This window comes from Sturnira hondurensis, unplaced genomic scaffold (genome assembly GCF_014824575.4).
Source record: "Sturnira hondurensis isolate 20B ecotype Veracruz unplaced genomic scaffold, ASM1482457v3 Scaffold0020237, whole genome shotgun sequence".
NCBI lineage: Eukaryota > Metazoa > Chordata > Mammalia > Chiroptera > Phyllostomidae > Sturnira > Sturnira hondurensis.
Genome location: NW_028092868.1, coordinates 1,781,077 through 1,852,927, shown reverse-complemented (window position 1 = coordinate 1,852,927; position 71,851 = coordinate 1,781,077). Strand labels below are relative to the sequence as shown.

At 42.2% G+C, this 71,851-nt stretch overlaps 2 protein-coding genes and 1 pseudogene across 2 annotated transcripts; 2 read left to right on the top strand and 1 right to left on the bottom strand.

Moving 5' to 3' along the window:
• The first annotated feature begins 36,440 nt into the window (after nt 1–36,440).
• On the top strand, nt 36,441–48,586 carry LOC118975330 (myopalladin). The gene is made up of 8 exons (XM_037029202.1): nt 36,441–36,659; nt 37,853–38,002; nt 38,882–38,964; nt 40,150–40,276; nt 42,268–42,475; nt 44,088–44,253; nt 45,636–45,769; nt 48,396–48,586. Exons 1-8 carry the CDS (start codon nt 36,471–36,473, stop codon nt 48,563–48,565), a joined length of 1,227 nt encoding a protein of 408 aa, XP_036885097.1. The 5' UTR covers nt 36,441–36,470; the 3' UTR covers nt 48,566–48,586.
• Nucleotides 48,587–60,933: 12,347 nt separating this feature from the next.
• ATOH7 (atonal bHLH transcription factor 7) lies at nt 60,934–62,036 on the bottom strand. The gene has a single exon (XM_037029203.1). The coding sequence runs from the start codon at nt 61,548–61,550 to the stop codon at nt 61,092–61,094; it is 459 nt and encodes a 152-aa protein (XP_036885098.1). The 5' UTR covers nt 61,551–62,036; the 3' UTR covers nt 60,934–61,091.
• A 2,926-nt stretch (nt 62,037–64,962) lies between these two features.
• Nucleotides 64,963–66,850, top strand: LOC118975331 (tripartite motif-containing protein 5-like; annotated as a pseudogene).
• The last annotated feature ends 5,001 nt before the right edge of the window (nt 66,851–71,851 follow it).

Genomic DNA, 71,851 nt, shown 5'->3' with positions numbered 1-71,851 from the left:
CAGCCCAGCCTCAGTGGCCCACTGAATGCTTGTGGCAATTATTTCAAGTGAGGGGGGAGGGGAAAGAGGGAATTAAATCATGGTATTGGCAGCTAGAAAGTTGCTTCAATTGCAGAAAAATGTCCCCAGCTTCCTTGAATATTGAAACATTGATGAAGAACAGATTTTCTCTGGCAGTGTGAATTCCCCTCTGTCCAAGTTTGGCAGAGGGCTGCCTTGCTTGATATTATTCTAGGCGTTTCGATACATTCTCTCTTTAGCAGAGTTGGAACGTATTTTAACCAACCACTGTATTGATGTAGCACTACTTTTATTTGTAATGAGGGTGTATTAAAATATATATACATTTCCACTGATTTCTGGCTCTGGGGAGGCCAGGATCTGATGACGTCTAGGCAGGAGGGTCTGGGTTTTTCCACCCTCTCTCTTTAGGGAGAGTTCTGGAATTTAGGTGCTTTCCCTCGTCCCCACCCCCTTGTTAGATTTCACTGATTTTAATAAACATTTTCCTTTCTTTGGTTTCCTCAGTGACATAGAGTCAGACACGCCAGTTGGAGAGTCTTCCAGCGGTCATCTGTTCTATACCCTGCACACAGTGACAATGGGCTAGATTGGGCAGGGCCTGCATGAATGGTTAGGTGTGATACAAGGAAAATAAGAATCAAACATATGAAGAAAATATATGGATACAGATCTGCAGCTGTTCCATTGTGACTCAGTCATGCATAGAGGGACACAGAAGTGAGTGAGTGATGAGAGGGAGGGACACAGTGGCCAGTCTGCAAGGCTAGTGGAAGAAGCTGTGGTGGAGGGTAGGGACAGTTTGGTAGCAAGGAGCACTGGGATGCTGGGGTGGCCTGACAGGGAACTTCTCTTTTTTGTAAAGACCTTCTGTTAGGGTAGATCCTTGTTTTTCCCAGCAGGTAACCTCCCCACCCAAGTTAAGCTCTTTGTGTCAGAGCCACAGCGATTAAGGTCATAGGGTTTCAAAGTTGGGATCTTAGAAAGAATAATATAGTCTAGAAGTCTTAACCTGGAGCTTCAGAGAATGTCCTGAGAGGAAAAATAAAACATTGCATATGTGCATATTTTTTCCTGGGGCCTGGGGGCAAAGGTATAACTTTCATCATTCCTAAAAGAGACTGTGATCCAAATAATCTTCAAACTAGTGATCTGGTTCAGTCCCCACATTGACTTTCTGGGGGAGCTGAGGACCAGCGAGGTGGTGGAGGTGGTAAAACATACCTGGAAATTCTAGTGACTAGGAGAGCCAGCAGCAGCAGCACTAGGGGACCTGGCTGTCAGTCCAGGCTTCTATTGTATATCACCATCTTCCCCGCTATGACACTGCTGTCTCCTCACGTCTGCTCTTCTAGTGAGGCAGCAGCGGTGGCTGTCTGTCCCAGACTTCTGAGAACTGACAGTCCTAGAAGGGTGTTTGAGTGGGACTGGTTTTCACTGTGATCTTGTCTAATGTGCAGTGTAGTGGCCCCAACGTCTTTGGTTTAGGCACCTGGTACACGGACACTGTAAGATGCAAGGTCAGTACTTGGTAGTGCAGCCCCACTGATCTCCAGTAACTGTGCCTAGAACTCATGCTCAGTTTGCTCTAAACTCAATTCACTTTCAAAATCAGGTGGGGGTGGCACATGAGGGGAAGAGGACTTGGCAAACATTTGATTCAGTCTTACTGGCTTTGTCACTTCTCACTAGGGACTCTAAGCTCCAGCTCCTCTAAACAGTTTTCTATCCTTTGAACGTACCACACTATTCCATGCCTTTGGTGGAAGTGTAAGTGGTTCCTTAAGCCTGAAACATCCTTCCTATGGAAATGCGTTCTTACTTTGTAAGACTGTCCCCAAAGTTTTCCGCACTGTGAAGCTGTTTCTGACTCTCCTAGGCAGAGCTGGGTCTCCCTCTTCCTTTCTCATGTGCTTGACAGAGAGCTTATCACAGAGTTTGGTGAGCATTGGTGTACATATCAATGACCCGGCTGCATGGTAAACTACTGGGGAACGGGCCCTGTAAGTACAGAACACTAAAGGGCAGTGATTCGCAGACTAGGGACTGTTTTGTGCCCTTTCTCCCAAGATCAGGGCTGAGTAGTAGTGGCTTCTAGTGGTCAGAATTCAGAGATGCTGCTAAACACCCCACAGTCCAGGACAGCCCTCTACAACAAAGAATTATTGGATCCAAAATGTCAATAGTGCCACTGTTGAGAAACCTGCCATAGGGGATCGATAACATGTGATCAGATTCCTCAAACAGCTGACACAAATGTGTAAAGTATTACAGTCTGAGAAGGGCATTAACTTTCCTTCTCCTGGTGGTTAAGACAAAGAGGTAGCTTTGAAAACAAACATTTTAAATAAAGTTTCAAACACTTATTTTGTGTTCTAAGAATTTATTGTGAATCTGTCAGCCCTTGGAGAAGATGGCGTTGAAGGGACCTCCCAACCCTGATATTCTAGAATTCAGTGTACATCAGACATAACATGGACAGGCAGGGATAAAGGCGACTGGTTCTTTGACTGGGAGACCTCATTTAGGAAGTCTGTGTCTTTTTGGAAACTCCTCTTATGCTCTCAAAGGCAATAAAGTTCTTTATGTGAGGATTTTTTTTTTCCACTTGAGAAGTTATTGCAAGACTTGAGACAGACCACAAGTAGAATTTTAGGCACATTCTACTTAATCAGCCATATTCTGAGTGTTTATCTTGGAATAAACATATGGGTGAACTCTTCTTAATAGTCAGCATATAAATGAAAAAAAATTCTTTAGCTTCTCCCAGGCCACTATTGGCAAAGCATGCTAGTTAGGAAGGCTAAGGCAGAGCCAGTGCCAACATAAGGATCCATTCAAGAGGAGACTGGAGCTGGGATGCTGGGGAGGGGAGGGATGTACAAGTTCACAGCGGGGAAGGGAAGTAGAGGAAAGGATAAAAGAAGGTGGTTTGTTGAATGAGGATGATGAGGGAAGGCAAGGGGCAGGAGAGTGGAGTGTGGGTGCCATAGGGAGGCTGGTCTGATGGCTGCGAAGGATGGGTTTAACAGCATGGTCTTGGGTGAGTTTAGTCACTTGGGAAGAAGAGTGCAAGATCACAGGAATATGTTACGTTATCTCCCAGAGCAGTGGTCCCCAAGCTCAGCTGCTGATCACAATCACCTGAGCCCCTTTATAGGTATTCAGATTACAAGGCCCCATCCCTGGAGGTTCTGATTCTGTAGGTCTGGGGTGAGGCCCAGGAATCTTCGATTCACAAAGTGCCCCAGGTGATTCTGATACTCACCCAGGTTGGGGCATCAGCACCTCAGATTAGAGAACAGTGATGAGGTGCTGATGCTTAGGGGTGGCAAGGATACTGATTTTCAGAGTAATTGAACAGATCTGGGGCTAGTTTAGGTACTGGAAGGGTGCAAGGCACAGGGGTCTCTAGCCTTAAGGGTCTGGTAAAGGGATTCAAAAAAAGGTAGTCAGTGTAAATTAAAAGAGAATTGACTGTATAAGCAATATGTGAGGGCCTTGTAAGTGGCCATAAGCTAAAGGCTTTAGGCCTAGTAAGGCAGGGAAACTAAAAGAGGAGGAGGATATGGGCTGAAGGTGTGACAAATCCAGAGTTTGGACAAAGGCTTTGGCGCTGGAATCAGGGAGGATGGGGATAGCTAGCAGTCTTTGGGAACCGCAGGGAAAGGATGGAGGCCAGGTTGCTGGGGGACCTCTCACCCTTTCCTTGTCTCAGGGCCGTGCCAGGGTCTTTCTGAAAGAGAGGCCTGCTCCAGAGCAGGGCATGGGGCTGCAGCTCCCCAGACACCTGGCAGTACAGCCGCCACTGAGGAAAGTCCTTGGATGGGAGAGTTAGGAGCTCTTGAGGACACTGCCGATGTCCAGGCTACAGCCACTCCCCACCTGGGGGGTGATCACATCTGTCCCCAATCCTACTGCTCTGTCTACAGGTATTTCTCTTCCCCCCACACACACACACACAAAAACTGATTAGATGATTTTGCTCCTCCAGAATTTTTAATAAGGCCTCTGTGGGGTATCCCTCAAGAATGGCCTTATTTAAAAAGTTTGCATTTATTGAGTAGTTATTCTATACCAGATATATTACAAAATGGTTTCAGTTACATTATCTTATTTAATCTTAATGTAACCTCTTGAGATATGTCCTGTATTAGCCAGGATCTCTCTCTGTCTCTTGATTTATTGTAAGAAATTGGCTTATGTGATTATGGACTGGCAACTCCAAAATCTGCAGAGTCGATGTACCAGTTCAAATCCAAAGGCCAGCAAGTCTGCTATAGAATTAGGAAGGGTTGATGCCCCAGTCCGAAGACCATCAGGCAGGAGTATTTTTTCTTCTTTGGAGGGTGGTCAGCCTTTTGCTCTATTCAGGCCTTCAGTTGATTGGATGAGTCCCACCCACACAATGGAGGGCAATCTGCTTTACCCTGTCTACTGTTTAAAGGTTAATCTCTAAAAACACCCTCACAATAACATCTGACACTCAGAATAACATTTGACCAAATACCTGATCACCTTATGGCCTAGCCAAGTTGACATAAAGATTAATCATCACAAGTACTGTGAGGATGAGCATCCTTATTTTAATGGTGAGGAAGGGAGGCATGGCTAGGTGATTCATGTGCACAGGTCACACAGTGGTAGGTGGCAAGTTTGGGTTTTAGCTTAGGTAGCCTCTGCCTGACCTTCTTACACTTTGGCCTTCTCATCTCCCCCATGGAAGGGGCAATGGGAACTACTCTTGATGTGATTTAGTAGGAAATGGACATTTTTTAAAATGTCCCTACCACTGTCTTGCTAGATGCCTGGAGTTCCTTCAGAAAGTGAAATTTTTATAGGACACCAATGAGCATTTTGCCTTGACCAAGGTTCTTTGTTTCCTGGGGTCAGAAGAGTGTGGATCTTCCATCAGCTAGCTAATCAGAAAGCTTAATTCTTTCTGATTTATCTAGCAATACTGCACCCTTACGGGGCCAAGGGATGGAAGGCTGACAAAGTCAATTCTGCTGGAGAGAGCTTGGTCTCCTGTCCCTGTGTGTCTCTGTGGGGTGTCCTGAACAGCCCAAGAGCAGCAAAAAGATACTGAACTCCTGGAGAAAGTCACAGGCTTCTGAAAAGAACCATGTTTCCTTAATATTTCCAGTGGTGGGGACTGCACAACCTCACCAAATAACCCATTACAGTTCTAAGAACACTAAAGGAATTTTCTTCTCATATTCAATCTGCTTCCCCTATTCTGGAGTAACAGAATAAATAGTCTCTTTCTCACATGAACACTTTCCAAATACTTGAAAACAGGGATTATATCCCCATGAGACATTTCTTCTCCAGGCTAAATGCTTCTAGTTCCTTCTAACATTCTTTTTGCGATTTGGTTTATAGACTCTTTTTTGGCCTTGTCCTCCCCTGATTATGGTCTGTGTTCTCTTAAAAAATCCCAAATATTCTAGTTCTGGTCTGACTAATGCATTTAGTTGAGTGGAAATATCACCTCCAATGTTTTGACTATTTAGGTATTTATTGAAGTATCCAGGTTGCATTAACTTTATTAATAACATTTATTGTTTTATACTAAGTCCCAGAGCCAAGTTAGGTCTCACCATGCTATGCTTCTGCACTTGATATTTTTGATTTAAAATTTAGAATTTTTATATTAATTAATAGTCCTATTAAAATATAGCTCTGCCATTGGACCTACGTTTCACCCTGACTCTGCCATCTAACATCTTGCTGCTGATTTGTGACGAGAGGAGGGGCATGTTACACAAGCTCGTTGGGAGAGAAAGTCCTCTTAGTTCCCACTGCTGTCCCCTGCCGTTCTGCTGGTAGAAGGACTGCAGAGTTGGAGCTACCCTGGGGAGTGGGGTGTCATGGCTTTGATTAAGGTGGTGTGAGGACCCAGGACATTGTGTGGACAGCAAGCCCCCTCAGATGAAAAATGAACACTGCTGTACTTCCTTCTCCTTATTTGTCACTTGTCCCAGGAAACTGAGAACAAGGATGCACCCAGGGTCCAGGGAGAGTGAAACCTGGATGAAAATGCCTACTGCAGAGGCTCCAATGACTATTCAGAGCTTTTCTGAATATCTTTTATGTTTTTTTTAAAATATATTTTATTGATTATACCATTACAGTTGTTCTATTCCCCCCCTTCAATCCCTTCCACCCGCACCCTCCCTCCCCCACCATTCTGCCCCCCTTAGTTTATAACCACGTGTCTCAAGTTCTTTGGATTCTATATTTCCCCCACTATTCTCGCCCTCCCCCCTATCTATTTTCTACCTACTATCTATGCTACTTATTCTCTGTACCTTCTCCCCCCTTCTCCCCCTCCCACCCCCCTGTTGCTAACCCTCCATGTGTTCTTCATTTCTATGGTTCCACTCCTGATCTAGCTGTCCTCTTGGTTTGCTTTTGTTTTAGGTGTGGTTGTTAATAGCTGTGTGTTTGCTGTCCTTTCACTGTTAATATTTTTCATCTTCTTTTTCTTATATAAGTCCCTTTAGCATTTCATATAATAAGGGCTTGGTAATGATGAACTCCTTGAACTTGACCTTAGCTGAGAAGCACTTTATCTGTCCTTGCATTCTAAATGAAAGCTTTGCTGGATAAAGCAATCTTGGCTGTAGGTCTTTGGATTTCATGACTTGGAATACTTCTTTCCAGCCCCTTCTTGCCTGTAAGGTCTCTTTTGAGAAATCCGCTGACAGTCTGATGGGTACTCCTTTGTAGGTGACTGTCCCCTTATCCCTTGATGCTTCTAGGATTCTCTCCTTCATTTTGGTCTTGGCTAATGTAATTATGATGTGCCTTGGTGTGTTCCTTCTTGGGTCCAACTTCTTTGGCACTCTCTGAGCTTCCTGGATTTCCTGGAAGTCTATTTCCTTTGCCAGACTGGGGAAGTTCTCCTTTATTATTTGTTCAAATATGTTTTCCACTCGTGGCTGTTTCTTTCCCCCTTCTGGTACCCCTATAATTCGGATGTTGGAACGTTTAAAGATGTCCTGGAGGTTCCTAAGCCTCTCCTCATTTTTTTGAATTCTCATTTCTTCATTCCTTTCTGGTGGGATGTTTTGTTCTTCCTTCTGGTCCATTCCATTGATTTGAGTCCCCGTTTCCTTTCCATCACTATTGGTTTCCTGTGCATCTCCCTTCATTTCAATTAGTTTAGCCTTCATATATTCCTCTAATTTGTGACTTTGTTCCTCTAATTTGTGACTATAATCTACCAGTTCTGTGAGCATCCTGATAAATAGTGTCCTGAATTGTGCTTCTGAGAGGCTGGCAATTTCTTGGTCGCTGAGAGTTATTGGCTCTTGGACTTTGAGTTCTTCTTGTGCCATCTTTCGGGTTGTTTGTGCCTGTTCCATAGCAGGATCAGAGCCCTAAAGTGTTCACTAGAACAGGGCAACTAAGTTGCTGGGTTGTGACGCTGTATGTGGGGGCGGGGTCAAAGAGGGACTATGGCGTCCTGTCCGCCGCCTGCCGCCACGGCCCTCACCAGTGCCGCAGTTGCTGCCGTCACCTGGCCCACGCATTTTGTCCCACTGCTTGAGAGTGTGCCACCGCCGTCAGCCCTCGCCCCCTGAGGCCTGCGTGGTCTGTCTCACTGTGCGCGAATATGCACCCGCGGTCTGCCCCGCACCCCAACTGGTTCTCGTCTGCCTGTGCGCCTGGGTCGGGGGATCTGTTCTGCCCGACCCTGCTCGCTGCTGGCTCCGCCCCTCTTACCATCCAGTAGAACGGTTAGATGTAGTCGGACTTCCATACAATTCAATTTTCTGTCCTTTGGTTGTGTCCTTGTTTCTCCAAACCTCCGTTCTATTCAAACTTGGTTGTGGGAGAAGGCACAGTGTTTCCACCTATGCCTCCATCTTGGCGGAAGTCCCTGAATATCTTTTATGTTTTATGTGGGGGCTCAGTCTAATTCTTTCAGGATCTTGGGCCCAGAAACATTGAAAGATGTGGACCTAGCCCTCAGGAAGATGCCTGTGCTCGTTTTGGGGAAGAAAATGTGCATGTGTGAAACCACAGCAAACCGGCTGGGGATGAAGACAGATTTGTGGTAAATGTCATGGAGCTGACCACAGACCACATGGGGGGCTACAGGAGGGTGAGGTAGGAGAGGGATGGATTCACCAAGGAGCGTCCCAGAGGAAGTGGTGATGGAGCTGGGTCCTGAAGGATTTGGAACACGAAGAAAGTAGGAAAGACTTTACAGAAGGGAGGGGTGTGAACAGAGTGGGTGGTGGTGACAATGACTCTGCAGAGATCTGGGGGTGGAAAGCAGACTGTTTTTTTTCTCCAGGCAATGGAAAAAACTTGCTGGGAGAAATGCTTTGTAGTAAGGACCTTTCAAAGACCCAGACTTTGGGTCTGACCCAGCTTTGCCGTTTCTTTTACCAGCAGCCCAGTCTAGACCTTCTTCCTATTGATTACAGATTCTTTGTGATTTCACTGGTCTTCTTGTCTCTATTTTCCTGTACTCTTACCCGAGATACATATTAACTTTTTTCAAACACTGGGAATGAGCAAGACACAAAGAAGCACATTAATGTGTCCCCAGTTTTAAATATTTGAATAATAGTGGCTGACATCCAGAGTAAAATAGATATGCTAGGTTTTATATATGCTAGGGATTAAACATGATAATCATCCAGTGATCTATGTGCTATTATCACCCCATTTTATAGATGAGAAAACTGAGGCATATAAAGGTTAAATAAATTGCCAAAAGATACACAGATAATAAGTGCCCTTGCTGGGACAAGTACAGGGGTCTGATTCCAGGTTCTGGCCAATTTACACCACTGCTTCACCACAGAAAATACAGGGTCATGCTCTTCCAGGAGAAAGAGTGAAAAAAAGGGGAAAGTTTTTACTGACACCTAGTTTGAACCACCCTCTGTGCTAAGGCACTGTGCACATGTCATCTCAGTTAACCCGCACCCTACCCCGAAAGACAGAAATTATTGTTCCCATTTTACAAATGAGGGAGACAGATGTAAACGAAGTAGCTGGCTGTGAGCACACAGCTGGCACAATGGATAGTCAGATTTCAACTGAAGTCTGTCTTTTCCCCAGCGTCCAAATGTTTCCATTACAAATGTGAACCAGCCCCCAAACAGCTGGTATAAGGAGGGTGAGAATGAGCCACATGTGAGCAGGCAGAGCCTAAGAAAACTTTCCTAACCATGAAAAAGCACAGCACTTCAGTCCACGTGACACAGCTGGGCACAGCGGGAGCATAGCAGTGAGGCGGTATCTCTGGCCAACATGCTGTTGATTCATGCTTCTGAGAACAAAGAATCTGGGCTGATCTTCTGTGATTACGTGCAAAAAATTTGAAAGAGTAGCAGGTATGGCAAGTGCCAGCTACTGACTGCATCAAAAAACATCCCTACCCTTTGTACAGTGCAGCAAAGGTCTGCCCACTCACAGTGATCTTAGCCTAAGCCACCACCCAGGTGGTGAATGCCACCTGCAGGGTGATCTTTGAATAACCAGGGGAGGCAGGAACCCAACATTAGTGATTTTAGAAAATCTGAATGCTCTGTTCCCTTATCTGCCTCCCTTCAGGGTGGTATAGAAAAATGGCAGGGAAGGAGCGAGACAGATGCTTTCCATTGGCTCCTGAGGTTCCAGAGCAGGGTTCCCCAGTTTTCCTGTGGGTTGGAATCACCCACTAAGGTGTTAAATTAGCTCGTTGGAAGAAAATCTTGTTAAAACTAAGATGGCAGGACCCCACTCCCTGAGTATCTGACTCACTAAGTCTGGGGTGGGGCCCCCAAATTTTCATTTCGAACAAGTCCCCCGGTGATGCTGATGCTGCTGGTTTGGGTCCACACATGACCTCCTCAGTCTGACAGCCCCCTTCAACTCCCCTTTTAAAATCTCCGCACTTGCATTCAATATACCGAATGCATAAGTTGGGGCCCTGGCAAGAAGCAGCATTCATCTTGGATGGTTCAAACATGACTTTAGTGAAGAGCTAATTACGGAAGTGTGGGCAGAATGTTAACGGGGCACCCAAGGGACGCTGAGGCACCCAGAGACCAGCACCAGCAGGAAGTGGTGACCATCCCAGATAGGACTGCAGAAACAAGGGAGAAAACAGTGTTTTCAGAGCTTGATGAGGCCTGAGCTTGTGGAGGCTGGGCTGCCTGGGGGAGCTGGCATTGTGCAGGGACATTGCCTAAATCTAGCTGGGTGCCAGAGGGCAATGGGTGAAGCCATCTCCAGGAGTCCCAGAGCACAGAACAGAGAATGGATCTGGGATGGAGTGGGGGCAAATAGAGAATGACTAGCACACTGGGGCAAGATGTTGCTCCTCTTCCTCACTGTGCCCCATCTTTCAACATTGACCTTTCTATTTCCAGAAGCTTACTAGAGGCCAGCTGGCCCAACAGAGAAGAGGAACTGCATAGCACCTGTAGTTATCCTCAGCCCCTATTCGATGAACTGGGACCCTGCCCCTGCCTCAGTGGTGTGTGGAGAAATCAGGACTCCGAGAAAGCCTGTGAGCTGAGCTGCTTCTCCTTCTCAGCACACATCCTCTTTGCGGACTCGTCCCTGCTCTCTCAGATGGGATGGCAATATTCCCACTGGCCTTCTATGGCTTCCACACAGTCACGGCACATTGGAAAAAGGCTTGCTGCTTCTGTAGCAGCCTTCGCAGGACTCTGAAAGGAGATCTCAGAGGGGCTGGGGGGACAGTGTGGGATGCGGGTTGGGGAGGGGGCAGAGTTTCAAGTTATTTCCAGACCATAGGGAACACACAGTGCTTGGCTTTGGCTCAGAAAGGCTTCCCTTTCCATCCATGGAACAATGAAAATGAAATCTCTTAATCCTTAGGAAAGCAAACAAAGAGAGAAGCGGGGGAAACAAGAGGCTGCGGAGAGGTGTGTACCTTTGAGGAATGTCTAAGAGCTGCCCCGCAAAGGGCCATGTTGCTGTTGGCCCAGCTGGTGTGAGTTTGGTGTCTCGATTTACCTTTTTGTGGCTCTCAGGATGTTTTCCTGAGACACGTGGCAAGATCTCTGTGTCAGATATGGCCCCCCCTGCCCCCCGCCCCGCAATCCTTGTGGTAAGATAATCTGTGAACATGTTGAGGAAAATGGGCTGGCCACTGGTTTCATCACCTGACACGGAAACCAGGGGCCAGCAGACAAACTGGGAGACCACAACAAGGAGGATCAGCCCTTCTCCATGAGTAGGGGTGTGGGTGCGTGGGGGTGGGGGCAGTTCTTGGGTGCCAGGTGGGTCTCCTAAGCAAAGAGTGGTCTGGTGAAGTGGTCTTGGCCCTCCCCAGGTGGGTTAAGAGTCTCTTTTCAGCTAAGCTCCAACGTCTTTTTCTTCTTGAGATGAAAACAAAAAAGCAGCTGAAGCCAGCATCTCTTAAAGGCTCTTGAGCCTTGAAGAAGAGGCTCCTTATGAATTAGGGTCAGAAAGCTCTGGCTGGAGACAGAGAAATGGACTCTGTGTCATTCAATGTTTCTTTCTTCTCCTGAGCTCTGTGCAGAGACCTTGGCCTCACTATCTTACTCCATGAACTTTAACTCTGCCCTTGAATTTGCTCCCCACCATTTTAGGCCCTGTTGTCCCAACACACAGAGTCTTTTTTCTGTTCTCTTTGACTCTGATGACACAGGAACAATTGGGAAGAGGACGAGCTTGGGCTGTGCATTTGTGCATGTTGCAGTTTGGAAGGGAACAGAAATTGTCTGGGTCCTGACTGGGTCCTATGGGAGACGAGATGGCTGGTGTGGGAGGAAGTCTGGCAGAGTTAGTGGGAGGCAGGCATAGACTTTCTTCCTAGACAGGGGTGAGGGCTTGACCTTTCTCGTGATTTCCTGTAACAGCACTTCTTCTCACATGGCACTCCAGAGCTGAGACACCTGAACTTGTCACCTGCTCTGAGACACCTGGTGGTGTGGAAGGAGGGCAGGATGGCAGCTCAGGGATCCTGGGATGGGGTTTGCCTTCTGCTACAGTCCCATTTCGGGGAGACTTTCCCTCCCTGGATTGCTAACTTCCAAGAGCTGTGATAAGGGGTTCTGGCTAGATGAATTCTGATACCCTGTTTAGTTTTGATATACTGAAGTTATTGCCTCCATAGTGTTTCATGCCTTCAGAGGTCTCTCTTGGACTCCCAGTCATGTTTTAAAGAGGAAAACATGATTTGAGTGTCCACTCTATTTGGGAAATGCATCTTCCTGACAGTATTTTGGTAGTTATGGAAGCTGGGTCTGGGTACTGCACACTGTGATGTCTAGAAAAGCTTGGCTACTAATGAGATGGGGTCACTTTCTGGCTCTTGAGCCTCATGTGTTGTGGCTAACATTTCCATCCAGACACCTCATCTTCTCCTGGGAGCTTCCACTAGCCTCATGTATGAACCTCGTGCGTGAGGCTGGCCCAGCCTTCCAACTTGGCTGCTTGATGCTGTTTTCTTTACATGCTCGGATGTAAGTCAGGTACTCTGATCAGGGGCAGAGCTGAAGGACTACAGGGGACATGTGAGTGGGTCCCGGCTGGACAAAGAGACTCAGAGCCGATGGAAGGACAGTGAAGACCTTGTCTATGGTATCTGACAGATCTGTGTCTCAACCTGGCAACTACCATTTATCAGATCTGTGACCCAGGCTTACTCATTTCATCTCCCTAGCCTCAGTTTCCTCATCTGGAAAAGATTTCTCCCCCTTTGATGATAAAATTACACCTACCTGTGGGGGCAGCTAGGAGGATGAAATAAAAACAATCGTGCAAAACATTTCTTTCATGTTCTATTTCAATTAGATATTTAATTCATGAGTTTCTTTTCCTCTTCCATTTTTTTTCAGGACACATTTTTTATTCTATTTTTTCTATTACCATTTATTCCCCTTATAACCCCTTCTACCCTACAGTCACCACACTGTTGTCCATGTCCATGAGTCCTTTTTCCTTTTTGCTCAGTCCCTCCATCCCCTACTCCCCCAACTGAGCTATCATCCTGCTCTCTATCAGTCTGTCCCTATTTTGCTCGTTAGCAGTTTGTTCACTAGATTCCACATATGAGTAAAATCATGTGGTGTTTGTCTTTCTATGACTGACTTATTTCACTTAACAAAATGTTCTCCAGGTCCATCCATACTGTTGTAAAGGGTAACATTTTCTTCTTTTTTATGGCTGAGTAGTATTCCATCGTGTAAATGTCCTGTAGTAAATGTCCTATTGGATGGCCAATAGACATATGAAAATATGCTCAGTGTCAGTAATCATCAGAGAAATGCAAATTAAAACCACAATGAGATATCACCTCATACCTGTCAGAACGACCATCACCAATAAACCAACAAACAACAAGGGCTGGCAAAGATGTGGAGAAAGGGGAACCCTTTTGCACTGTTGGTGGGAATGCAGACTGGTGCAGCCACTGTGGGAAGCAATATGGAGATACCTCAAAAGATTAAAAATGAATCTGCTGTTTGACCCAGCAATCCCAGTTCTGGGAATGTATCCAAAGGAACTCAAAACACTAATTCAGAAGAACATAAGCACCACCATGTTCATTGCAGTGTTACTTACAATCACCAAGATACGGAAGCAGTCCTCTTGCTTTTAAATTTCTGGAAGGAAAGTGAAAGGAGAGAGACCCATTCTGGAGAAATATGGCTGAAGGTTGATTTGTAAGTGTTCTTGACTTAGAGGATGGTGACTCACACATAGGCACATTATGCCCTGCAGAAGAAAGAGAGCAGCTAAGTCCATCACAGTTAGAAATAATTGTAGGCAACCACACACACACTCAGCCTGGAGATGGAAGAATGATACAAAGATGACCTTTTCAATGGAGTTGGCTTTCAACTGGTAGATGACCAGTCTTGAATGGGCATCCTGGAACCTCTTCTCATACTTGTCTTCTTTTCTCTTTTCTTCTCCACTCCTGGACCCTCTCTGTACCTCTTTGCCCATCTCTCTTGGCTTCTGTGAGGCAGAGGGACCCTTCCGACCTTTGTAAAAGCAGGCTCTGCTAGTTTTGTGTTTTTTTTGAGTAGAGCAATGATCACACATAAACTGTTCCCTTGCTCATACAGGTGCAGAGAATTCCTTAGAAAATTATTATACCAAAGAAATCTCTTCCAAGACAGGTAAGGAGCAGGGATTCAAAGGGGTGAGGGGCCATTGATCCCTTTTTATATATTAAAAGATGCCCCAACACACTTTTATGCATCTCCGTATCATCATATCATCAAGTAGCTGTAGGGATTTTGGCTAGATATCAAGATGAATATTCTAAGAGTAAGAGTTAAAGCCATAGGTCAGGTGAGTCACAAAAATTTTATATTCCCTCCAACCCAATGCATCCTCCAAAAATAAAGAACTTTTTTTTTTTTTTAAAGAGAATGGCCTTCCTGGATCAGAAGGACAAGAGAGAGTAGTCCTCAAGGCATCCCCCCCCCTCCCCATGTTTTCATAAATTGGTTCAGACTTGGCTGGGTCTGTTGGGAGCCTATGAGTTGGCTTCTTGAGCACTCTGGTGGGGATTTAATTTCCTCTGAGCCCCATCTTCATGCTTCCCAAGCCCCTGTGTTCTCAACCCCCTCCACTCATGGGCCCCGACCCAGATTCACAGCATGGGTTTTCCCTCGTCCGTGTTCTGCAAAAACCCGTCTTTGTTCTTTTGCCCACTCCTAGCTTTCTCTGAGAACAAAGAGGAAGTCCGGTGACAAATGTCCTCTTGCAAAGTAATTAAGCTCGTAGCATGGGGGCCAGTGCTGCTCAGGGTTGGCCAGCGGGGGAGGGTTGGAGTCCACAATAGGTCGGCCAGGAGGGACTTGCTGCTTCTCACGTCCTTCCATCCCCTAATGGAGGTAGCGCTCCCACATGTGGCTGTCCAAGTGGTGACATTATGGGACACAGGGGCCTTGGGACCTGTCCTGGGTCATGCTGGCACAGTTCACAAAACCACGACTTCCTGGCTGCATTGGTCTCTGGGATGCTGCAGGCGTTCTCCCACGTGGCAGTAGAGGGTGCTTAAGGAAGGGCTTTGTTCCCTCAGAACCTCTGAATCAACTCATAAAAGGGAAGGCCGGGTTGCCAAGGGCATGTGTGGTGGGGAGGAGGAAAAGAGAGGAACTGGTTACTCTTTCTGTAGTGGACAGGGGCCAAAAGTTCTCTTTCTTCACCAAAGGAAGCGACAGAGACTGCAATGAAAGGAATTTAAGTCAGAAATGAGCAGGAGAATATTTCAGTGTCAGGACCAAACATAAAGAAATGGGCTGGGTTGCTTTCCTGTGGATATTCTTTATAAAAGAATGAGATTATGGCTGAGAATCCTAGCTGGAGGCAGGGAAATGGTCTCTCAGCTGTGCATGCTACTTACCAAAGGTGACATGCCTGATATGACCCAGGGCGCAAGACTGTGGCATCTTCTACACTCTCTGCCACTGAGTAGGAATATTTCAGAGATGTTTCTTCCACAGGGCACAACTAGAGCCCACGGAAAGGGTCTGAGGAGGAAGGCTTTGGCCGACTAGAAGGCAGAGTGGTTTAGCAATGAAAGCTGTCTAATAGTAGAAGACTGTTAATTAAAGCACAAAACTTCCAGTTGCAGGGAGTATTTAAATCAAAGATACCAGCCTGGCAACCTTTGGAGGGGTTTTCTACATTGGAAGATGGACTCAATGTTCTTTCAGACTCCTCAACAGGGCTCACGTACTCCATTTCTTATGCTTCAATTTGTCTCTAATAGTTAACAGACTTAGAACTAGAATTCCTTCTGATGAAAAGGTGGCTCCATTATGCTGTTCATGAATTTATTTACTTGTCCTTTGAAGATCTACTATGCACTGGGCCTGGAGATGTAAAAATGAAAAAGACATAGTGACTTTGTATTTGGGGAATTCACAGTGTAGTGGGCAGGCAGACATATGGAAACAGGTCAGTTGCAACTTTGTATGGTGAGGGCTGACTAGGAACCCTGAGTAAGAGCTGTGAAAGCAGAGAGGAGGGAAGAAGAAGAAGCTTTCCCTGGGGAATAGGGGTGGGCCTCTCAGAAGAGACAACTCTTCAGCTGGCAGCTTGCTCCCAATTCAATTCTACCCCAGTCCAGTCCATGTAGACTTATTGAACGTCTACTATGTAGAAGGCAGAGAGTGGATGCAACCATGCATTCTCCAAGGAGTTCCTCAGGTGCCAGTTAATATTTGAGTACTCAGATCTGTGTGCCTTGGGATGAGGGATACACAATGAACAAAGCCTGGTCTTTAACGACTGCCCCTCCTTCTAGCAGCCCCTCTTTCCAGGTTGTGTGTCTCTGGTTCTGGTACAGAAGCTGGATCAGAGACAGCATGTGAATAGGATGGACACTTGAAAGGGCTGTCAGGAGGCAGCTGAAGGGAATTGGATTTTGTGACTCACCTGCCCATTCTTGTGGTGGAGGTGGGGTCTGATATGTGACCATCCAAGCAATGACATTGTGGACAGAGGGGAATAATATGCTCTGTTGGGTCCTCATATCTCCAGTATGGGCCCTGGGTGAGGTCTGTTGAAAGTAGCAGGAGGTGGGGCATGTTTAGTGTTTGCCTCCTGTCTGGGTATGGAAAGAGGTAGGGAGGGCCAGGGTGCTGGGTGGAGGAAGACAGAGGTCATCTCTTTTGTTCCCTCTGCATTATTGGTACCTTTGAGATGATCAAGGACTCTGGGAAGCTCCAGGGGAGTGCTGATGTATCAGTCAGTGATCAGCTGTGAGACAAAACAACTAGTGTGGTTTCTAATAAAGGTAACTTAACCCAAAGAGCTGTTAGTTCAGTAGGTTGAGATGTCAGTTTGGCTTCTGAATTAGTTAATATAATACCATCCTGAAACAAACATAAACACAAACACAAAGGTAACTTAACCCAAAGAGCTGTTAGTTCAGTAGGTTGAGATGTCAGTTTGGCTTTTGAATTAGTTAATATAATACCAGCTACTGAAACAAACACAAACTAAAATATGTGTTACTGCTCAAATACAATGTAATTTTTTTAGCTTTCATAAGCCTGATATGGGTGTTTCTAATAACTGGGTGACTCTCTTCCAGGTAATGATTTAGGAACCCAAGTTCCTCTATTTCATGCCTCTGTAGCTTTAGCACGTGGTTTCCAAGTTTGCATGCTCTTCGTATTAAGCCAGCAGAAAAATATTAATCATGGAGTATGTAAGATTTTTTTTACATTCAGCCTAAAAGTGACACTTATGCCCACATTCCATTGGCTAGAACTTAGGTGAACACATCTAACTGCAAGGGAGCCTGGGGAATGTAGTCCAGTTGTATGGACAGAAAGAAGAGAAAAAGAGGAAAAAAATAACCAGTTCAGTCATACATTCAGCCAGTCCTAAGTAAGTAACCCTTTCTGCAGGCCTTTCCTGTGAACACTGGCTGCCCCTAGCTCAGTCCACAGGTGTGTACAAGGAAGAGGAGTTGGAGGAGTTGGGAAAGATGGAGGAGGAAGTGTCCTAAGAAACCATAATTTGGTCTTTACTTCAATATAACAGAAATTTTATTTTTAGAGAGTGTCCTTATTTATGCCAGTCATTCCTGGAAAGAAAAGAGGATGGTAGAGAAGATTCTTTCTACCTCTTTTCAGTTTTTGGTTTAAATTAGTGTAGTAATTCATGCTCATTGAGAAGAAGAAAAAAAACAACAAAACTCAAAGTATGTTTGTTGCAAATATGTTTTGCCCAATTTTTGCTTGTCTTTTGGCTTTGTTTTTGGTGTCTTTTGCAGCAAATATTTTATATTTTCATATTGTAGACTTTATTAATTTTTTATTATTTATTTCCATTGCCCTACTACAAAGTCATTAACACATTCTCACACATTTTCTTCCAATAGTTTCGTATTTATATTGTCAAGATTTTTAACCTATCTGGGCTTTCTTTTTGTGAATTATATGGAATAGAAATCTGATTTTGTTTATTTTTTTAACCAGATGACTAGCTAATTTTCCATCCTTTTCTAGTTATTTGAAATGAAATCTTAATCATAATTTCTTCATATATATGATGTATTTGATTCTTATTGCTGTTGTAACAAATTATGCAAATTTAGTGGCTTAAAAGAACACAAATGTATGATCTTACAGTCTCTTAGAGATTAGAGTTTGTGATGTTTTTTTGGGGCTACATCAAGGTGTTGGCAGGGCTGCATTCCTTCCAGAGGCTCAAAGGGAGAATCTCCTTGTTTTTCCCAGTGGCGTCCATGCCTTGGCTCCTGGCCCCCTTCTATTTCCAAGTCAGCAATGACCAGTGAAGACTTTCTCAGGCTGCATTACTCTGAAGCTGACTCTCTGACCCCTTCATTCCCGTGTGATTACATTTGACCTACATGGATGGTATAGGGTAATCTCTTCACCTCATTCAAAGTCAGCTGATTAATTACATCTGCAACCTCAATTTTCTGCTGCCATGGGTTGTGGTCTGAGTTGTGTCTTCCATAATTTATATGTTGAAGCCCTGATCCCCAGTACCTTAGAATGTGACTGTTTCTGGAGAAAGGACCTCTGGTGAGGTAAATAATATTACATGAGGTCATGTGGGTGGGCCCTAAAACCCAATCTGATTGGCTTCTTCACAAGAAGAGGAAATGTGGGTGTACAAAGAGACAGCAGCAATGCACATGCACAAAGAAAAAGACTCTGTGAAGAGGCAGGCATAAGGAGGCCATCTGCAAGCCAAGGAGAGAAACCTCAGAGAACATCAGCTCTGCTGGCACACTGATCTTGAACTTTCAGTCTCCAAAACTGTGAGAAAATAAATGTGTTGTTTAAGCCACTTGGTCTGTGCTGTTTTGTTACGGCAGCCCTAGCAAATGAATGCACCATCTAGCATAACATATTCACAGGCTCCAGGGATTAGGACGTCAGTGAGGAGTTATCTTTGGCAGGCCATTATTCTGCCTATTGTACATTTGTTGATTTGTAGTTTTTCTATTCTGTTGAGTTTACTTACTCATTTATTTCTGAGCCAGGATCACATCAAACATTTTTCTAGAGTGTTATAAGTATTTTATCTGGTGTGATAAATTTTCTTTTGTGTTCGTCTTTGTTTTCATTTGCCCAATATTTTCTTGATTATTCTTATGCACTTGTTTTTCCATATCAGTCTTAACAATCATCTTGTTGAGTTTCTGAAAATTGTGATGGCATTAAATTTACAGATTAGTTTAGGACAACTGACATCTTTACACAAACACAGGATTTTTTCTTTTTTTAAAGTACATTTTATTGATTATGCTATTATAGCTGTCCTGTTTTTTCTTCCCTTTATTCCTGCTGCCCTGGAACTCCTTCCCTCCAACGTTCCCACTTCCAACTTAGTTCATGTCCATGGGTTGCATATATAAGTTCTTTTTTTTTAAGATTTTATTTATTTATTTATCTTTAGAGGGGAAGGAGAGGGAAAGAAACATCAATGTATGGTTGCCTTTTGTGCGGCCCCTGCTGGGAGTTGGCCTGCAGGGAACCTGCCTGCAACCCAGGCATGTGCCCTGACTGGGAATCGAACCGCTATTCTCTAGTTCGCAGGCCCGCGCTCAATCCACTGAGCTACACCAGCCAGGGCCCATATATAAGTTCTTTGGCTTCTCTATTTTCTATACTATTCTTAAACTTCCCATGTATTTTGTACCCACCAATTTTGCTTCTTATTTCCTGTACCTTTTCCTTCATTCTCTCTCCTCCCCCTCCCCCTCCTCACTGATAGTCCTCCATGTGATCTCCATTTCTGTGATTCTGTTTCTGTTCTAGTTGTTTTCTTAGTTTGTTTTTGTTTTGTTTTAGGTTCAGTCGCTGATAGTTGTTACTTAGTTGTCATTTTACTGTTCATGGTTTTGATCTTCTTCTTTTTCTTAGATAAGTCCCTTTAACATTTCATATAATAAGGGCCTGGTGATGATGAACTCCTTTATTTGGGAAGCACTTTATTTGCCCTTACATTCTAAATGGTAGCTTTGCTGGATAGAGTAATCTTGGATGTAAGTCTTTTATTTTTACGACTTCGAATACTTTTTTTTCAGCCCCTTCTAGCCTGTAAAATTTCTTTTGAGAAATCAACTGATAGTCTTATGGGAACTACTTTGTAGGTAACTCTCTTCTTTTCTCTTGCTGCTTTTAAGATTATCTCCTTATCGTTAATCTTGGGTAATGTAATTATGATGTGCCTTGGTGTGTGTTTCCTTGGGTGCAACTTTTTTGGGACTCTCTGAGTTTCTTGGACTTCCTGAAAGTCTATTTTCTTCACCAGATTGGGGAAGTTTTTCTTCATTATTTTTTCAAATAAGTTTTCAAATTCTTGCTCTTCTTTTTCTCATTTTGGCACCCCTATGATTTGGATGTTGGAATGTTTAAAGTTGTCCCAGAGGTTCCTAAGCCTCTCCTCATTTTTTTTTGAATTCTTGTTTCTTCATTCTGTTCTGGTCAAATGTTTATTTCTTCCTTCTGTTCCAAATCATTGATTTGAGTCCTGGTTTCCTTCCCTTCACTGTTGGTTCCCTGTATATCTTTCTTTATTTCACTTTGTATAACCTTCACTTCTTTCTTTATTTTGAGACCATACTCAATAATTTCTGTGAGCATCCTGATTACCAGTGTTTTGAACTTTGCATCTGATAGGTTGACTATCTCCTCATCTCTTAGCTCTTTTTCTGGAGTTTTGATATGTTGTTTCATTTGGCCATATTTCTTTGTCTTGGTGTACTAGTTACATTGTAAGGGGTGGAGCCTTAGATATTCACCACGGTGGGCCAACTTACCTGCATTGTGGTGCTGTATGTGGGGGAAGGGTCAGAGAGGGAACATTGCTGATTGTTCGGCTCTCTGCTGGCTTTCAATCATTTCCTCTGCTACCCACAAGCCACTTGCACCCTTCTGGTACTGATTCCCAGGGGGGTGAGCTTATGTATATTCTAGGACCCCGTGGGCCCCTCCAATGGACTCTCCTGTGAGATTGGCAGTTTCTTCTGCCCCTATAGCCCCCATAGGTTTTTACAGGCACAGGTTTTGAGGCTTTATTTTTCCTCACTGGAACCCTGGGTTGCATGGTCTCTCTGGCTCCCCATTTGTTCTCCTCAGCTTATTCCATTCTGTGAGCCACTTTCTCATGCCCCTAATCCTCCAGTTGCTGCTTTGCTACATGTCCTCTCCACCCCGGCTGCCTGTCTCTGCCCCTTCTACCAGTCTGGATGAATATTTCTTCTTTAACTCCTTGGTTGTAGGACTTCCATACAGTTCAATTTTCTGGAAGTTCTAGTTTTTTTTAAAAATTGGTTGTTATCCTTCTTTTGATTGTGCAAGGATGCAAAGCATATCTACCTATTCCTCTATCTTGGCTGGAACTCTGAACACAGTATTTTTTTTCATTTAATTATATCTTCTGTATTTCTCTTTTCATAATGTTCTTTGACATTTCCTGGTGGTAGGCTTTTTGGAGATGCTTTATAATTGTCATTGATATTGGAAATAAGTTTATTTTTCTTCTTTTCAGAAGGAAAACAGGTCTTGAGAGAGAAAGGGACTTCTCTGAGACCACACAGAATTGGGGAATAGGCTCTAGTCAGACACAGACTTATGATTCCTAACTTGTGTGCTCTACCCTTGGCCACAGGAAGTCTCTGGGCCAGCTTCCATGATTAGATCCAGGATGCCATGTGTTGTTTTAGGTCAATGCTTATGAGTCCACTAGAGCAGCAATGGGCTGGGGCTGGGAACAGACTGCCTTGGAACTTGAGATGGTTGAGTTCATGTAAGGGTCCCTCTTATGTTACAGATGAAAGCATATAGGATAGAGGGTGAGTAAGGGGAAGTTTGGGGAACAAGCAAGGGAGCATCTGTGAAGTCATTTACTCCTTAACCCTGGCCCATTAAGCAAACATCACAAGGGAAGAAGGGTGTACTCATAAAAAGTAATTCCAAATAGAGTTCTTGTTCATAATTCACAAGAAATAAAAATCCAACTCCTGCTCACTGGGGAGGAGAAATAGGCCCCTGGGCTCTCCATTAGGATGACTAGAAAGATTAAGAATGATAAAAGAGAGATGTTAGGTTAATTTGACCATGAAAGAGAATGTGTACTGTGGCTAAAGATACTATGGCAAGGCTCTGGAAGAGCAAAGGTGAGCGATGAGAATCTCTCGGGTTGCTCAGATCACCTCCCTACATAACCTCAGCTGCAGGAACAGCATTAGGTGGCAGGAATGAGCTTGATCTTCACCATTTACATGGACACCCTGGGCTCTTTTCAGTAGCTTCTCACTTTGGACCCCCCAGCTTCTCACATGGCTTCAGGCAGGGGTCATGGTCCACTGACTACACTCAGAGCTATACTGATTTTTAAAAACTGTGGGGGATTTTCCAGATATCTGTCAGCAGTTGCATTCTCTAGATAGCTGATGTCTAAAAATCAGGGAATATTTCTTATTCCTAAAAAAAGAGAAGTTTTTGAGCTCCCAACTTGGCTGTCAATTGTACAAACCAGGAAATGGAGGCTTAAGAAGGAAGTTACTCGAGTCAACATTGTTCATTAATTCTAGAAACCTTAGAGATGGGACTCCAGGATAGTTCACATTCTAGGGTGTGACCCTTCCCTTAGCCCCTTTAGGCTGATGGGTTAGATTATGAGCCACAGAAATTAGAGAGACCAGTGTATCAATAGTGATAGAAGTGTCTGTGTATAGGAAGGAAAAATATAGGGAAATGGGATAAGTTCCTTCATTATTCTCAGAGGTAGATGGAAGACTGCTGCTTCTTCATGGGCACAGAGGGAATGATCAGCCAGGAAACTGAATATTAGATTCATTTTTCCATCCATCCATCGACCCACCAATCCATCCATCCATCCATTGACCCATCCATCCATCCTTCCATCCAATAATATATATGCACTACATGAGTGGTGTTTAAATAGTATGGAGTTGCGGAATGCTTTGCTGAGAAATTTGGAGTGAAATGCTAGAGTCAGTAAAGAGCAATGGAAGATTTCTGGACAAGGGAGTGGCTAGATAGAAGAAGTGATTCAGGGAGAGTGAGGCAGCATAAAGATGTCTCTAAGGGGCAAAGTCCACATGTGGTCCTTTCATATGTCTCACAGGTAAAGTTTGAATGAACCTCTTTTCTGGTTGGTATATGAGCCAGGTTCTGGTTGTGACTGAAAAGGAATTAGACACAAATGAGGAGGGTGTAAGAATTGGCTAGATCCTGGCAGAACGAGGCATCAAATGTGATGTGTTCAGTGGATTTCTCTGGAGAATAATCAGTTCAACAAATATTTACTGGTACATTCTCTTGAATTTTCTTCTGTCATTATTTGACAGAGAAAACCTCCTAGCCCCAGAGGCCCTGTGCTTTCTGGCAGGAATATTAGAGAGGAAAGGGCTGGGGCTGGACATTGGGACTATATTATTTTTGCTCATTTCTAGCTACTCCAGCAAATTCAGCAATCTGGTATATGGAATGGGTTTGGGAATTTAGGAGGGTACATTGTGTATGAAGAGATGGGGCACAGAGCCAGTAGGGGTTTCCTAGGGAATAAACACCAAGAACCAACTTAGGGGCAGTGGTAAAAGCAACCCTTCTCCTCCATATTTAATGAAGCAGTTGCCCGCAGAAGTCCCTGTGCTGTGGGCGCTGCAGGGTACACTGCTAATCTCTGACTTCCAGAGGATTACAGCAAGGGGTGAAGGAAGGAGCAAGAGATGTAGAGTCATACAAATCTGCTTACCAGCTGTGTGACCTGGGCCCCGCTCGCCACAAGCTCTCTGAGCCTCAGTTTCTTCAACTGGAAAATGAGGATAAGAATATCACCTGACTCATGGGCTCATTGGGAGGACTAAATACAATAATGTTTATGAATTCAGGAGGCTTTGAAGAATGTCAGTCAGTGTTTAAAGATTGAACCTGAATAATAACAAGAATTTTTCCAATGTAATTGCCATTTGTCTTTGAATGCAATAAAATTAATCCCTTTCAAAATCTTCTCTGGTGACGCATCTGGAATGGCTAATGATCAGGAGGGAAAAGGCAGCCTGGGCCCCTCAGTGTTTGTTCACAAGGAAAGGCTGTGCTCTCAGCCACAGGCTGATTCGAATATATGGATAACACACCCCTCCTTTCTAAAAATAGGCACAGGTCTTGTTTTCAATTTCATGACTCTGTATTGGCCATTAATTTAAAAATAGAATTTAAAATATAAGTTAAATATAAAATTTAAAAATATACTTTATTGTGCTTTACTACTTTTCATGATGTTTTTGTTTGTTTTGTTCTGTGAATCAGATGTAGACAAGCAAGACTATTTCCAAGGGGTTGGAGTTAGAAGACGTAGGGAAGGAAACATGGCCCCAAGTTGAACCTAATGAGATTAGGGGCAGAACTCCGTAGCTTCCTGGAAATGTGCTGGCCAAGTTCTACTTTCCCCTTGTCTGGAGAGAAAGCTTTGCTGCTTGTGGTTTCTGGTACTGGCCTTCTTTGTCCTGTGCAGAACCTGTTACTTGCCGGTCATCAATCCAGAGCAGCAGGATGGGGTCACCACCAGGGCCAGGGCTGAGAGCGGGTCCCATTGTTCACACACAGGGGAACACAGGAGGGGTAGAGGGTCAGCAGGGAGAAGCATTTTTCCCCGGCACCAGGTCCTGCCCCTGGGGGAGTGAAGGATGTGCAAATTTTCTGTTTAGTTTTAGTTTTCCTGTTCAGCAACGGATAATCTCCCCCTCTGTCGAAGACATGGATTCAGTTAATGCTGAAGCATTTTGCCTGTTAAATTGTTTAAATGTAAAATGACAACCCCTTTGCTGGTGACGGATATTTATTTCAAGTCCTAAATCAATTTCAGTCTCTCTCTCTCACCACTTTTCTCCTCCTAGTGCACCCCTCCCCTTTGGAACTTGGGAAAATCCAATTTCCTTCCTGCCTTAATCTCTCTCCAGCGTTTGCACTGGCTCTGCTCTGCCCACACCTGCTCCTTCCAGCTGTGAGACTCCTTTTGGTAAAATACTTTGTGTCCTGCCGAGTTGTCGATGGACAAGACCCCCATGGCCGCTTCCTGGCTCTCTTAATGAACACAGTTGTTCTGTTCCACCAGGTCCCCAGGAACTCCCCACTTCAATCTATTAGCCAGTGGTGATTTCCACATTTAGAGTGAGACCCCTGACCTGGGCCCCCAAGTGCCTGCTCTTGACCGAGGAAAGAATTTGAAATCTAGCACTCCCGGTGCTGGTCCTAAGTGCTTTGGGCTTTATAGCCCCAACTCCTGCATCACAGGAATGTCAGGCCAAGCAGAGAGACTCCAGATCTGCTGTCTCCCCAGCCCTGCGGCTAAACTGTCGTTATTAATGACAGCAATCACCACCCAGAACTCAGGTCATAAATAATGAGTGTCTTTCAGCAGTCACAAGAATGGCTGCAAACATTCATCATTTACACACCTCTCAAAATAGCCAGGGAAATGAACAGCAGAATGATTATGACCAATTTCTATCTCTATGTCAATGTTAACAACATAGTTTTATATAAAGAGAAAAGTCCAAAGCAGCATGAACTTCAGATGACAGTAATAGATATTCTACCAAAAATGACCCTAGAGTTAAAGAGGTTTGGAAAACTCTTTGTTATAGAAAAAAATTAGATTTCTGTATAGAAAGACTTCTCTAAGTCTTTAATATACTATTGTGCATTGGGAATCTCCAAGAGAAGTAAACTATAGCTTCCCAAAGTATTTGACCTCAACTTTATTTCTCCTTTTGGCATGTCGTGTGAGATCGTGCAGGACATTGTTCAGTGGTGTGCAGGAAATATATAACAATGATTTTCCTGGAGTGGTAAAAAAGCCTTAATTTGTAATGTGTGCTGATTTCCTTGGTTTAAGTACTCCCACCATGGCTGATTTCAAGCTACTAATACAAAGGCACTGGACGTGGAGTTGTGACGAGATGCACATGATCAGTTTTCTGTGAGCGGGCTCCCCATTTAGGAAATGCAGCTCTTATGTTATTTTCATGCAGGTCCTCTTTCCATTGAGCATGGGGAAGTGAACGCAGATGTAACTAGTGTTGAACTCCATGGGAAAGCAGGAATAGAATGTGAAAGGAAATCCTCAGGGCATTGCATTGAATACTCGCTCACTTCTCTAATCAGTGATCAAAGTGGACTTTCTCTGCCTGCGACCAGCTCATGATGGGAGTCTGATTCTCTGACGAAGTTTTCTGGGCAGATCTGTCTTTGCTACGACTTGACTGTGTAGCAAAGAGGAGAGATGTCTACTTGAGGAGAGATGCATCGGTGCCTGTCCACTCTTTAGACAGCTCTGTGACCTCCTATTTAGCTGGGGTCACAACAACCTTCCTGACCAACTTCTCTGCTGCCACTGGAGCCAGTCCCTTTGACCCTGGCGGGTGCATATTGAATACTACTGAAATAGGTTGTCTGACTAAAAAAAGCAAAGCAACAAATTAAATTTCTATCTCAGTGGCATTTGGTAAAGCAGACCACTTTCTTTCCCTGGTTTTTCATCCCTGTCTCCCTGCTAGATTCCAAGGTAACACACCCTTTCCTGGTTTTCTCTCTGCCTCTTTGGCCACTTTAGCTTTGCCAACTTCTTTATCGCTAACTAAAAGGTTGGGTTCTTTAGTCTTAGTTTCTCTTTCCTTCCCTGCCCCTCGCCTTCTCTTTCCTCTCCCTGGATGATCTGATCCATTCTCACGGATTTAAATACCAGCCTTTTTTTCCTGATGATTCCCAAATTTATCATTTGAAACCAGACTTCTCTGAGCTCTGGACTTAAATAACCAGCAACATACTTGGCATCTCTATCCACGTGTCTCACAAGTTTTTCAACTTTAATTCGTGCAAAAAAGAACTTGATGTTCCCGATAACCCGTTTCTCCCTCAGCCTTTCCTATCTCAATACATAGCATTTCCTTTGATCTAGTTGCCTAAGTCTGAAATCTAGAAATCACTTCTGATTAAACTTCTATTCTTATCTCCCAAATCTAATCTATCCATCTTGAGTGAATAAATTTCACACTGCTTTTTTTTCTTTTGTCCTGAAGGCCATTGACTTATATATTATACTCAAGAAGCTCTGAAACACTGCTGGGTTCGTATTCTATTGCTTTGATTTACCAAGAAGAAAGATCCAGGAGAGAGGTGTTTCAGGTTAATAATTATTTTTAATTAGATTTTCTTTTGGTGTTTCTGCAGACCCAGTTCTCCCAAGTGTCCCCCTTGTCTAACAGATACTAAATGGGCTTCTTCTTATTCAGTGGATCTGAGTTAACCTGGAGTCCCTTCACATTCCTCTTCTCTGTAGTCATTGTCCCATGGAGTTTGCCATCTCATAACCCCCATTTCCAAAAGTAGATGGGAGGTGTAAGGGGACAAGGAACCTTGGGAAATTCAGATAAATGAGATAAATGCCTCAAGAATTTTGGCTAGTTATTTGTTTTATTTATGACTTTGTGTTCCTAGGGTGCTATGGATTTCATGGAGATTCCTTTGTATCCCAGTTTTACCTATGGAAAGCAGGGAATTCTAAGGAATTTCTCCCCATTTTTAAGACAGAGATACTGAGGCTCAGATTGTGACTGGACACATTCGTATAGAGATCCTATATAGGAAGTCACAGAGCCAAGTGGTACCTCCAAGAGCACTGTGTTGAGGGGTGGGCATAAGGAAGGGCATATCCAGGTCCTTAGGTCATTGTGCTCAGACAGTTTAGGGGCCATCTTGAGAAAAAGAATACACAATTCCATATAAAAGTGAAAACTGAATTAAAATGAGAAAGGATATCACAACAAATCACAAATTCAGAAATGCATACAATATACCATGAGCACCACAAAATCCAGAAAAATAACATTTATATTTTAATAAATAACAGATTATTTCTATAATGCTTTTTTCTATAGTATTGACTGCATATTCTTTTATTGCTTTATTACATGTCAATGATTTGGTAATATTTTCTACAGTGAGAATACAAAGGTAGTTTAGCCTTTTTTCTACACTGATTACAACTTCCTTTTTTCTGATTCATCACTTAGTACATTTTCTGTCAGTTTCATAGTTTGTTATTACTGATGCTTTATAATTTTTAGTGTTTTTAAATCCTACATTTGGGAACATATCAATCACTTTTCTCTCATGTATGAGCCACAAGATTTAAGGCATTTCAAGATTGTATTTTAGATTTAAAATTTTTAAATTATGGTAAAATACACATAAAAAGTTACCATCTTTTTTTGCTTTCTTAATATATTTTATTGATTATGCCATTTCAGTTGTTCCATTCCCCCTCTTCCTTTCCCTCCACCCTGCACATCCTCTTCTACCCACATTCCCCCACTTTAGTTCATGTCCATGTGTCATAAGTTCTTTAGCTTCTACATTTCCTACACTACTCTTGCCCTCCCCCTGTCTATTTTCTCCCCACAGTCTATACTACTTATTCTCTGTATCTTCTCCCCTGCTGTCCTCCTCCCACCCTGCTGTTGCTAACCTTCCATGTGATCTCTCTTTCGGTGACTACACTCCTGATCTAGCTGTCCACTTAGTTTGCTTTTGTTTTAGGTGTGGTTGTTAATATCTGTGAGTTTGCTGTCCTTTCACTCTTCATATTTTTTTATCTTCTTTTTCTTAGATAAGTCCCTTTAACATTTCATATAATAAGGGTTTGGTGATGATGAACTCCTTGAACTTGACCTTTTCTGAGAAGCACTTTATCTGCCCTTCCATTCTAAATGAAAGCTTTGCTAGATAGAGCAATCTTGGCTGTAGGTCCTTGCCTTTCATGACTTGGAATACTTCTTTCCAGCCCCTTACTGCCTGTAAGGTCTTTTTTGAGAAATCAGCTGACAGTCTGATGGGAACTCCTTTGTAGGTGACTAGTCCCTTATCTCTTGCTGCTTCTAGAATTCTCTCCTNGTTTCCACCTATGCCTCCATCTTGGCGGAAGTCCTAGGTTCAGTTGTTGATAGCTGTGAATTTGTTGTCATTTTACTGTTCCAAGTTTTTGATCTTCTTCTATTTCTTGGATAAGTCAATTTAACATATCATATAATAAGAGCTTGGTGGTGATGAACTCCTTTAACTTGACCTTATCTGGGAAGCACTTTATCTGCCCTTTCATTCTGCCTTTCATAGCTTTGCTGGGTAGAGTACTTTTGGATGCAGGTCCTTGCATTTCATGACTTGGAATACTTCTTTCTAGCCCCTTCTTGGTGACAAGGCTTCTTTTGAGAAATCAACTGATAGCCTTATGGGCACTTCTTTGTAGGTAACTCTCCTTTTCTCTTGCTGCTTTTAAGATTCTCTTATCTTTAATCTTGGGTAATGTAATTATGATGTGTCTTGGTGTGTTCCTCCTTGGGTCCACCTTCTTTGGGACTCTCTGAGCTTCCTGGACTTTCTGGAAGTCTATTTTCTTTGCCAGACTGGGGAAGTTCTCCTTCATTATTTGTTCAAATAAATTTTTTATTTCTTCCTCTTCTTCTTCTTATGCTGTTTTGATTACAGTAGCTTTGTAATACAGTTTAATATCAGGTATTGTGATCTCTCCTACTTTGTTCTTCTTTCTTAAAATTGCTGCAGCTTAAATAAAACTGCAACTTAAATAAATTCAGGGTCATTTATTGTTCCACATAAATTTTTGAAATATTTGTTCTACATCTGTGATATATGTCATTAGTATTTTAATAGGGGTTGCATTGAATCTATAAATTGCTTTGGGTAGTGTGGACATTTGATGATGTTAATTCTTCCAATCCATGAACATGGTACATGCTTACATTTGTTTGCATCTGCCTGAATTCCTTTCTTCAGTGTTGTGTAGTTTTCTGAGTACAGTTTTCTGAGTACTGTACTGAGTACAGTACCTCCTTGGTTAGGTTTATTTCTAGGTAATTTATTTTTTATGTTGGCATAGCAAATGGAACCTTTTTCTGATTTCTGCTTCTGATATTTCATTGTTGGTATACAAAAATGCCTTTAATTTCTGAGTATTGGCTTTGTATCCTTCTATTTTGCCAAATTCACTTACTAGGTTGAGTAGTTTTTTGGTGGAGTGTGTAGGATTTTCTATCAAAAATTTCATGTAGCCATTGGCCTTAGGTTGCCTTGTTTGGGAACTGTAGGACACCATTAATGAAGAAATGTCCCAATGTCATCTGCCATGGGCCCACGCATGATACACCAATCACAAGCTCCCTGGGAGCTGAGATTTGGGATGTCTTGTTCATTGTTGCGCACTTGTTATGTCGAGCACAGCAAAGGAGCTCAGTGAATATTTTCTGAATTAACACACAACAATGGAATTTACATTAGTTTCAGATAGGATAATGAAACTCTCAACCAGGCAGAAAATTTTTGACTTGTTTTTATCTATAGAAAATATCTTACTTGACTATATAGACTCTGATTATACCTAATTGTGGATACTATTAGCTGTGATAGCAATCTATTTCAATCAACGTATTAAAAAGATAAAAACTTTAAAAAGTGCACTGAGATTACACATAAGAAAAAAGGAAGCTGAAATTCAGCAAAACTGGTGCTAAGTGAACATTTAAGTATAAAATAAATCTGTACATCTTTTAGTATTTATTTATTCTTAGGGAAAATTTTGATTTAAAGTATTTTTATGAAACCTCTTTGAAGGTAGAGTCTTTTTAAAATATGTTTTATTAATTATGCCACTACAGTTGTCCCATTCCCCCCCCCCCTTCATTCCCCTCCACCCTGCAAACCCCTGCCCCAACATGCCCGCCCTTTGGTTCATGTCCATGTGTCATAATTTCTTTAGCTTCTACGTTTCCCACACTATTCTTGCCTTCCCCCTATTTTCTCCCCACCATCTATGCTACTTATTCCCCATACCTTTTTCCCCTCTCTCCCCCTCCCACTCCCCTGTTGCTAACCCTCCCTGTGATGTAGATTTCTATGGTTCTGCTCCTGATCTAGCTGTCCTCTTAGTTTGCTTTTGTTTTAGGTGTGGTTGTTAATAACTGTGAGTTTGCTCTCCTTTCACTGTTCATATTTTTTATCTTCTTTTTCTTAGATAAGTACTTTTAACATTTTATATAATAAGGGCTTGGTGATGATGAAATCCTTAAACTTGACCTTATCTGAGAAGCACTTTATCTGCCCTTCCATTCTAAGTGAAAGCTTTGCTGGATAGAGCAATCTTGGCTGTAGGTCTTTGGATTTCATGACTTGTAATACTTCTTTCCAGCCCCTTCTTGCCTGCAAGGTCTCTTTTGGGAAATCATTGTGATGGGAAATCCTTTGTAGATGACTGTCCCCTTATCTCTTGTTGCTTCTAGGATTCTCTCCTTCATTTTAATCTTGGCTAATGTAATTATGATGTGCCTTGGTGTGTTCTTTCTTGGGTCCAACTTCTTTGGCACTCTCTGAGCTTCCTGGATTTCCTGGAAGTCTATTTCCTTTACCAGACTGGGGAAGTTGTCCTTCATTATTTGTTCAAATAAGTTTTCCACTTATTTCTTTTTCTCTTCCCCTTCTGGTATCCCTGTAATTCGGATGTTGGAGCATTTAAAGATGTCCTGGAGGTTCCTAAGCCTCTCCTCATTTTTTTGAATTCTTATTTCTTCATTCTTTTCTGTTTGGTCTTTTTTTTCTTCCTTCTGGTCCACTCGATTGATTTTAGTCTTAGTTTTCTTCCCATTACTATTGTTTTCCTGTGCATTTTGCTTCATTTCACTTAGTGAAGCCTTCATTTTTTCATTTAATTCATGACTAGAATCAACCAGTTCTGTGAGCATCCTGATCACCAGTATTTTGAACTGTGCATCTGATAAACTGGCTATCTTTTGGTGGCTTAGAAGTATTGGCTCTGGGGCTTTGAGCTGTTCTTCTTCTTGAGCCATAATGTTTTGGTGTGTTTGAACCTGTTAGGTATGAGGTGAAAAGCCTTAGGTGTTCACCAGGGTGGGGCAACCCAGGTCACTGGGTTGTGACGCTATATGTGGGGGTGGGGTCAGAGGTGGGCAATGGCATTTTTTTCTGCTCTCTCGAATTTCAGTCCCCTCTGCTGCTTCCCACAAGCAAATTGGGTCCTTCTGGTGCTAGTTCCTGGGTGTGTGGGCTTGTGCACCCTCCAGGACCCTGTGGTTCTTTCCAATGAACTCTCTGTGAGCCTGGAAGCCTCTCCCAGCACCTGGACCTTTGAAAGTTTTTCCAGTTGGTGCTTCTAGGCTTTGTTTTCCGGTGCCAGAGCCCTGGTTTGCATGGTCTGTCTCACTGCTCGCTCCTCTGCCTGGTTTATCTGAGTGTGAATGTGTGACCGCAGTCAGCCAGCCGCCTTACGCCCTCGTTGGGTCTGCCCATTGCCACCCCATGAATGGGATCTGCCAACCACCACCTGCGCCCCTGGGTCTGTCCGGCGACTTTTTCCTGCGTGACCCACTGACTCCACCCCTCTTACTGGTCTGGATGAATGGTTCGTTGTTGTCAGACTTCGGTACAGTTTAATTTTCTGTCTCTTTTGGTTGCATTCTGGTTTTTAAATATTTGTTGTACATAAACTTGATTGTGCGAGGAGGTACAGTATTTCCACTTACACCTCCATCTTGGCTGGAAGTCTCTGCATCTATGCATTTTTGTTTGTGTGTCTTTTTCTTCATTTGTTGCTCTCAGTTTTATATCCCACATATGAATAAAATCATATGGTTACTGACTTTTTCCATCTGACTTATTTCATTTAGCATGATATTCTCAAGATCCACCCATGGTGTCACAAATGGCAGTATTCCATCTTTTCTTATGGCTGAGTAGTATACCATTGTGTATAGGTACCACATCTTTTTTATCCAATTATATATTGAAGGATGCTTCAGTTGTTTCTATGTCTTAATCTCTGTGAATAATGCTGCATTGGACATAGAGGTACATATATCTTTATAAATAAATATTTTTAAGTTTTGGGGGTAGATAACCCAGAAGAGGGATTTTGGGTCATATAGTAACACTATTTTTAATTTTTTGAGGAATCTCTATACTATTTTCTATAGTGGATGTACCAGTGTACATTCTCACCAACAGTGAATGAGGGTTCCTTTTTCTCCACAACCTCCCCAACACTTGTTATTAACTTGTCATATTGATAATAGCTGGTCTAATAGGTGTAGGGTAGTATCTCATTATAGGTTGATTTGCACTTCCTTAAAAGCTAGTAAAAAGCATCTTTCCATATCTGTTAGCCACTCATATGTTTTCTTGGGATAAGTGTCCATTTATGTCCTCTTCCCATTTTTAATTGGATTGTTTGTTTTTTGTCATTCAGCTGTAGGAGTTATTTATTTATTTGGGATATTAACTCCTTATTGAAGGTGTTGTTTGCAAATACCTTCTGCCATTTGGTTGGTTGCCTTTTTGTTTTGTGGATGGTTTCTTCTGCTGTATGGAAGCTTTTTAGTCTGATACAGTCCCATTAATTTATTTCTGCTTTGACTTCTATTGCCTTTTTTTAAAATCCTCACTCAAAGACATGCTTATCAATTGTAGAGAGAATGGAAGGGAGGGAGAGAGGGGGACAGAAACATTGATGTTAGAGAGAAACATTGATCAGCTGCCTCTTACACGTGCCTGGACTGGGGACTAAACCCACAACCTAGGCATATGCCCTGAGATTGAACTATAGCACTTTGGTCTATAGGACAACACTCTAATCCACTGAGCAACACTTGCCTTTGAGGTCAAATTCATAAGGTATTCTCTAAGACCATGGCCCATATGTTCAGTACCTATTTTTTATTTGTGTAATTGATTGCTTCAGGTCTTATATTTATGTCCTTGGTCCACTTTGAGTTAATTTTTGTGTATAGTGACAAATACCAGACTAGTTTTATTCTTTTCCATGTGTCTTTTTCATTTTCCCAGCACCATTTATTGAAGAAGCTTTCTTTTCTCCATTCTATGTTTTTGACTCCTTTTTCAAAAATTATCTGCCCATATACATGTGAATTTATTTCTGGGCTGTCAATTATTCTATTTATTATCATTATTATTAAAGCTAAAAAAGCTTCCTTTATTACATAAAGCCAATACAGCTACTTCTCAGTTCAACTGTTTGTGCATCTCTATGTTTCTCAAAGTGTTATGTCTGTGATGTTAAAGACAGTCACTTCCGAGTGTCATCAGGTGGCAGCTTTCTGTGGGTGTCATCATTTGTGATACCTGCTCCCCATTTCACATACAATGAGACATTGCTCTAGGGTGTTAAGAAGCTCTCCCAGGCCCCAGAGTAAACATATACCCTATGTTCTTCCACACCTAATTGTGCCAGAAGCAACAAAGTTCTGAAGAAGACACAATTAAAGCTGTCGCACATGTCACAGCTTATCAATATACTGCTTTATCATTTTCATTAACAAAGTATATTACAGTGGGCTCTCCTGTTAGTATTTTTTAAATAATTCACTGCATGTTCTGTTTTTATCACCTCCCAATTTGTAGCGTCGGTAAAACAATAAATATTTAACCGTGTATACGTTTATAGTAAAACAAAATATGCATATTTTCATCACATTGCTTCTGTAGTTCCTTGTGTGAAATCAATTCAACCATTTTTAAATTCTGTGAAATTGGGCCCCAACTTGATAAAATCACCAAAACACCTCCCAGATTCCTCAAAGATGTGCATGGTTGGAACGAGTGCTTGCCCCATGTCACTCGTGCATTCACTCATTCTTCAGAAGCTCGCTGAGTACTTGCCATGAGGCAACCACTCCCAGTGTAGGTTGCTGTTGACACAGAGGGAAGCAAGATAAATATGACTTTTGTTCTTGTGGAAGTAACATTCCAGTGCTTAGAGATATCTAATCATTCAGTCAAGAAACAAACAAGAAAAATACCAGATAGCAACTGATATTAGATAGAAAATTAGAGTGGAGAGTTACTAGATGAAGTGATCTGGGAAGGATGCTGTGGGGAGGTAACTTTTAAGCTAGATAGAATATGGCAGGGAGAGCAATTGAAAAGAATTTGGGTAAATCCTAGATTTAACTGGGGTTTAAATCTAGGGTACACTCAAAGGGTGGTCTGAGGACCTGTGGCAGTCTGTAAGCTATCTCCTCTCCACCTTGAGATAAGCACAGAAATTGAGAATAACTATTAAGAAATTTTATAGTAATTTGACAGAAAAATTTTATGTCTTTTGAGCATAATAAATTTGCATGCTTTTATATTCTCATTTTTCTAGTAAATTCATTCTTATTTTATTTTATAAAAGTACAGGTTGGAAATTTTTAGAAACCTGGTTTTCACCATAGACTGTATGTGGAAACACTGGCTTAACCACTTAACCAAGTGGATGAATAGAGATGCCATTTCCTGAGATGAAAAAGAGCAGAATAGGAGCATTTCTGGGGACAGAAATCAAGTGGGCATTGTTAGACCATGCTAAGTTTGAGATGCCCATTGGGCACCCAAGCCATGAAACAGAGTATATTGTTGCGTATATGACTCTCATAATACAGAGTAGATTACTGTGTTTATGAGTTCCGGGGAAAGATCAAACTTGGAGATATGGATTTGGGGCCACTCAGTATACAGAAGATATCTGAAGCTGTGGGATTGGATGGGATCACCTACCTACAATTAGGAACTAGCAAAGAAGACTGATAAGGAGCGGCTAGAGACAGAGAAGGAAAACCAGTGTGGTGTCATGAATACCCACAGAAGAAAATGTTTCAAAAAGAAGAAGTAGCCATCTGTGCCTAATGCTGCTGAGAGGTGTGATAAGGTAAGAACAAATAAGTGACAGCTGGATTTGGCAAATTTGGAGACCCTAACAATAGTAATTACAGTGGAACAGTGAGAACACAATCCTAACTGGACTAGGTTAGCAAGAGAACAAGTGACAAGGAAATGATCCTGTAACAATATAAAGTTTTTTCAAATAGTTTTGTTGTAAAAGGAGTAGAGAGATGCAATGAAGATTGATATGGAATCAAGGAAGATTTATCCAAGATAGATTTTCTTCAAGTGTGCAGATAAGAATGTCCAGTAGAGACAGGAAGTTGGTAATGCAGGCATCCATCAGAATGCAGTTCATAGGCAGCTCAACATATTGAAATGGACATTAATAGTAGTTGTGGAAATTACATTCCATCTTCATTCCATTCCCTACAGGATTCTACAGGGGCTCCATGCTCAAGGTGAGGAATCGGGATTCACTAAGGCAGTTTGGGATTATAGTAGAGACACTGAAATCACCTTTAGTGCTCGTGGTGAGGACCTGGAAATGGAACATGCCTGGTTTATTGGGGCTACATGATATAAATCTAACTTCTGAACCTTAAAAAGTTGCATCTTCAAATTATAATGACACCTTCTTCCTCGCCCATAGAAATTGAAATTGAAAGATGTTTGCCATTTTGACAGGAATACAAAATTTCAAGCTTTGAGCAGAGACTGATGAATGAAATAGAGTTTCGCTTGGAACGTACCCCTGTTGATGAATCAGATGACGAAATCCAACATGACGAGATCCCCACAGGCAAGTGTATTGCTCCCATCTTTGACAAAAGACTCAAGCACTTCCGGGTCACAGAAGGTTCTCCAGTCACATTCACCTGCAAAATTGTTGGAATACCTGTTCCAAAGGTAAGAAAAGATGATGAGCCAGTTGGCAAAGCAACAGCACAGAACCATAGACAGTATCTTTCTTATCAGACTCAAGTGAAGTATCTACAAAGGGGAAAAAAAACAATAACAGAAAATTAACAAAGCCCAGATAATTTGGCTAAAAAGAGACAGTCAGGAATAGGATTGTTAAGTAAGCCAAAAATAAATCAGACTTATGGGTAAGTTGTAATTTTATTAAAATTTAAAAATAAACTTCTTGGTGGTGATGCTGTGTTTTAGGTTATTGATTATCTCAACCACCAAACTCGCCAAATGAATTTTTTTTTTACTTAATACTTATTGAATGTCCACAGTGTGCCTGTTGTTGTACAAAGTGAGCTATATTTGTATCATTACTATTAGCTTAGTAAATGCTAAAAATGTCATATATCATTATCACTGGCTGCTGAAAAATCTTATGAGTCATCAGATTTTTTGGCAGTCAGCTGAGAGAAGGATTTACACCCAGTATTGCTGTAGCGGGGGATCTCTCCACTCTTCTTTCACAAACAATAATTAGCATGGTGTTATCATGTAACATTAGGGAACAAGAAAATGTAGAGAGGGCAGCTGCAACCAGTACTTCATCCTACCCCCTCACCCTCCACCCTCCCATCTTTGAGATCTCTCTTTGATACATGCAGAATTTACCATGAAAAATATATATATTCAAATTTTAGCTGGATGAAAAAATTAGTGAGTAAACTCTGGCCTCATTCTACTCAACATGATAAACCATACTGTCCTTGCAAGCAAGGTAAGCCTATCTAGACCTGAGATCTGCAACTGCAGAAGACTTGAGCCTATAATGGGAAAGGATAATGGGAATAGGATAATGGCGGGATAGGCTCCTGGTTTTCTTTTTTCCTTTGCCTTTGAAAATATGTCTGGTTCTTAGAGAAACTTTCTAAGTAATTATGAAGTACAACAAAAATGGTAAAAGCTTCATCTTGATCCTAAGTTATATAGAATTTTTGACGTAAGCATTATATAAGTGCAGGAGCATAATACACTGCTTTTAATATGTTTTATAACTTTTTCTAAGTGTTTTATAAGAGATGACTCACTTATAGAGATGGGAATCAGCCCTTGCCTCATCCTACTCCCTACTTTATTATCCTGTGAAGATGCACAGAACAATGTATATGCTCCTTGGTCATCTTTTATTTCAGGTTTACTGGTTCAAAGATGGAAAGCAGATTTCAAAGCAAAATGAGCACTGCAAAATGAAACGAGAAGGAGATGGGACATGTTCTCTGCACATTGAATCCACCACGAGTGATGATGACGGCAACTACACCATCATGGCCGCCAACCCCCAGGTGGAGACGCAGGGTTCAGCGTTGCAATGCACTCTGAGGAAGGAGCGGGTGGTGTTGCGAATGAGAACTTGAGAAGTGGGAGTTACTGAGGCTGAGGAAAATCAGTGAGAAGTATTGTGATTGTGTGTCACTAAAGCACAGTGTCACAGTCTAAAAGACCAGTTAACCAGTGATGGGTCACTCAACCCTTCAGCCTTTTTCAAAGAACATTAGTGGTATCTATTTACTTTATACACATCCCAGACCCATTGGGCTAAATCTTGTGTTTATCAACTCATTGACTCTCTTAAAGGGTCAATAAATTGATCTATTCAAAAAAATGATTTGTTGTTTTTGTCATTTAGAGAATAAGCAAATTACTTCACAAAGTCTTGTGAATATCTCTCAAACTAGTAACATCCTTCTTTTTTGTTTTTTGTAAAAGTTAGAAAGCCATAATCTTTTGCTTTCCTTTTCTGAATGAGATTGACAGCTTCCTCTAAAAGATATGGCTGAATAAATACGTTTAACTACTATTAGAATAGGAATTTCTACTCTTGCCCACTCCTCCTACTGAAATAGTGGTTTTGAAGATAATCCCTATTGAGGCAAGTGTGAGAACACTTGGCCATGATCCCTGCATGTGGCTGCACAAGAATTCATTTTTTTCACATTTGTGCTCTGTTCATTTCTCGGCTTAAGAAAATGAAAGTCATCAAAATATCCTTAAAAATCCCTCCCCATGGACTATTAACAGTGATTTAAGGAGTCATGTTATATATTTATCCCCCCAAAGAAAACTTATGTAGCCAAAAGGTTCATAATATTCAGGTCAAAAAATGTATTAAATTGAGAAATGTGGAATTCTCATTTTAGTCTTGTTCATTTTCTGTTTCTTAGGGGAGAATCAGCTGTTCTGGCCACTTAATGGTACAAAGTTTGCCTATGCGCAGTCGAGTAACACCTACTGGCCAGTCTCACAGGTAAACAATAAGGATCTTCCTCTTCTAGCCACTCCCAAGCAACCACCCACTACAATGAGCACTGAAGCAGTGGGTCCAGAAAATGTTACTTAAAGTGTAGTCATCAACCTGTAGCATCAGTACCACTTGGGAGCTTATTGCAAATGCAGAATCCTAAACCCCACCCCAGACCTACTGAATCAGAATTATATTTTAATAAGATCCCCAGGTGACTCATAAATATACTAAATTTTAAAAGGACTGACCTACAGCACAGTTTCAAAATTTGTAACCATCAGTAGTGCCTGTTTACATATAAATCAGACCTGGAATCATCATTTTTCTTTAGTAAAACAAAAACTGTTAATGCTTGTTTGGACATACACTGAATAGTGTTGTTGTCTCCAATATACCAATTATTTCTAATAGACTACTTGACTTTCTCTCTGACTTTATGAACCACTAAGAATAAAAAGCACGGCTTTTCCTTGACTCTTATGGCGCCATAAAATCTTAGCAGAGCATTCCATAGTTGCTGACATGGATGAATTAAATTTGACTTACCAAAGAAACAAAAACAGTGACTCATATTTCAGATACAGTATTTCACCACCATTGCACTGTACCTTCTTCATTTTTTTTCAAGAACAGCTGTTACTGTTGGTCATTCCAAACCAGTAAGTTCATGATAATCTTTAATGATCTGCCATAATTTATAGCCAGGTTAAATTTTATTACTTGGAGACACAAAGATTGCAGCTGCCTTGTTCTGGGTCATAAACGGCACTTCTCCTTTGGCTCCCATTTGAGGTTCAGCGTGCACACTGATTTATTTGTTTATTTTGAACCTTTTGAACAACTGGTCAAACCCAAGGCAAGAGAAGCTAAGCCACTTAACCCAGAATGACTTCAGAGAGAAAGAAGCTAAAGCCTGTTTATTTGATTACAGATCTCACAAGATAATCCTACAGGGTATGAGATACTTACCACTTTGTTTTTTACATCAGCTCCACACCATTATTTATTATTTATTATTTGTTTATGGCCCAGTAACACTTTTTCCCTCCCTCACCACCTTCCAGCCATGAAAAAAAAAAAGAAAAGAAAATTCATTTCCCAGACCCCATAGCCATGCCTGAATGCCTACTGTTGTAAGTTTGTAAGTGGGTTTCTGTATTTAATGCCTCAACACATTTGTTGTTATAGAGGAAGGTCCCGAATGCAAGAAAAAGACAAGGAGCCCCTACAGGAACGCTTTTTCCGACCACATTTCCTACAGGCTCCTGGGGATATGGTAGCTCACGAGGGGCGCCTCTGTCGGCTGGACTGTAAGGTGGGCCCTAGCGTCATCCATGGCTCCAGATCTGTTCATGTTTTGCAATTGTTTGTTTGTTTGCACTTATTTTTGTTTTTGTTTTGTGTGGTTTTTCCAAGGAAAAGAGGATTGGGAAGGAAGATAGATCACTTTATTTTCCCTGCAGTGCTGTTTTGAAGTGTTTAATACTAGACAAAAATATTTCATGAAAATTTTAAGTCTTTGTATCTCTATTATCAGTACTGTGTCAAGTTAACTCTGGTTTGTAAAAAACAACAAAAGAGGTGATATAATTCCAAAATTTTCCTTACTGTGCCTGGAAAGTCTCTGTTACTATAAAGCCAAAATGTAATTTTTGCATTCTTGAAGCCTTTTAAAAATTACAGTCATGAAAAGATGGTTCCAAGGCAGTTTATGAAAGCAGACAGTAGTTTCTCATGCTAATCATCATTCGTCACCTATTTGTAGCTATTCTAATTCTTTGATCAAGAATGAGATTTGCTCCAGGAAGTCCAGGAAGCTCAGAGAGTCCCAAAGAAGTTGGACCCAAGGAGGAACACACCAGGGCACATCATTACATTAGCCAAGATTAAAATGAAGGAGAGAATCCTAGAAGCAGCAAGAGATAAGGAGACAGTCACCTACAAAGGAGTTCCCATCAGACTGTCAGCGGATTTCTCGAAAGAGACCTTACAGGCAAGAAGGGGCTGGAAAGAAGTATTCCAAGTCATGAAATCCAAAGACCTACAGCCAAGATTGCTCTATCCAGCAAAGGTTTCATTTAGAATAGAAGGGCATATAAAGTGCTTCTCAGATAAGGTCAAGTTCAAGGAGTTCATCATCACCAAGCCTTTAGTATATGAAAAGTTAAAGAGACTTACCTAACAAAAAGAAGATAAAAAATATGAACAGTAAAATGACAACAAATTCACAACAATCAACAACCAAACCTAAAAAATCAAAAACAAAAACAAACTAAGCAAACAACTAGAACAGGAACAGAATCATAGAAATGGAGATCACAGGGAAGGTTATCAGCAGGGAAGTCTGAGGGGAAGAGGGGGGAAAAGGTACAGAGAATAAGTAACATAAATGGTAGGTACAAAATAGACAGGGGAGGTTAAGAATAGTGTAGAAAATGTAGAAGCCAAAGTTCGTATATGTACAACCCACAGACATTAACTAAAGGGGGGTAATGTGGGTGGGAGGGGGTGTGCAGGGCAGAGGGGAATAAGGGGGGAAATGAGACAACTGTAATAGCATAATCAATAACTATATATATATATATAAAATAAAATTTTTTAAAAAGAACGAGGTTCGCTGGAGCAGCCTGGATATCTCCCAGTATGCAGAGAAACTTAAGTCACCCCTCCTGCCCAGACAAAGCTGCAGAGTGCTGTGGACAATTCAGATGCAAATTAGTAAAGGCTTGAGGTCAATCATTCATAAAGCCCATTTCTCTTGGTGATTCTTGCTCTCCCAATGAAGGCCTGAATAATGTTCCAAATTGACTGTTACTTTTAAGCCCTAGCAGATACCCATGCCTGACCCCACCCCCAGAGTTTCTGATTTAATGTGACTATGTTAAATAGTGGGCATTAGGATTTTCAAATGCTCCCCACATGGTTATATTACACAGCCAAGTTTGAGAACACTGGTTTAATGTCTGTCCTTTACTTGGGTACCTCTCACTTGTTAGGTATGTAAGCAACATATCGTCTCTGAAATTGATGCTGCAAGCCTATTTTATTTGTTTAGCTTCTTAATTCATACTTATTCTAATCTAGAATGTAATTATGACCTGAATCTGGATGTAAATACCATACAGTTTAAATTCATGTAGCCACTCACCCAATCCCTCTTGTCCTGATGTGCCTTCACTACCCCATGTTTTGTCCCACTCTCGGGTGCCAGATAAGGATGAAAAATTCAGCCACCAGATAAATCTGCCTGCCATCCATCTGTCATTTGCCTCAGCTGTCCTGTTTTGTTGTTGTTGTTTTAATTAGGTGAGTGGCTTACCGCCCCCGGAGCTGACATGGCTGCTCAATGGCCAACCCGTGCTCCCAGATGCCTCCCACAAGATGCTGGTCAGAGAAACTGGAGTCCACTCTCTGCTCATTGACCCGCTCACTCAGTGTGATGCGGGGACCTACACATGCGTTGCTACCAACAAAACTGGACAGAATTCCTTCAGTCTGGAACTCACTGTAGTAGGTAAGGTTCGCTGCTGGGACCCTTAAACGTGTAACTCCCTCCAAAGTTATTGCCCAAATACACGGAGCCTGTGACAGAATGACTCAGACCTTTGCCCCACCAACTCTAACCTCAGTTCCAAAGAAACATCGGTTCGCTAAGAACGTAATAGGGTACTTTGTGCATATTATGCATGCAATAAGTGGGAGTCATGCAATAAGTGGGAGACCATCCCCCCTTTACCAGAGAGAGGATCAGGTACAGTCTCCACCCACGTTCCAGTTCATTGATCAACTAATTAGTCAACTAAGTGAGCACTGCGAATTTCAAGCCCTTTGCCCTGTAGTTCATCATCTTGGAAAGCACAAGGCTCTTCCTCACCCACTCTTCAAGCTTCCATGCCTTTGCATCAGTGGTCCCTCTACCTGGAATGCCCTTCTCTGCCTAGCAATGTCCTACTCATTTCCTAAAGCTTAATTCAAATGTCACCACCAAGGCACAGCCAACTCATGAGGCACATCCTTCTCTGTTTCCATAGCACTTAGGAAAGGAGAGACTCAGAGAGCTCACTGTGTAACCGTTTCCTCCTTTGCCCCCTTGAAGAGACTGTGAGCATCTGAAGTCAGAGAGTCTGCCTTGTTCTTCTGTGTGTCTCCCATGTCTGACTCTGCCTGGAACACGGAGAATGCCCAACAAATGTTGAGTCCATAACTAAACAAGGAATTTTTACCTTATAATATGATTTGAACAAAATTAATACCTACAAATAAAGACAACAAGTCCTCATCACCTAAGTGATACCAGCCCTTCGGAGCAATAGTCCAGCCACAATTAAATCTCAGAATATACAAATTCCAGTGCTGGCTTTCTCCCAGGTGTGGCCCCTCAGGGAAGTGGGAGCGGCTTCAGCATGCTGGCCCTCTCTCCAGGCCAGTGGCTGTTACCCCCATATAGCTTTCACTTTTACTCACTCCTGATTTCTTCTTACCAACAGAGTAGAACAAGCTTATTCTGCAACGATATATTAATCATCAGCTTTTCCTTTTTTCCCACTATTTTGCTCAAATATTGACTCTGGAACCTCGAAATTTGAGATATCTTTGCCTTAATTGGTTTGGCAAAAGAGAGAAAGAGAGAAGAAAAGAAAAGAGCCTACTTAGGGAACATAATTTGTGTGTTTTTCTTTAATAGTACACTTCTTTTAACTTTTTTGTAGCTATAAACTTCTTCAAAATAAAATCCTCAGGAAACTTAATATATCTTCTGAAAAGTTTCTATAAAAAAGAAAAGGAATATGTTCAGTACATAAAATATATTGTTTCTCAAAGTATACTACTGAGCAATGAAAGAAACTCCTTAAATTTCACACCTACCATTTGTGTCGCCTGTGTGCGACCCAGATCCTTGAGTGGTGTCTCTTATAGGGTGTGCAGAGACCGTTCCCTCGTTTCTTTGTTAATCATTTCTGGAGCCTTTATGAAGGCGGCACGCTCCACCTAGAGGAGTGAGGAGTGTTCTGAAGGAGGTAAGGGGGTGGGTGCCCTCTCCGCTAAACGCCAGAACTGGAGTGAGTCTGAGGAATGAACCCAAAGGCACCTACTATTCCAACAAGAATGGTCCTTCTCTTGTTTAGCCAAAGAGGTGAAGAAAGCCCCTGTGATCCTGGAGAAACTGCAGAACTGCGGGGTTCCCGAAGGCCACCCCGTGAGGCTGGAGTGCCGGGTGATAGGCATGCCACCTCCCGTGTTCTACTGGAAGAAGGACAATGAGACCATCCCCTTTACCAGAGAGAGGATCAGGTACAGTCTCCACCCACGTTCTAAGGCACTTCCAAATGCAGCGCTTCATCCAAATGAGCCCATGGCTTTTTGAATCTGGTGTCTTTCACTGACAGTAACACATTTATTTGAGCTTTGTCCATGTTATTGTACAGATCAAGAATTTCTTCCTTGATGTTGCTGAAGGGTAGTCTCTTGTATGAATGTCTCACCATTTTAAAACCTTAATTTTTAAGTTTAAAAATGTACAAGGAGGAACATTTGAGATCTTGTTCCTCAGCCTAGGTCATCAGTTTGACTCAAATAAATTCCTATAAAATTTTAAAACAAACAAATGAACAAGGAATTTATGAAGACCATGCATAGTTTGTATCATGTATCTTTAGTCATATTAGTACTCAGAAAACCTTTGACAGTAATAAGCTTAAATAAAATAAATCAAAATAAAACATTAAAGAGGTTATACTCCTCTGCCCATCTCTACACGGTTGATTTTAAAGTAACTTTAAGGATCCAGTTTCTTAGCGTGGATGTCTTGCTTAATATCCCCTAACCTCTTTTACTTCTTTGCCATTTAGGTTTCATGCCACAAGGGGGCAGGCGCACAAAGGCAGCTGGTGTACAAAACTTCCTACTGAGAATTATTCCTTCACAGTCACTAGCATTTGTCCAAAGAATGTTGTAGCTGTCAGGTTTTACAAAATTTGGGCATCTGAGAAATCTATGTGTATATATAGGTCAGGCGTTTTCTCTGGTAAAACTTAAGCAGGAACTGAGAATAGTCTCAAGTTAACACTTCAGTCTAAATGAAGGTAACATATTAAACCCAGGCTGGAATTCTGGCGCAATTATCTGGGCTTGCAATCTTCAGCTGAGGTGGAGAACTGCTGGTGCAGAGGAGACAGCAAGAAGAGCATGCTAATGTGCTCCCGGACTGCACTGACCTAAATGCTACACGTGCCCAGTTGGTTGCATTAAGAAATGCTCCCTCTAAAAAAAAAGAAAGAAAAAGAAAAAAGAAACATTCCCTCTATGCTAACAATGCATCTTTCCCATGGGTTCCTAATAAAGTTCCTATTGAAATGTCCAACCTGGCTTGGAAAAGAGATTTTTCTGGACTTTGGTTGTGACAAGCTGGTGGGGACTGTGAAGAGTTGGAACAATGGCCAGGGCAAGAAAAGGCCTCAGCCTTCATTACAGCCTCAGGAGGTTTACTGCTGCTCTTTTGTGACTTTTCATCTTCAAGTTCACCTTGAATGTTTGCTTCAAGCTGAGCCCCCCTTTCCTCCATCTAAGGACAGAGAAGGGAGGGGAAGAAGGGCATGGCTGGATTTGTCCCCTGACCTTGACAAGGATGTTTCTGTCCCCAAATACCATACGGATATACTCTTTCTTTTCTCCAGTATGCACCAGGACACAACGGGGTATGTCTGCCTCCTCATTCAGCCAGCCAAGAAATCAGACGCCGGGTGGTACACGTTATCAGCCAAGAACGAAGTCGGCATTGTGTCGTGCACCGCTCGGCTGGATATATATGGTAGGGATAACGGCACCAGTTCAATATCTGTGTGTGAAGGGTAACTTAGAGAATCTTTTTTAAAAAGGATAGGTGTAGTATGTTTCCATAAGTGAATTGGATGGATTATATTTAAGTGCTTTAGAGGTGGACTTTTAAAGTTATTTCATCTGTAAAAGTAACTCAGGGCTTTGTACACTTTTACATTTTACTTATGAGCTTAATCTTCTTCCAACTGAGGTCCTCTAATACTAGGGATTACAGTGACTTCAGAGTTTACATGTGCTTGTACTTCTGATCACCCAGCATCTTCATGCCTTCTCCCTGGTGCCAAGGGCTACCCACTGGAACTCCCTCCAGCCACACCAGCAGACTTCTCCTGATACCATTAATTTATTAATTCACTTCACAAATATTTTTGTCCCGATTCCACAACCTAATAATCAAGAGCTATCCTAAAATAATATCAAATGACATTTGTATAGTAACTTATAATTTACAAAAAAAAATGACACCCTTAGATCTCTCAAACCCATGAAATTTTTGTAATTGTTGTTACTCTTATTTAAATGTTGAAGAAACTGAGACTCAAGTTAAGTGACTACATCCAGGATGCAAACCCTAGGTTTTCTATCATTCCTTTGGGCCATATTTCTAATTTTTTAAAGTATTTAATGAATTAATTTTTACTAATATGTTTGTATACTCTATTCCTGTCCTCTATAATTTTGACATGAACTAGTATTTTTGGAGACATATTCCTTAACCCAAATGAGTGATTCTTTCTTTTCTCCTTTAAAAAACATAATAATTCACTTTTAAATATATATATTTTTAAGATTTTATTTATTTATTTTTAGACAGAGGGGAAGGGGGGAGAAAGAGAGGGAGAGAAGCATCAGTGTGTGGTTGCTTCTCGTGCACCCCCTACTGGGGACCTGGCCCATAACCCAGGCATGAGCCCTGACTGGGAATCGAACCAGTGACCGTTTGGTTTGTAGGCCGGTGCTCAATCCACTGAGCCACACCATTCAGGGCCATAATTGGTCACTTTTAAGGTTTCTTGTTTATTACTGGTTTACCATGATTAACCAGAATAACAAGAGTAACTATCTAGAACCTGAGGTCCCGCTATTCATAGGTACACACCAGGTATCCCCCTTTTTAAATGCCATACAGGAGGGGGCTTGGCCTGCCCCCCGGGTCTAATTTTCCTAGGTCTAATATTATGATATGTTTCTTAATCTAGGCTAATTCCTTCAACCATGTCACAGGCCTCACTGTGTCAGAAGGAAATAGGTCTCCAGCTCAGTACCAATAAACCCTGAAACTGATGACTCTTGACCCAATCCTGCCCTCCAGTGGCCAAGTTCCCAGTTTGCTTTGTCCTGGCTCAGTTCTTCTTGGTTCCTGTCCTGTTTCCACAGCACCAACAGGAGGCCCTATGTCCTTAGTTGGAAAGTTGGGGTGGAGGGGGGGATGATGGTCTTGAGCTAAAATCAATCTGCTCTGTCCCTTACCACTGTTTCCTGCCTGTCTGAGTAGGCTCCCCTCTCATCAAAAAGATGGCGTTTAATAGTAGCAATTACAGTCGCCTGGGTAGGAGGAGGTCGGGGAGAGCAGGGAGATGCTTAGAGGAGTTGGACGGGGGAGAGGCCAGACCAGGCGGCCGCCTCCCAAGTGCTTGCTCTTTAGTGGAATCACTAATTTTGTCCTCAGTTTTGTAGTTTCTGAAGTTTGATTTTATCACTTCACTCAAAAGTATTTAAACCTGCACAACTGATCCAAAACAAGAAAATCAACAAAGGACCAATTTATAAATGGAAATGCTAAAAGGGTGGACGCCATTCTAGAACCCAGAGCCTCGCATTCCCCACCTGATGCTCCGCCTTCTCCACATCACGGCCTCTTGTAATTTCTGCCGGGCAGTTTCTCCTTGGTGATTTCTGAGTCAGAGACCACCATGGGGGCTGGGCATTTTGGATGGGTATTTCATTCAGGCCATAGTTCAAGCTTAATGATTGCTAAAAAAACAGGGACTCCTTTAGACGGTGCTTGGTGAACACAGAACCTCTAACACATTCTCTTTTGCCCTGCACCATGATAGGTGGCACGTAATTACTCTTCGGCCTTCTTGCTGTAACTCATTGGAACCTGATTAGGGTGCTGGGCAGATAATGGCTGATTAGGGTGATGAGAGTGTGGGTGGGTGCTTCTCAGAGGTCCAGACCCATCTTTTGGCTTCCATTTCTACAGGTTCCTTGTGTGCACCTTCCAAAGAGCCTACACGGCTCTTTCTGCACTGCCCCTCGCAGGCCCACACTAGGTTGGAGAGGAGGAATAATTGTGATAAATAACCCTACTCACCCACTCTTCTTTCTGATAGTCCCAGATCTTCCTGGATTAGAATCACAGGTTTTGGAATTAGGGATTTAGGAGACCACCAGCCCAGTTTCCCTATTTCTGGCCAAGAAGGAGAGATTTTATTGCTGTCTTTTACAAATGAGACATTTCAGACCCAGTTATATTTAAAAGCGTTACCAAGATCCCACAGAAAGTGCTGGAGTGGAAACAGAATGCATGTCTGCCGTGTACCCGCTAGACTGTACTCCTTTCATGACAACACGTTCTTTGGTCCATTTTCCAGCTCAGTGGCACCATCAGATCCCGCCGCCCATGTCCGTCCGGCCCAGTGGCAGTCGTTATGGATCTCTCACCAGTAAAGGACTTGACATTTTCTCTGCCTTCTCCTCAATGGAAAGCACGATTGTGTATTCATGCTCTTCTCGGAGTGTAGTAGAGAGTGATGAACTTTAAGGAAGTCCAGGTGCCTGCTGTGCAAGGGTGCAGACTGTAGAGGGGGAAGGTGGACAAGCCAGAACCAGTGGTTTCCAAGCAACTGGGTTGAGTAAGTGCCCACGCCGCTGGACCTATGGCAAGAAGTGCTTTGTATAAGACAGCTGGGACTCTTGTAGTCTCAGCTGGGGAAAAGAGATAGGTCTGTGCCTTTTAAAGATTCCAACAAAAAAATGTGAGAAGACAATAACAGATGAACCAAAGATGTCATGCCGCTGCCATCCACTGCTTTGGGGAAAAGCTAGCATGCTCTCTGCCCCATGTTGTGTTAGGGGTGTTTAGGCCCTACTAGGAGCAATTAGGGGCCATGTGCTTGGGCTGAGAAGAGTTAGACAGTAGTGACCGTAGGTGTTCCTAACACCAAACAATGCAAAGGAAAAAGATGGGACGGTCTCCGGCACCCTTCAATGATTACATTCATGGCTGTAGTTTTGGTGGCTTAAGACAGCTTCTACTTAGCATTAGGAGATCGCGCCATACAACTCACATATGTGGAGAAGCATTTTTGATTTGCTTATCCTGAGTGTACTGAGCCACATAATAAGGCAATAAAATGGGCCAGAGATACAGAATCACTGAAACACTCAGTATTGCACAGTGCAGTATTCTATAGCCAAAACAGGGCTCCCCGCACCTGTCTGCACCATATTCTTTTGGATACAATGGTGAGTGGTTCTTCTTTCTGAATTTATATATCCCTAGACTCTAGAACTAAGAGTTTGTTAATAAACCAACCAGAAAGAAATCTTCTCAGGAGACACTTTTTACACTACTATCTTCAATTGCCACTTACAAAATATGCAAGAATCGTCATCCTCTGCCCATAAGGACCCTGATCCTGCTCCTCCCCTCGCCCAAAGGCCTGGAGTGTGAGACAGTGAGAAAGAAGAGATGCAACAAGGGGAGAGGTGATGGGAGGGTGTTGTTCACTTGCCCTCACAGAGCAGCGGTTGTGGGAGGAGGGGTCTTTAATGGTTGTGAACTGCTCTGAGATCACTCATCAAGTTGCATTTTCTCTGCATAAAATATTATGCTAACTGAACAGGAGGAGGAAAAGGGAATTTGCCTCTTTATTCTAACCCACCAACTCAAAACCTGCCTTCCAACTTAAGGAGTTTTTAGACTTAAGTTCACTGCAATATCCCCAGGGCCTGAGAAGGGTCCTTAGCACAGAGTGAACATTCAATAAATACTTGTTGGATGAGTGAACCTTACATTAGATCGAGAAATGTACAATTCACACACTCGTCAAAAACTTGTCCCAGGAATACTCCTCACAGCATAGTTCGCTCCCGGGCTCACCAGTGGTGTGACCTGGAAGCATCTGTCACCAGCCCCCGTGCCCCAGCCTCTAGTGCCCTTCGAGCCAGGCGTTCCCAGGAGGCATCTGACTCAAGTGAACGAATAGTAATTGCTTAGAGAGGCTTGAAATGTTCTTCTTCTTTACTTGAAAGCAAGGATTGTCAGTATAAAGATCAATTCATTCACTCAGAAATCACTTTTGTATATGTAAGATGCTGTGCTTGAGACTGGGTGACACAAAGATACAAAGAAGACACAGTCCCTGCCCACGGGGAGCTGACAGTCTAGGAGAGGAGAAAAGATACAAGCCAGGGAGAGTGCTGCTTCTTAGGACAATAAAAAGGGCTATTCTTTTCAAATAGAAGTTTCTAGTTCTCTTCACCCTATATTTTTCATGTCTCTAAAATCAAGGCTTCAATTATTTAGCAGAATGATTAGACTTTGCTTCCTTTTTTCATGTATGCAGGGACAATACTAAAAACATAGGCAACTTCAATACAAATATAAGGCCTTTAATATAGAATGCATCCTGTAAAATGTTCTATTTCCACACTAGCTTCTATTATGAAATCTATTAACCAAAGAGAAGTTTCTAACTCCAAGATCACTTCTTCACAGTTATACACCTGACCTCCCCATCACATTTACTTTTGTAAACCCAACAGTTTTCCCATGGAAGGGTATTCTTCATCGCTATATGTCTTAGCTTTCTGAATATTTTATTATCTGTTGGCTTTCAGTGTTCAAGAGACCTGGGATAAATATTCTATTTAGCCATTAGATGGTGCTGTCTGACCTAAAATATAAAAGCCTTCCCCTCCACCCGCCACCCCAACCCCCACTCCCACCACCCACCTCCAATTTGAAATTTGAGCTATTGGCTTGTGTTAAAGCAGGATTTCCCAGCCTCAGCGTCATTGACTTTGGGGGCTAGATCATTCTTTGTTGGGGGGCGGGCTATCCTGTGTACTCTAGGATGTTTAGCAACATCCCCGGCCCCTAACCACTAAATGCCAGCAGCATTGCAGCCCCTGCTGGGGTTGTGGCCACCCAGACCATCTCCAGACGTTGCCGTCTGTCCTCGGAGATGCAGAATCCCCCTTTGCTGAGAACCACTGGGTTGAACAAATCAGGGTCCTGCTTTGAGAATCCTAAGAGAATTCAGTTACAACGAGGAATACTTATATAAGAAATTTTAGTTCTGCTGGGTATGTCTGAACTCAATGTATCCAGCAGATTCATCATCTTCCTTTTTGTAAATGATTCTTCAACCTAATTTAATAATTTCTGTTAATGACACTTAGTCATCTAAATACAAATCATCCAAGTCATTTTTACTTCCTTTATCCAATCAGTTGATAAATTCTGCTTCCTCTAACACTGTTTATTTACATTCAGCCCTTCCTTCTCATCCCCCTACAGTTCTCCAGTCAGACTTTCATCGTTTTAGTAATTTCCCTCAGTATTTCTGACCTCAACATAGTAAAATACTTTTAAGTGGTTTTTCTGCCTCTCATCCTATTGTTTCTTCCCACTCAAATCCAGCCCAAATCTCAGCATCACTCATTCTGCCCAAAATACTTCTCCAATCATACCCTTCCCCCATCTCAAACCCTCAGTGGCTCCCTGGAGCTAACTCAGGTGCCAGCTGTTCTGCCCTGTTGCTCCATTATGATCCCACAGCTTTTCACCCATTACTCAGAAAACATACCCAATATGGTAGCAGACACATTAACACCAGCCCCTGCCTTCCAGCTGCACACCTCCCTCTTGTCTCTATCTGGAAGTCTCTCTCCCTAGTCAACACCTATAGAAATCTTACCTATTCTGAAAGTCCATCTCAAAGGCCACTGTGCATTACTTTCTGACCCCCCAGACCTCAACCAAATACAATTCTACTTTCTTTGAAGCCTTATAGCCAGTGCCTTGAGTCTGGGAGAAGAGAACTTTGTATAGTATTTTATGCAACACACAGCCTCTGCACACCTGCCTACACTAGATTTTAGTTACCTGTCGGCATGGACTGTGTCAAAAGTTTGCCATGTACCTGATAAAATCAGGCACTCAATAAATATTTACTGACCTAAATTGAACTTTAAAATCCATGTAAGTCAATATTTGTTTCTGCATAAAGCGAATCTCCTGGAGAGCTTTTAAAAGTCCTGATGCTCAAGTCACAACCCCGAATCAGAAAGTCCTAAGTTTCGGAACTGTGGTCTTGGCATCAGTGTTTTTTAAAGCTTCCCAGGTGATTTCAATGAGAACAAAGGTTCGTAAGAGTTGTTCCAGAACTTACCCAGAAAGGTCCAAAGGATGCAGATGGTGTAGAGCTGTAGTGTTGGCCTCGGTGAAGAATGTGCTCCCCTTGTCACCCATGCAGTGCAGTGCATGCCTGGAAAGTAGAAATAAACACACACTTTGGCCTCAGTAGTCCCTACTATTTTCCATAATGTTCATTAGACAAGTAGCATTCTTGAAGCCCCCAGGGGAACCTCAAACACATGTAAAAACGGACCAGGGAAAGAGGGAAAGTTGGTGCAATTCATCTGGCCCTTTGTTTCAAAAAGCCGTGCTGATCCCATAAGCACCCTCTCTCCAAAGAAGTGAAGGGCTTTTTATAACGTAGCCAGTCACAGAAATGGGGATCAGAGGGAAAGTGCAGAAAGAAAAGTGAGCCATCAAAACCTCACTGCCTGTTAGAAACATAGTGTCTTCCACCAAAGTCAGATTTTAATCATAATTGCCAAGTAATAGGGGCTGGTTTAAAGCATTTTTCTATTTTTACTCGTCACTTAACTTTCGTGGGCATCCAGTGAGAAGTTGAATGGTCAGGAGACTAGCGGAGATAGAGCTAGAGCCCTGAATGACACATACCGTGGAGAGTACTCCTAGAGGGGTAAAAAACTGACTTTTGTAGGAACAGGTTGATTTGGATAATCCTCAAATGATAAAGGGGTTGCCTTCTAAATATTCACTTGTAAATCGATTGTTTAAAACTCAAAATATATTTTCTTGCACACGTATCACCCAGTGCTGGTTTCCCAAGTGAATCCAGTAAAGCCCATGTAATTCGTCACTGAGTTACAGTATTTGGTGCACCTGATTGGGCGATGATTGGGAATCCAGGCAAAACAGCCAGTGAAAGGAGACGTCTTCCTCCTCCTTTTTGTGCCTATGATGTGTCAAAGTTAAAGAACATCTATGGTCCTTTCTGTATCTATCCTCAATCTGTGGTTTTTCTCCTCGGGTGCCCCGAACTCCATGTCCTGAAATCCCCCTGCCGTAACCCATTCCGTCTCAGCCCGTCCCTGTGAGCATGTTAGCGTGCTTCACGATCCAAAATGACCTAGCTCCAGTTCCATGCATCTTGGCTTGATATTCTGAAGAAAGTAGTCCAATTGAACAGATTCTGAATGTCTTTAACTTGCCAGAGGTGCTGCATTTTAAAAAGGGTGCTTTCTTACTCCCATCAACTTCTAGCTGATAGAATTAGACAAAGTTAAAAAAATTCAGGCTGTGAGAGGTCTAGAAAACTGACCGGGTCAGACACCCAAATTGTCCTTGTTTGTCACAGCCTTTTTCAGGACTCCTCCTCCCCACGTATTCCCAAAGCACCTTCCAAGCTGAGATCCTGGCCTGAGTCTGTCTGTATATGGGCTATAAGTCAGCTGTAAACTTAAAGACAAATTTACTCATAATGACCTCTATTCAAGGTCCCCTACAGGGTCCTTGGGTAACCTGGTCCCAAAGTATTTCTGCTGAGGGTCAAGTTGAAAATCAATGTGCCTTGCCAGTGAGATTTATAGTTACTTAGATTGCAATAGAATTTGCTAGAGTTCTTTTCACCACTAATTGCCTTTTCTTGTTTTAAGTGGATCAATATTTCAGAAAGTTAATTACTAAAGCTTCGCCCGAAGAATGCCAAGCATCTTCTAAACTTTGACAATGCAGTGGCCGTCAATATGCTAAAAAAGTTGCAAATAGTATGTTTTTTAAAATCTGTGCAGTGCAAAAACATGCATATTTGTTAAAAACATTTGCCTCTCATTTCTGTCTAATTATATATTAGTTTGCACACTTGGTGCTATAGAACCATAAACAGGATGCCTTTTATTAACATGTAAATAATGGTCACTTCAAACTCCAAAAAGCAATAGTCTTGAAATTGCATGAAATAGAGAAAACACACTTTTCAATCCTCTGAAAATTGTGCCATAAATGCTAAGAGTAAGCATAGAGAAAACAATTGTACTGTAGAGACAGATAAACAATGATTTCCCAAAAGATTCTAATATCTTAGTGAACAGAAAATGTTTTGCTAATAATGAAAATTTAAATATTTCAACATTATTTGGAAATATTTTAAGGTTGAATTGAAATAAATGAGCATTTTTCTTTAAAAAGCAAAAAACAAGTTCTAATTTTCAGGTTTAATAATTACTTTTTGATGATAAAAGAACTGATTTTTTAATGTACAAAGATATTTGTGATTTTAAAAGTGATGTTTAAAAATGATCTTTATAATTGTATAAATTACTATATGAATTATGACCTGGTTAAATATCTCCAGAGCTACAGAAAGATGACTGGGTTTTGGTCTTTCTAAAATGTCTAGAAGATTCACCAGACTTCTCACAGAGTGTTCTTTAACAATCTAAGATTAAAATTCATTCTGCTCCCTAACTAAAAACAAAAGCACTTTAAAAAGTAAGACTTTTAGACCATTTTAGACTGGAAATTAATGGAGATACAAGTATAGTTCATCACACTATGAGGTATTTTAATACCCACAAGACACATAAATTATTTTCATATAGTACGATAAGAGGGAATTGCTCAATGTACTAAAATTCCACAGAATCTGATAGTTCCACCCAGAATCAGTGAGCTATCTGCAAACTAGAGGCGGATTCTTGTAATTTTCCCACAATTAATGACTGAAGAATCCAGTGAACTATATACCAGTTTTGACTGTAGTGGTGACAACCAAAAGATTATGAAGTGTGTATATGTGCACAGTGTAAACGAGTTCACCCATGTTTTAAGGAGAGTTAAAAACCTTGTAATTCAAATGACATAATTTGAATGCAACTATATTTTTAACACATTGGTAAATTAAATTTTATTTTCAGTACTGTGATTTCAGAGATACCTTATCTTCTTTTCTGATTAATTTTCACTTTTTTCAATCTTTAGCATTAAGCTTCTTGACAAACCCTTCTCTCTTCCTTACCTTTATGTCAAGATAAGAATCTGTAAAATATTTAATAACATTAGGAGAGCTCCTTATTTCTAGGAATTTACCTAAGAACTCCTAGAAATGAGAAGAATTTTAATAATTCTGATGAATTTTCAGATACATTTTTTAATGTTTCTGTAATTCTGGGTTTCCTGTTTCTTTATCTATAAAATAAGCAAAATACTCAAGCCTTTCCCAGGAAGGAGGATAGGATAAATAAATATTTATAAAGAGTTTATTATAGAGATCCTAAAAAAAGTGGCAGCAGTTTTTTTTTTTACTCCAAGGCAAATGTTAAAAATACTTTTTTCCAAAGCAAGTAAATTCATTTAATTCATTTAAAAAGTTCATATTTCTTTTCTGCCTCACTATTTTGGTTTTTCTTAGAAGGGTAATACATAATGGTGAAATCTTCCTCCAAGATGGCATGCAGTTAAAAAAAATGTATGGGAAAAATAAATGAACTGAAGAAACATCCTACCTGCTTTCTGTGGGCAGAGTCCAGGAAAATTTATTTTGGCATAGGGAGAATAGCCAAAGAGAACTCTGATTCTTATGTCTATGATTGAAGCTGGTGAAAAAAACAAAACGACCCAGCAGTGCACAGAGAAACAGCACAGGAGCTCCTGTACTCCCGACTCCAGCAGTTCACGACAAGTCCGTTGTGCAGCTCCAGGCCGCAGTGAGGAAGCCCTGCATGCTAGCGTGTCAGTGGCCTTACACTGAAATGAACCAAGTTGAGGATAACAGGTAGCTGTGGACCCTCAAAAATGAGCCTTTTGGTCTCTGTTTTTCCATTCACAGCTACATCAAGTCTGAATTTAACCCCAATGTTCATTTCAGCCATGAGGACTGACAAAGGTCGTACTTGTGCCATAGGAGAATATCCATATGTGCACACGCACACACACACACACTTTAAGTAAGGACTCGTGGAGCATCCATACTTAACCTAATTTCATTAGAATCAAGTGACACCTCTTACTTACACTTTTCCTTTCTATTCCTGCATGAGTTTTTTCCACTGGAAAACACACAGAGTCCCAGAAAACTCACAAACATGGTATGCTTCCGTCTTAGGAAGCTTAAGTCAACTTATTTTCTAAGGTACTTTTTTTAGTTATAGAAATCCTAATGGAAAAATCATTATAGTAGCCACTTTGAAATGCGTGAATTATATAAACTGTATATTTTGCCACTATTACTAGAAGACAATAAATGGATCTTGGCTTTTATTCCTGTTACTCTGCATCGTGCATGTTAGTCCGTAGAACTGATCACTTAAGCCAAAATGTTTGTAAGCATAAACTGTGTCTTTGTTCAGAAGATATATGGTACTGTATTCTGGTAGACCACGTCGTCTCCATGACACCCATTGCTGTGTTCCAGTCGTGCTCTCGTAAACATTTGTTGAGGGTTGTGTTTTGTTTGGAAACTTTGCAATTAGAAGAAGACAAATAAGAATTTAAAAAAACAACAGTATTTAATTCAACCTGGATGTTTTAAAAAGCAGTTTGGAGGATGTGATGGACTGTTTCTTTATTCATTAAATAAAAATTTATTTATTCTCAATTAATTGTTGGGTTTCTTGTGTTGCCTTTTTGTTCCCAGACTTTGTATGTGAGATGGGTACGTTCTCGCTGTCAGTGGTTTTCTTCCAGCTCAGGTATTTGTTGGCCACACTACCAGTTGGAAATAGCAAACCAAACATCCTATGTGAATTCAGTAAAGGTTGTTGAAGCTTGTACTCACTCGTGTATTCATGACCAGGCAGCGGAATGAGTATATATTCTGAGAAGATAGGTCATATATTTATGGTCTTATATGCCCCTTGAAATTTCTTCCACCTTCTCAGTAATAAATAGAGATTTCTCTAGTGACACCTAAAGAAAGCAGAGAGCAGAGTCTAGCCAAATTCAGTTCCAAAACAGCACTTTACTTTTACTGTAAAATGGCACAATTTAAGTGAACTGAGCCTTAATCATTGAATCCTGCAGCTGTATTACTCACAGCACAAACAAATGCTATCTAGTTTACATCTAACAGTAATTTTAGATCTTAGTTAATATAAATGTCACCACATCAACTTAGAAATTGGCTGCGTTGGGTGTTAACGATTAGGGTGATAACCTAATCGTTCTTAACATTTGCAAATACAAAGAATGAGAAGTTGATACCATTGGTTTTTGGTTGTGAGGATAATGGTATCACAGTACATATTGTTTAATCAAGTGGTTCTCAACCCTGCCAGCCCATTAGAATCACCTGGGAAACATTTTTTAAATAGCTATGCCCACACCTCACCTCAGAGCCGTTAAATCGTGTCTTGAGCTGGGAGCCCCAGGCTCAGTATTTTTTCCAAGACTCCGTAGGTATGATTCTAATGAGCAGTCCGAGTTGAGAACCACAGGCTGACGTGGCTTTTCCCATTTTGATAGCCCACTTCGCTTGTATATGATTCTTCAAGCTTCTGACCTCGGGGCTTAGGGCTTAGACCTCCAGCTGGCACCTAGGGGGCGCCCACATATGACTGGTCCAGCTGAAAGCCCTGCCAGGGGAGGGTGGGGGAGTGGTCTTCTCTTATTATTTATTGTCCTTCCTAAGAGCTCTCAGGGCACGTGTGATAGTAAACGGATGGAGCATTCAGCTATACTCTGTCCAGGGCTGCTCACTGATTAATACACACGTTCCCAGCTGCCTACCCAAGGACAAGGATGGTGTTGAGTAAGCCTGGTTATGAGTAGGTACTTGACAATAGTTGTTGGTTTATTTTTAAAAAGGGAGGCCAGGTGATATGTATATTTTTTCAATATATTGAATTTCAAAATGTCTTGCTGTCAAACTAGAACACGATTTTCAGAGGTGAGCAGTATAGAACATTGTAACAACTTTTAGGATGATTGATAATCTAAAATCTATATTGTGTCTCTCAACTTAAAAAAAATTTACACTTGCTTTTTCCAAGCTCTTAACCCATAAACCATGATGGGTTTTCCAGCATACAGTTTTGGGAGTTTTATCAAAGACTGGATGTGACGAATCACTGAGACCTAGTTACATTTCCCTGAAACATCTCCCAGGAAAAAAATAGTACATCGAGGCAGATGGAAAGCTTGGGGATTTGGTAAGAGCTAAACTGCTCCCAAAGATTTCCAAAACACAGACATGAGCAGCTAAAGGCATAGCATTTAACAGACAGATTCCCATTCTTTTGGGAGAGTGGGGATGGGGAAGGAGAGACACAGGATTAGAATCACATCACTTTAATTAAATTGCTCAATTTCATTAAGAAACTGCTGTTAATAACCCTTAAAGAAATATTTATTAAGTGTTTGTTTTGTTTAAACCTCTGTACTAAAAGCTGTAGAAAGAAAATGAAAAGAACATTCTCTTTCATAAGGTATTTATTCACAGTCCAGGTAGGGGAATGTGAACCTTACCTGAAAACAGGATCACGATCTTAACACATTTTTGAGAGCCTCTCTGACTAATATGTTTTTTTTTCCACACTGATTTTATTCATTCTCAAACTCTACAAACTTATGGGGGTTATATATGAAGCCTCTTAAGTCTAAATAAGTAAGCTATTGTACTTAAATACTGAGGCAGGCAGATCCCCGAAGCCTTGTCGTTACCCCGAATGCACACTGTGGAGGGGAGTGTGACCAGGAAAGGGTCCTAGCACCACCACTTCTAGAACTGTGTCGGCTGCTAGACTGGAGTGTCTTCTAAGAGCTGTCGAGGTCAAGAAGTTAAACATTTTACTCTCTGATCTGCACCACGGAAGCCAAGTCCTCAGCCCTCCTCAGTTTCTCATCAGCTAACAGAAGGGAAATTTCTTGTTAGTCTCTCAACGGATTTCTAGAGATAATTGTAATTCTGTAAGTTTAAATTTATGTGCTGGAGAAGACACATTCATGACAAACTAAATGGATTTTGACAATTCTACCTAAGAAAGTAAAATTTTTAATGGAGACTCTCAATTTTAAATAGATGGTTGTATTTGATGTTCGGGCATTGGAATCCACAATAAAAGAATTTGGATGGCATTGTTGTTTTTGTTGACTTGTGATACTTCCAAAGGTAACTTTGAATCCTATTTATCCTAATTATTAACAAGAAATTCAGCCCTGGCTGGTGTAGCTCAGTGGATTGAGCACGGGCCTGTGAACCACACGATCGTGGTTCGATTCCCAGTCAGGGCACATGCCTGGGTTGCAGGCCAGTTCCCGGCAGGGGACACACCAGAGGCAACCATACATTGATCTTTCTCTCCCTCTCTCCTTCCCTTCCTCTCTAAGGATAAATAAATAAAATCTTTTAAAAAAAACAACAAGAAAATCATTCTCTCAAACACATTCAGTGCTGTTGACTACAAAGTCACTCTTTTTGTTAAGGTTTGGTTTATTCATCTAATGGATAAGCAAATTTATAAAAGTAATTCAACCAAATACCACCTGTATTATTTTTGCTCCCATCTTGATTAGCCTTGATGGTAGTGAAACTCTTACTTCTCAATTTGCACTAATTAAAAGGAAATCATTTCCAAAAGCAACATTTTTTTATTTATCTTAGCCTTAGCTTGTGTGTGTGTGTGTGTGTGTGTGTGTGTGTATAGGGACAAATATAGAAGCAATGTATATATATTTGGGTACTTGAAGGAATCAACAGTAATNGATCGCGGTTCGATTCCCAGTCAGGGCACATGCCTGGGTTGCAGGCTGGTTCCCTGCAGGCCAACTCCCAGCAGGGGATGCACGAAAGGCAACCATACACTGATGTTTCTCTCCCTCTCTCCTTCCCCTCTAAAGATAAATAAATAATCTAAAAAATTTAAAAAATAAAAAAAAGAAAAGGAAATCATTTCCAAAAGCAACATTTTTTTATTTATCTTAGCCTTAGCTTGTGTGTGTGTGTGTGTGTGTGTGTGTGTGTGTGTAGGGACAAATATAGAAGCAATGTATATATATTTGGGTACTTGAAGGAATCAACAGTAATTGGCTTAATAAAAAACATAAAATATTAAGGAATTATATATCTAGCTACTTAAAACTAAATATTTCAATTAATTTAATCATTAAAAACATGAAAAATACATCTGTATTTCCAAGTTGACAGAGAAAACTTTCAAGTTAATTACTTGTACTCACATAGCTTGTGTATGTGTGTGTGTGTGGGGGGGGAATGTTGAGGAAGCATTGCAAAACAGTTCGTTTACCACTGGGGTGATTAGATTTAATTAAACATTCTTTGTTCAGGGAAGCATTCGATATCATCACCCCCAATTAGGCCTTTAGTGCCATCAAGAAACTACTAGGGGACCTGGCACAAAAAACAAACTCACGTTTTTATCTATATTTTACAAAATCTATATTTGAACAATGTATACAGTTTTTAAAAATACAGAGCATTCATGCCCGTGTACTCTACAGAAAAAAGTCTGACTACTTCATGCATGCACACACAATGCACTAAGCATAAATGCATTTACAAGACAGGAAGGTAGCTCTGCTTTAAGTATACACAAGGAATGGATATCGTAACTTTGTCTGAATAGGACAAATTTACAAAGTTTAAGCAACTGATTATTTCTCTGAGGACTAAAACTGCAGTATAGCCTAATTCTGTCTTTTCTTAAGACTGTTTTCCCTCCGACTATTCCAGAAAAGGGAGAAGGGAAATTATTTTCACAGCAATCAAAACCATTCATGAGATCCATCAATGAATTCTGCAAAATGCTGATAAGAAGGGGAAAAGGCAGACAATAATATTATTGTGTCCATAGACTAGTGATGCGAATAAAAGTAACCTGCAAGTTTGCTGATTCTCTAAAAAAGCATCCTTGGCCACCGAAAGCCCCTGCAGACACTGGGAAAACGGGTGCAGCTGCGGAGCTGGATCCCTGGGCATTCTTTGCCCCCCACATTCCCAGCAGGGCCGCAAGCCCTAACTGGCCATCTGGAAGGGTTCTGGCTGGAACCCGAAAAGCCTCTGGCCATAGGGCTCGCTCTCGCCTGGCAGCTTCGCGCCCGCAAACGGGAGGTAGTGCTCGCGGCCGAAGTGCTCGCAGTGGAGATTGACCCAGTCCCTCTCCGAACCGAATCGCTCGGCCTCAGCCAGGATGCGCGTCAGAGCCATAATGTAACTCAGCGCCATCTGCAGGGTCTCATACTTGGACAGCTTTTTATCCTGGCCCCACTGAGGTACCACCCTGCGTAGGCGGTCGAAGGCAGTGTTCAGCCCCTGCATACGGCGGCGCTCGCGCGCATTGGCCGCCAGGCGCCTGCGAGCCGCGCTCTCCAGCCTGCCGGCCCCGGCGCACGTGCCCGCGCACTCCGCGCCGCCAGCGCACGGGGGCGCGGCACGCGCTCCGGGCGCGGGGTTGCTGGGCTTGCTGGACTTCATTCCCCGCCGGAAGGAGGGAGGCGCCGAGCTCACTCGCCGGCTCAGAAATTGCGCGGTGGGCTGGTATGTTGAGCAGCTCCCCAAAGTGGCTCTTCTCAGCAAGTAAGTTACACACTCAGCAACTCGCGTGGAATCAGTTTACACTGGAAAGTACGGCCCCCGCCTTCTGGCCTACTGGATAACCAGATCGATGTCTCTTCACTTGCTCAAAGTTGGGGGAAATTGAAAAGCTGCAGAGAAAGTCATTTTCCCAATGTGAAGTTGAAAAAGAGAAGGGAACCTTCTTGCCGCAGAAATTAGTGTGGCTGGTTCGGGGAAGGCCTTTCAAGTCCTGTGGGAAAGCCCGAGACTTCTTTTCGGAAGGCGAAATCTTTCTCGAAGCTCAGATCGGGAAGGAGCGCATTTTCCGGTGTGGCTGTGGGAGAATGCTGGATAAATCTTTGAGGAAGGAGAATTTATAGCGGAGGGCTGAAGGAGGAAACAGGTGGTGGCAGGTGGGCGGGCGTCCCTCGGCTTCCATCTCAGCACCTTCCTACCCTGGGAACTGCAGGGGGGGGGAAGGGGGACGATGCACAGCAAAATCCTGACATTACAGCCTTCGTCTGTTGAAGTTTCTCCAAAGCTATGTCCAACAGCAACACACCATCTGGAGGGGCCTGGCTGTTCCCAAAAGAATAACACGTTGGGGGTGGGGTAGGAGTTGGGGGGAAGAGCTTGGTCCATCTTTTCCCATGTCAACGGGCAGCTTGCATATCAAAAACTTAACCGAAATTTTAAGTTTCTAAGAAATCATTTGCGTTGAATATGTTGGTCTTGAAATTATATGCTGTATCAGTTTAGTATAAGATTTAGCTTTGTCAACATATGTGCCAATTTTGGATAATGCTGACCTCATATGCTGACATTTTAATTTTAGCTATTAAGTTGGGACAAATTAGCAGGTCCTAATATTGCAGACCTGAAGTTTTACTGTGCAAATAATTTGGCTGTTTTCTGCAGAATAATTTATCATAACAATCAAAAAATATTAATGGTATGTCAAAAAATTATGTTATTCTCATTATATAATTGGATTGTGTGAGTTGGGAAACTTAGATAAATTAATTCAGAATTTATACTCCATTTTTCCTGACACAGTTTCATAAATGTTTTGGGGACATACATGAAGACGATTGTCACTTAATTATTTAATTTGACATTTAAACTCAATAAAACTAATCTTAATAATATATGTGCAAAATAGAAACATCTGAGTAATTTGTGAGGTTTTTAAAAATAGTTCCTAATGAAAGTCCCCCACACACCTCATAAAGCTCTAAATACTTCGTGGATGTTTCAGTTGGGTCAACTGTCCTCAGTGACAATAATGAAGCATGATTTCCATTATTGATAATGATAAGCTGGCTTATCCAGAGAATCCATTAGCTTGATTTTCTCATCACAGCTTCATTCTAGCTCTTAAGGAAGAATAAAGTAGCAAAGAAACCTGCTCCAAATACATTCAAGCCAGGATTACTTCTGGATTCTTCAGGAAGACCAAATACGTTCTTTTTCCTTTTCAAATATGGGTTCGTCAGCATTATTCTCAACCATTTTTGTTCCATTACGTTACTGGCACACTCTCAACAAATCGGGAGTGTTTTAACTGTGACTAGCTTCCCTGACATTGCCTCAGACTGAAACCCCATTGTGACTGCCGTGACTCCAAGTCCAGTCTGCCCATAAATAGTTGATTAATCCCCAGCTGAAGCAATGACAATGAAATGAAGTTGAGTGATATGAAGACAATAGAGTGTAATGGAACATTAATGACCTGCAGCATGACAGATGTTGAACAGACTTTTGCATGGAGCCACTCAGCTCTGTTTCTCTGGGTATTAACAAGCTTGGTCAGGAGCGGTCGTCTTGTGACAGAAAAGTCTATGTTATTTAGTCATCAAGATGTCACATATTCTTTCTTAGTTTTTATGGAAATCTGCCCTACTAATGATATTATTTCTCGTGTTTGTTTATCTCGTCCCTTTCCCCCAAGGAGCTTCGTATGTGCTACTCTTTGGACTACTTCCCTACGTAGTATGCACTTATTCTGGACACTAATGGCCAAAGGGCTAATGAGAGGCATGATTTTGCAGGCAGGGCATGTATCCAGGGTTGGTAAGATTATATGGCTTGTGCTCCCAAAGAATCAAAAGCAGCCCTGGCGGTGGGACTCAGTCGGTTGGAGTGCCATTCGATAAGCTGAACAGTCGCTGGTCTGATGTCTGGGCAGGGCACATGCCCGGGTTGCAGTTCCATCCCAGTTGGGGTGCATATGGAAGGCAATGGGTTGAGTTTTCTCTTGCTTCCCCCTCTATAAAATCAATAAATAAAATTCTTTTTAAAGAATCAAAAGCATAGAAAGGGAAACATAGCAAGCAGTTTGCACACAGCTCAGCTATATTAGAACATAAACTAGCAGATATCTATGACATGAAATCGATCCAAAGATAGAGAGTAGTATTGCAATAAAGGCTCTTAGGAGGTATGTAATAAGACATTTCTCAAATGTATTCTGAAAGACAATTTATTAGTACTGTAAAGATGCTCCTGGAGAAAGAGATTCCATTGTCAAGTAAGTTTGGGAAACATGTTTGCTATCTCCTGCTTGGAGAATCATGAAGCAAAATTAGCAACATTTCTAAGAAGTCCAGAAGTAAAGAAGTCTCTGAACTCCAGCGTTTCCTAAACTTTCTTGAATAGAACCTCTTTTCCTTAGAAGTCCTATTAACAGAGTTCCTTGGAACACACTTTTTAACACCTGATCTAGGGAGTCCCACTTACGTTGTGGAGCAACAGACTGAGACCCGGAAACTAGACACTGTGCTCAGTCAACAGCACTGAGCGATTTGATGACTGACTGAAGATGAGAAGTCAAATCCTATGCGTCCTTTGATTTTAGAGGTTTTGAAATTATGAGATTACTTAATGCAAGCCCCTGAGTTTACTGGTGGGACAACTGAGACTCACCAGTGACTTCCCAAACTCAGACAAGTCACTAGTGAAAGTTTTAGGAATAGAATTAGAAATTTTGTGCTTGAAGGACAGTGTCATTTATGTTATAACTCTAGTGTCTAGCACACTGCCTAGAAAATAATAGGTAACAAATGACCCAGACTGAATGGCTGGAAAATAAATTATATGAATGACAGATAGATGCTGCTCAGAATGAGTGCATTCTGCCCTGACTGGTGTGGCTCAGTGGATTGGGCGTCATCCAGTGAACCAAAAGGTTGCCAGATTGATTCCCAGTCAGGGCACATGCCTGGGTTTTGGGCCAGGTCCTTGGCTGGGGGCATGTGAGAGGCAACCGATCGATGTTCCTCTCCTTCTCTTGCTCCCTCCCTTCCCCTCTCTCGAAAAGTAAATAAAATCTTCAAAAAAAAAAGAGTGAGTGCATTTCTAGTGAATAGCTCATAAGAATGACTTTTCTTACCTCATCCTGTAAAGAACACACACTAGCTACAGATTTTGAGTGCAAAATTAATTCTTACCAAAAATACACCCATAGCAATTTGAACCAGAAGAACATGCATGTGAGACTAATTTCTACAGTGTTTCTATACTGAGGGCATGATCCTGCCAGGTGAATTGGCAATTACTATATGCCTGGAGGTTGGCCAGAAATCAAAACTGGCAGATGGAGATGGGAGAGAGAGGAAGACAGAAGGAGCTTACACCTGTAGGAGTAGAAAAATGGGGGAAATATCATTTTAGAGGTAAAAGATGAATGGAAATTACTACACAGAATATGTAGACTAGGGGAACATTTCTCCATCCGTTGAGATTTTGCTTCCTGGCAATTGTCAGTTTGGCCTAAATAAACTCACCAAAGATTCTCTGTAGGTTCAAATGTCTCTTATATTGACATTAACTTGGCGTAGTGCAGCGGGATTCCAAAGAAGCCCACCCAGGACCACCTTGCAGGCCCTGACTTGCTGCTAGGCACCAGCAGGGACACGCTGTACCTCACCAGCTCCTCGTTTTGAAAAGGGTAAACTTGGGCCCCTACTTTGGAGACTGAATCCTGACCATGTCTTCCCCTCAGGCTGGACTCCAGAAAAAGTGCACAGGCCTTTTCCCCAGGAAGGCTGGGGAAATCTGTGAGCCAGAGGAGCCTCAGATAAGGGCAGATAGGAACAGGGGAGTAGCTGCGATGGCTTCAGGAATCCCGGTGAACATAAAGGAAGAGGTGACCTCTGCCTAGACCTCCCCATCTGCCTAGACTTCCTGACAGAACCTTTGAACCTGGACTATGGGCACAGCTTCTGTCAAGCCGGCATCACTGCAAACAACGAGGAATCTGTGATCAGCGAAGAAGGAGAGAGGAGCTGCCCTGTGTGCCGACTCAGTTACCAGCCTGGAAACCTGGGGCCTATCAGCATGTGGCCAACATAGTGGAGACACTTAGAGAAGTCATTCTGAGCCCAGAGGAGGAACAACAGAGAGCTCTCTGTGTGCACCATGGAGAGAAACTCCTGCTCTTCTGTAAAGAAGATGGGAAGTTCATTTGCTGGCTTCGTGGGCAGGTTCAAGAGCACCAAGGTCGCCACACCTTCATCATGGAGGAGGTTGCCCCAGGAGTACAAGGAGAAGGTCCAGGCAGCTTTGGACAGGTTGAGGGCAGAGCACCAGGAAGCTGAAAAGTTGGAAACTGACATCAGAGAAGAGAGAACTTCCTAGAAGAATATAAAATGAGAGCCAAAGTGTCCGAGATTGTTTTAAAACACAGAGAGGCATCCCGGACACTGAGGAGCAGAAGGAGCTGCAAAAGCTGGAGAAGGAGGAGGGAGATACCCTCCCTGACCTGGAACAGGCCAAGAGTGAGCTGGTCCAGCAGAGCCAGGTGTTGAGGGATGTCATCTCTGGTCTGGAGCATCGGTTGCAGGAGTCAACAATGAAAATGCTGCAGGATGTGAATGGCATCATGGAAAGGAGTAAGACCTTCACTCTGAAGAAGCCAACAACTATCTCCAAGGAGCAAAGGTGAGCGCTCCAAGTTCCTAACCCGAGTGGTATGCTGAAAGTGTTGAATGAGCTGGCAGATGTGTGCTGCTATTGGGTTCACAGTACCCAGGACCCTCCCAAGAACACAGCAAATGCTGCCTTTTCTGTGGACCAGACACAAGTGAGATACGAATACTGTTTCAACCTGTAAATACAAATCAGAATAATGATTATGCTGTGCTCACTATACTGATTATCATATCAGGGAAACATTACTGGGAGGTAGATGTGTGAGAGGAACGTGCCTGGGTCTTGGGGGTATATGGCAAAAAATACTTTGTTAACTCTAGTTTTTTATCTAAAAATGGCTATTGGGTTATAAGGTTACAGAATCAGTTTGGACACAAGGCTTTTGTGGGTTCCCCCTTCTTGGTTGCCTGTATCTTAACTCTCTCCCTAGCTCCTGTCGCCTGTCGCGTTGGTGTTTATTCCTAGACTATGACGCTGGCACTTTTTCATTTTTCATGTTACAGACCATGGGTTTCTCATCTATAAATTCTCTTCATGTACCTTTTCTCAGAAAATTTTTCCGTATATCAATCCCATGACAGGTACTGCCCCCATGACACTGTGTTCTCCAAGCTCTTAAACCTCTTACACCCTCGCCCACTTCTTTGTCGCGGCTTTGGCCTTGGGTGCACCCAGTGCGCTGAGCTTACCTGCACCATTCTCACTGACATTTTATTGCTGTCTCCCCCCTTTTTTCCATTTCAACATCCTTCGTTCCATAATAGTGTGTACCGTTTGCCTTGTGTTGTGCCTATCATCCCAGCATCCTGTTTGCATTAGTAAAGAATCTTAATTCACTATTTTCTGTAATCCCAAAGAAAATGACTAATGCCTCATAAAAAAAGACCCATATGGAGATGACATCTATGCTAAATTTTTACAAGTTCATTTCCTATGCCACTGAGAAGAATAAGGAAAGCTTTTCAGCAACTTTTTAAACTTCAAGACCTTCTATAAGGGTCATTCACTACAGAATGAGTTCTCAAGGACATGTCAGTTTACCCATGGTGTTCCTTATTCATCAAGGAATGAACATCATAAGTTATATGTATTAAGTGGAGGTTTTCTGTCCAGACTGTCCGAGTTTAAGTCCAGTCTCCCCAAATACGTGCAGTGTAACCTTGAATAAGATACTTCATTGCTGGCTTTATTTACTAGAAATAGTTCTGGTACAAAAAAACACATCATAGTTAGGACCCTTGTGAGAAGAAGAATGTCATTAAGTATAAAACCTGTAAGAGTTTCAACCTAATAAATACTGAAAATAAATGTATAAATAAAATATGTAGAATAGGTTCAAGGGTAGACATCCCTTTATTATCCAAAACCATATTTCATTTTTAAAATGAAAACTCTCCAAGTAAACACACAATTAAAATAAAGAGAGGAGCCCTGGCCAGGTGCTGAGTTGGTTGGAGTGGCATCCTATAGACCAAAAGGTTGCGGATTCAATACCCAGTCAATGCACATACCCGGGTTGTGGGTTCAGTCTCCATTTAGGGTGTGTACCGGAGGCAACCAATTGATGTTCCTCTCTCTCTCTCTCTCTCCCTCTCTTTCTCTCTCTAAAATCAATAGACAAAGCCTTAGGTGAAGATTTTAAAAAATAAATAAAGGTGGGGAAACACTTGGCAAAAAATGTTCCTGAAATTTGTGGAGGAACGTATGGAAAATGAAGAATTGGGCTTCTTCCTGGAGGTGTGGCAACTGGGGGGTCCCCCAAAGACTCAAAGTAAGCCAGCAAAAGACAAAGAAATGGTGAAGTCAAGTTCTACTTGTATTTCGTTAAAGACCAGAAATGCAAGGTGTTAAAAGTTCTTATAATTGTATAATGTACTATGCAGTTTCTAAGGTGGGGGAAACCCACAAAAGGATTTATATGTTTAGAGAGAGAAAGGGAGAGGCAATGCCTTGTACCTCTGTTTTATGCCCCTCAAAGATCCACAGAAGAGAAACCCCAGTGGAGGGAAGAAACTTAGAACAGAGACCAATAATGAGGCCAAGAACAAGATGGGGGGTTCCTGCCCCAGACCCAGAAAGTACCAGCTCACCAAAGGGCCCCAGGTGATTGTCCACCCCCCAGTCCAACACACTGCATGAGCATTCTGGCTTGGCGGTCAGATTTCATTGTCCCCATGACCCAAACTGACTTGCATGGTTTGGACTCCACATTCATTTTTCTCAGTAGTGGATCTTAGCCTCCTTTTAGCATCTGGGCCAAGCCCCATCTTGGAAGTCAGTTTTGAATCGTGGACTTCCTATAGCTGGCTGTATGCTCTTGCAGAAATCACTTCTGCTTCTCTATCTGCAAACTGGAATGATAATACCTACCTCGCGGGGCAGCAGTGAGCGTTAAAATGAGATTGTACCTGTAAGGGACTTTGCCTGGTCCCTAAGAAAGTCACTCTTTAAGTGACAGCTAATATTATATGTTATGAATCGTTTTTACAAGTGATAATGAAAGTGAACTCATCAGTTTCTGCAGATTTTGAATTTAAGGAATGCTCTTTGAACATTTTACACATAAAACTAGTTGGTAATGATGGGAATACCAGCTGCGTGACCTTGGGCAACTTACTTAACATCTCTATGCCTCATCCTATCTGTTAGAGGGTTGATAATAGAACCAGCTGGTATGAGGCTTGATTCAGTTACTCTTTATAAAGCTCTCACATCTATGCCTGGCATATAATGAAATGTGATATAGGCGCTTGTTTAGATAAACAAAATGACCTATTGCAATTATGTAGGTTATAGACTAGCCATCCCTCCTTACACTCATTTTTGTTGTATTTCCCTTCTTTTCAGCGTTTGTCCTATAAACTGAGCAGGGACAGGATGAGGAGGGCAAGTTCAAAGGGTTCCTTTTGCCTTTGACATTGGAACAGTCTAAGTTGGAAATACCAATACAGGAGCCAAAAAAAGGGGGGTGGCTGCTCAAATTTAGCGGGCAGTAAGTTTGATGGTTTTGTTATAGTGTGAGGTTTGATTTTACAGTTGCAGACACATACAGCAGGTCCTCTAATACCTGTTCATTCAGTGTCATTTCACATTGATGAAGAAAAAAATTTGATTTCCAGCCCAGGTAACTGTCTACAAACTGTGGGTGGTTCGCACATTCTCTCCATGTCTGTGTGGCTTCCCTCCAGGTACCCCAGTTCTTCCCACAACCCAGAACAGTGCACATGGGCAAATTGGCATGTCTAAACTGCCAGTCTGAGTGGGCAGGAGCATGGGTGTGATGTGCCCTGCCACAGAAGGGCATCCTGTCCTGGGTGGGTGTCCGTCTTATTCCCCTGAGCTGCTGGGAGAGCCGCTGGCCACCTGCAACCCTGAACTGGAATGAGCAGGTTGGAAAAGAATGAGCTAACTTGCTTTTATTAATCCTCCTTAAATGTATGGATAACTTACATTTATTTCAGTGTTTAATATTAGAAGTGTTTGGGGATCTTTTAGAACTTTCGTGGTGTTTTTATGACCAGAAACGTGCTGTGGGAACTCAACTCTTGTTTATATCAATTAGCCTATGGTAAGATTGCTTCTGTTATACAACATTTTGCTTAAAGTCACAGTTTCCAAGAACCTGTCGGTGACGTTCAGTGAGCTCTTGGAGTTTCAAGTGTTAATTTTCAAGGGATGCTCCTTTTTCCAGTGACTAAAATTTTTGCCTGCACCATCCAGGCCCTTCCCTTCCTAGTACTGAGGTTTTTGAGAAGACAAATCAGTAATCATGCTTCTTTTCATGAGTTTAGAGGCAGAACAAAAGGAATCAGGCTTCGGGGTGGAAGCTGCGTTTTTCAGAATGCCTTCCCTGTGTGGTTCCAGGTTTGAGTTCAGCAAAAGGGAAGTTGCACGAGCTGAGCGTTGGGAGGCACAAATGAAGCCGCCGGGCTCTGAGCATCATTGTAGGTTGGAGGCCATGAGAGGGAGACACGGAGGTGCTGGTGCAGTCCAGTTTCTCCTTGCTCTTTCTCATTGTGTGTCCAGTGCTCCCTTCCCCCTGCCAGCTCTGCTGACCAGCAGCGGCCCCCAGGCCCACTCTCAGATGCTTCTCGAGAACGCAGAGGTGGTAGCCACAAAGAAGCTGCCTCCTGCACCAGAGTCCCCACCCGGTTATATCTCCGCAGCTGGACATGCCTGGCTTCCAGACCGGGGTCTGGGCTGCTTAGTGACTGTTCTCTGATCCTTAAACAACCTTTTTGGGACCTTTATGTTCCTCTTCCCTTCCCAAGTTGTGTAAATCCTCATCCTTGTATTAAATTCCTTCTTCCATAATACTCACAGTGGCTCTGCTTCCCTGGGGGAACTCTGATATGAGGAACCTTTCATCTGGGCCACGGTAAGGCGTAGGACCTATCCCTGCCTCTCAAAGGAGACCCTCCACCCTGGTGCGCCATTGTCCATGTGTCTGCAGGAATTAGAGCCCTTGTCCCTTAGACTGTAATTACTACTTCCATCTGTGCAGCCTGCGCCAGGCAACACCAGGGATACAGGGATAAGACAGTCTTTAGCCCTAGTGGAATTTGCAGTCCAGTTGTAGAGATAGACCCAGCACATCAAAAAGCTGTCCTGAGTGGTAAACCGGGGTCCTGCTCCCCAGGAGGCGCACAGGAGAGTCCATTAGAGTCTGGGAAAAGATGAGAGGTTTTGCTGATATGTATCTCATTCTTTTTACTTCTACCTTGGGGTGTGTTTTATAATGCACGAAGTATAGGTACATATATATGAGTATATGCCAATCCTTTTTTTTTCCTGTTAGGCGTGTGTGATCAGAAAAGGTGGGACCACTGTCCTAGGCACGTGGCAATACATGATTAGTACCAGCAGGAGCTCCGAGGAGAGGGATTTTGCTGTGCTCTCAAGGTAGGAGGAGTCTGGCCGGTGGCCCTAACCCTCCGACATTTCCCGTTACTACTGCCCCCTCAAAAGGCTGCTCCTCTACTGCCCATGCTCACTCCTACCTTGGGGCTTCTCATTGGTTGCTCCCTCCGCTTCAAATGCAATTTCCCCAGATTTCTAGCTGGCTCCATTGTGTTATTCAGCTCCTGATCTGTTAGATGCTTTATGCCCTTAGTTTGTTTGGAAGCCCCAGGAATTCAGGGTCTTCCTCTGTACTATCCCTAGCTGTGTGTCTCCCCTACCTAGAACTGTGCCTAGCACATAATAGATGCTCAAGAAATATCAGGTGAAAGAAGAGAGGAGGAAAAGGTGGGCAGAAGGACCCCGCACACAAAGGGAGAGTAGATACT

Bases quoted from the DNA above. Each gene is read 5' to 3' on its own strand.
- ATOH7 (XM_037029203.1), bottom strand. From the start codon at position 61,550: ATGAAGTCCAGCAAGCCCAGCAACCCCGCGCCCGGAGCGCGTGCCGCG.
- LOC118975330 (XM_037029202.1), top strand. From the start codon at position 36,471: ATGAATGAAATAGAGTTTCGCTTGGAACGTACCCCTGTTGATGAATCA. The intron at 38,965-40,149 runs GTAAACAATAAG...TTGTTGTTATAG, and splicing joins CCTACTGGCCAGTCTCACAG to AGGAAGGTCCCGAATGCAAG. The intron at 45,770-48,395 runs GTAGGGATAACG...TCCATTTTCCAG, and splicing joins CGCTCGGCTGGATATATATG to CTCAGTGGCACCATCAGATC.